Source organism: Aristolochia californica, unplaced genomic scaffold (assembly GCF_029961685.1).
Source record: "Aristolochia californica isolate CCGP_79_NKW_82.1479 unplaced genomic scaffold, dmAriCali1.0.hap1 SCAF_6, whole genome shotgun sequence".
NCBI lineage: Eukaryota > Viridiplantae > Streptophyta > Magnoliopsida > Piperales > Aristolochiaceae > Aristolochia > Aristolochia californica.
Genome location: NW_027182257.1, coordinates 40081279 through 40153367, shown reverse-complemented (window position 1 = coordinate 40153367; position 72089 = coordinate 40081279). Strand labels below are relative to the sequence as shown.

General features: G+C 35.1%; 2 protein-coding genes and 3 long non-coding RNA genes across 5 annotated transcripts in view; 1 reads left to right on the top strand and 4 right to left on the bottom strand.

The window, feature by feature from the left end:
* LOC137934282 (exonuclease V, chloroplastic-like) overlaps positions 1-4377 on the bottom strand; it is a 6229-nt gene extending 1852 nt beyond the window's left edge. The window contains exons 1-4 of the mRNA XM_068778562.1: positions 3941-4377; positions 2955-3059; positions 1754-1875; positions 861-1010 (exon numbers count right to left, since the gene is read on the bottom strand). Coding sequence (XP_068634663.1) covers positions 861-1010; positions 1754-1875; positions 2955-3059; positions 3941-4252 — 689 coding nt within the window. The 5' untranslated portion in view covers positions 4253-4377. The remainder of the gene's footprint in view (positions 1-860; positions 1011-1753; positions 1876-2954; positions 3060-3940) is intronic.
* A 3463-nt stretch (positions 4378-7840) lies between these two features.
* LOC137935401 (putative F-box protein At1g49610) lies at positions 7841-9574 on the top strand. The gene is made up of 2 exons (XM_068780056.1): positions 7841-8941; positions 9047-9574. Exons 1-2 carry the CDS (start codon positions 7841-7843, stop codon positions 9572-9574), a joined length of 1629 nt encoding a protein of 542 aa, XP_068636157.1.
* Positions 9575-21700: 12126 nt separating this feature from the next.
* On the bottom strand, positions 21701-22825 carry LOC137967097 (uncharacterized). The gene is made up of 3 exons (XR_011116489.1): positions 22774-22825; positions 22068-22327; positions 21701-21982 (listed from the first exon to the last, which is right to left on the bottom strand). It is a non-coding gene; the product is annotated as an uncharacterized lncRNA (long non-coding RNA).
* A 21868-nt stretch (positions 22826-44693) lies between these two features.
* LOC137935559 (uncharacterized) lies at positions 44694-46843 on the bottom strand. The gene is made up of 4 exons (XR_011109261.1): positions 46768-46843; positions 45888-45972; positions 45182-45441; positions 44694-45096 (listed from the first exon to the last, which is right to left on the bottom strand). It is a non-coding gene; the product is annotated as an uncharacterized lncRNA (long non-coding RNA).
* A 9133-nt stretch (positions 46844-55976) lies between these two features.
* LOC137935558 (uncharacterized) lies at positions 55977-58126 on the bottom strand. Its single transcript, XR_011109260.1, has 4 exons — positions 58051-58126; positions 57171-57255; positions 56465-56724; positions 55977-56379 (listed from the first exon to the last, which is right to left on the bottom strand). It is a non-coding gene; the product is annotated as an uncharacterized lncRNA (long non-coding RNA).
* Between the last annotated feature and the right edge of the window lie 13963 nt (positions 58127-72089).

The following is a 72089-nucleotide window of genomic DNA, read 5'->3' as shown; positions in this document are numbered from 1 at the left end:
GCTTGATTAGCCTCATGTACTTACTCCTCGTCTTTAAAGATAATGTTGTTCTCATTGTGTAAAAAAAAAAAAAAAAGAAAAAAAAAATTAGTAAAAAAGGAGGTGAGGACATGATTTCTGCCATAAATTAACCAATCCAGCTGTAATAAGTCTATTCATGCAAGTAGCACCAAAGAGAAATAAAAACGACTTAATGACAAGAAACAGGTAAATAAATTAGAGAAGTTGCTGCAAAATTGGAGAATTTGACAGTAGATTTCCATCCCCATTTATCATATAGTATGGAGTGGATACCATCAAAAGTAACTTTTATGTAATGAAAACCATATAATAGAAAGATATTGGAAAAATGCACAACATGTGAAATTCTTCACTTTACTTTCAAAATAAGGGTCAATTTGAAGTAACAGAAGGCCCAAGGGCAGTATTCTCAGAATTGTGTCAAGTTTATTATGTTTAAAGGTAGGGACACATTTCTCCTTCCCTTCTCATGTTCAGTCTCTCTCCCTCCTTTTCCTTTTTTCCCTTTCTTTTACAATTCTTCTCTCATCTCTACAGCTTTTCAAATTTTATGGCACTTCAATAACCCCAGCACCAACCTAAACACTGCTAGCCTTCCTTCTCCCTCCTTCACAAAGCCCTAAGTTATCAAATTACCATCTCATCAGATTTTTTTCTCTTCTTTTTCTGCATGCATATATTATCTCATGGTTTCAGACCATCTCAACCATAAGCCAATCATAAATAATTTTATCTACTAACATTTTTCATTATAGCTGAATAAGAAGACCAAGTAGCAACAGATCTTCAACTCTGTCGTGATATACCAATGCAAGATGCAACTAAAAAGAAGATAATACCTCGCATTTCTCTTTTGATCTACAGAGGGTAGTGTAGGTCGAGAGCGTGTCTTCGTGTCCACCAGCAAAGGGTGTTTAACAGATTCTGACACAGACATTCGGATTTCATCAATCACTCCAATCGTCCATACACCTTGTACAACGCCTACTCTGAAATGTCACAAATTAACCAAAATGAAACAAACATAATCACATGAGAAAAAATAAAGCAAATTTTAAACGATTCAACAATGATGCCTGATATATACTGGCTTCTTGGAGTTGGCTTCTTGGAGTTGTCTCAAGTGTTGTACATTATGGTCCACACAACAAACTATTAAGCAGCAAAATTTTGAAATGGTACACAGCAAATTCTCAGTTACTCTTGAAGCCCTTATATTAACTCTTGGAGGTTTGGACATAACAGTTACCTATCTATTGATGCATTTGATAAAAAGTTATCACTACATACATATGTTTTAAGTTAATCAATGGCCAAGTTAGTCGATCTTTTGTCTGTTTTACATGTTACCAATATAAACAAGCAGTTGGTTGTGTAGCAAAATTCATGCTGTTTCAACTAGTTCATAAGCGGATTCAGGAATATCATTTATTACAGAACAATAATTTTGCGTTTCTTAATTACACAAATTTGGACATCAGAATAAAATTGTGATGCGACATAATTTGCCTCATATAAGAGAAGTAGTTACAATCTCTCAGATATCCTTAAATGACTGGTGTGACTTTCATTAAAGGCTGGGACCAATACCTAGAGGAAGTCAAATGATAGGCTTCAAAAAGTTTGCCACTGTAGCTGCCTTTGACACAGTTGGAAAACGCATAGCAGAAAAAACAGAAGCAGATAAAAAGAAAAGGATGGTGATGATGATGACAATCAGTGACCTACTCACACTGGAATTTCACGCGTTAATCCATCAAATAATAGTTGATTTGCTCCGGCTATAAAATTCATGAGCTTTACTGCCCATGAATCTTCAGCTGATTGAATGGAAACTTCTACTCTCTTTACAATCTGTAGTTGCAGAAGATATGATATTAGTGACATGACTTTACAAAAGAAACAAATGCTTATTGCTTTGAGGATTATTATCATGCCTAACAGGGAAAATACAATGCCAGTCATAGGGTTTATCATAAACAAGCAATTCAAGTAGACCAGGTTCAGACTTCTGGTTTTGAACATTCACTTTTTTTGTGAGATTAAGCAACTTCTCAATTCCAGATAAATAGATGCTCAGATTAGAAGATGAACAAGAATCTTCCAACCTGACCTACACAACACATCAATACGTAAAAAAAATGAAATAAGAAACAAATACAGCACTTTAAGAAGATCACAGTACTTAGCTGCTAACTCAAGAATGGTAGTAAAAATTGTCTCAATGACTCAACATTGTTAACATAACACCAAACTTGCATTTTCATGTAATACTGGAGTAGCGAAAATTATTACTAATATAATGCTTTTCTTAAAAGAGGTGATGACTAACACAATGCTTCTAGCAGCGCACTATTTTTTTCTTACAGAAAGAAATGAGAAATAATGCGTAGGAAAATCCCACAATGAGATCTTTTTAAGTAGATTTTGCAAGAATTTTTGAAGGAGATCACTACCTTTTTAGTTTGTTGAGAAAGTAAACTTAGAAGCTAGCACATTTGCATTTTACAAGTTTCATGTCCTAAGATATGAAAAAAAAAGTTCCAAAACCCTCCTTTGTCACTAAGCGGTCATTTAGGGGCCTTAGCTGGTGAACTTGGTTGTTTCCTTCTAGGTGATGAAGCTTATCCCTCATTGTCTCACTTCGGATCATATCTAGTATTCAGAGTTTGTCTCGATTTGGTACCACTTTCACGGCTTGCATGGGAAAATTGTGTTACCCTAGATATCCAATCAACGCCTCAACACATTTTGTACAGAACCAGCTAGCTCTGGGTTTGAGTAGCATTTCACCCCCAACCACAACTCAATCAAATACGGTCCATAAGATTCTCTTTTAGCTATATCTTTTCATAATTCAAAGGCCCTCAAACATAAGTCTAGATGGCCACACCATAAGTATCACAAGAACAAAGCATGACCATAATGCTCACCTCCTCTTCAAGTTCTGCATGCCTTGTACAACCTGCTTTCATAGCATGAGTCCTTTTAGGTCTTCCATAGAGAAGAGTGAACTCCATTTGCTTTTCACACCATTCCTAGAGGTAACAAGAGGATTATGAGTATAATACATAAAATACCAAAAAGCAAAATTGGATTTCCATAATCCCAAATTTCCAAATCTGAAAATATATTGATGCATGCAAAAGCAAGCAAAATATTCTACCTTGAAAATATGACAAGTGATATTTATACCATTTTAGTTTGCACATCAACAGACAGATGAGAAGGTACTATCTTATCAAAAATTTTCTTTGAGAACAGACAAGCCAAAATAAAAGATTTATTAACTGGAAATGATTCAGAGTGTGTTACAAACCAAAATTGGCATACAATAAGGTTAAAATAAACCCTTATAGATCAAGACAAGGAGCTCAAGCATGCCGCTTTAAATTTAAGAAAAAAAAATAAAAATAAAAAAGCCCGGAAAATAGTGATGCTCAAATGCAACGGTGCCTTCTTGAAGCTGAACAATGATTTCAAGTAATCACTTGGTTTCAATTTCAATCAAAGACAATGGTTTTGGCATGTAGAAGCCATCGGATCAAAATGTTCAGCCTCAGGATCAACCCAAATAAAATACGTTATTCTACATAATTTAAGGTCCACAGATTGATGAAATATCCGGTTCTTGCATGAAAAGCAAGTGAATGAAAAGGCAGATGGATGAGGTCTGAAGCCAAATTCTTAAACACCAGCGTCCTATATTACAACCAATAAATGGATCTAAACATAAGTTTAAAATGGCTACTACAGATCACGAAATTGATGTTGTTTTGGTAATCGAGAATAACCTCCCAGTTCCCATTCTTTTCAACATACAAGCTCCTACGCAGGAGAGCATCTACTAAATCATCAATTAACACCAAAATCCACACACAGCAGTAACTAAAAACACGAAAACAACAAGAAACGATACCGCGGCCGTGATGTCAGTAACCATTAGGCCTCTCTTTTTTCGAAATCGCTTCAACAGAGACTCCGAAGATTTCACCCTTTTCCGAGCAGGAAGAGACAAATCCTCAATGTCGCGAGCTGTCTGAGTACTCGAACAGCCTGATAGCATCCGCCCAGACGGTAAACGTCGTATGTGACTCGACGAATAAGACAAGGTGGCAGCAGCGGCGAGGGCAGTCTCAATCAGAGCCATTTCAGCTTCGCTCACGATTTCAGTCGGTATTTCGGAAGGTGAGGGATTTGATTGAGGATGGACATTTGAATCGTTGCACATCTCCGGATTTCGGATTTAATGTGCACAGTTTTGAGGTAGGCGTATTTCCCGGAAAAATTTCATGTTCTTGTCGTTGGGGCGTTTGGGCGTCGTGGGCACGCAAGACACGTTCAAATTTCACGTCACTTCCCACGTCGGAAAGGAGAAAAAGTACTTCATTCTCATTGATTGGTTTATCGAACTCGCCGTTGCCCGTATCGCTTATACTTATCGGATATCGGTGGATACGTATTTGGGTAAGGGGTATATCAGCTAATACCCTTCGATACATAAAAGAATTTCGGGTACCCGAGATGTACTCAGAGTCATCTCCCTTGGTCTCAGGACTAACAAATACAACTAATAACAATAAGCCAGAGACAGAACCAATGAACAGAAAATTTTTAGATGGAGTTCTAATCCAGCAGAAGTGCAAGGATGTCATCCAATTTGGACTTCTGACTCATGTTGCTGGTCAAGAATATCTTCCTCTATGGGCATCTCGGAAGTAATGAATACTTCGAACACTTGGGAACAAATTTCAGGAATTCCATTTCCTGTTTCGTTCCCACAAAGTTGATCACTTCAACTTGTTTCAGCTGATCCACTGTACTCTCCCTCAGAACCTTCTAAGCTTCCCAACAATCATCATCTTCCACCTGGGTAATAATAAACAAAAAGTTAAACGGGAATTCACAGGCAGCTAACGGGTAGGCCAGAAAATAAAAACACAAAACACTCATTTAATTTGCATACAAAACTACTTCAATGAAAAGAAGAGGTGAACCCACCTCTCTTAGAGACGATCACCTACAGAAATGATAATTAGCTTAGCAACTTAGAAAAGAAACACTCAGAAACAGAAAAAGACTACTAGCTCTTGTTGTTAAACGAGAAAGTGTTCGGTTATCATGAAGATCCGGTCCGGAATTTCCCTAGTCAAACTTTGCATTAATCAAATTACAAGTTTCCAAGGCAACAATCATTTGGGTGTGGGCGTGCCATTGTAATTGAATGATGATTGAGAGGGGTCAAAAAGGATGAAGATACAGTAGGCAAAGCCATGGCAAGCAACAGTAGCCAGACATTTCAGTGCCGGAGCAGAAAGATACGAAGCCCACCCTAGGTGAAGTGAGCAGGATTCAATGGTCTCTCGAGGACCGGGCAGCTTCAATGGATCTTAGAGCAGTTTAACAGTCTAACCCAGAGAATATGCATGGTTTTCAGCCAGGTGAAGCTCATGGAAGATGGAAGATCGAGCGGACTTTCAGACATACATAGTTTCAAGCTTGTCAGAGAATCACAAGCAAAAAGGCTAGGAGGCAGTTCTCCGTTTTCAGGGAAATTGAGATCAATTTCTTGGACCCCACGTCTAATAGCATGTGATATCAATTAGCCGAACGAGTTGCTGACCCATCAGAGCCCCAACGGAGGGCGAACCTCCGAGTTTTCGAAGCATCACGGGCAAATAGTACTGAATCAACAAAACCCGCAAAATTGTCCCTCCATGCTTGAGCTCTCCTTTCTTCTTCTGTAAAAGCAGGTATAGAAACCGGGGGTGGAGGTTCAAGGAACTGGATATAAGGAATGGAAGCCCACAAGTATCTCCATCTTTTTGACAAAGTGCTCATTTGTTCAACCATTTGGGTGGGAAGTTACGGTAGGATTTCATAAAGGATGTTATCTGGCAAGTTACTGAGTGTATCAGCATTCTCCTGTTCTCAGTAATGCGAAGCTTCTTTGCCTGAAGTGTAGCGTCCGGCATCTCCATTGCTCAATTTTTTTTATTGCAACAGGTAAAGGAAGTCACGCTGTGTCAACGACAAACCAAACCCAAGATACTGCACGGCAAGGAGACACAATACATAAAGACATTACAAAACCCATAAAAGATAAATTTTTGCAATGAATACAAGTTACTCAACTCTTCTACAAATCCCATTCATAAGGGATAAAAGCATAATTCCTTAGAGTTATCGGATAAGATATCATTGAATTTATCTCATGTTGTATTTATCTAAAACTTATCTACTCTATTCTAAATTGTATAAATACCACCCTTACTAAATAGTAAAGGAGTGGTTCAATTAATCTTCTAGCGTCGTTCAATTTAATATCTAATAATGTATAAGAGTAGATTGATCTTCTACATCTGCCATCCTACAAAACTTTTTAATCGATTCCTCTGCCTCTCCACATGTAAATCACGCTCTTCCACACCCTCCCAAGATGAACCCTCTCGATTCCGTCCGCCTCGCTCTTCGCCAATATTGAAAAAAAAAATTTCTCTTCCCGAACAACTCCTCTCCCGTCGCCCCAACGCCGCACACCTATGCCACGTCGAGCCATCACCATTGAGCCCCTTGTTCATCCTACTCCTCTCCTATCGTTGTTGGTACCCCTTCTTCCACATACTTCTATTGTTTCCACCATCTCCTAACCTCCTCCCGTTGCTAGACATCGTCGCCACCTCCATCCCGAGTTTGCCGCCTATATTCCCTCCTCAACTACTCCCCTACCTCTGCCAAGATCATTGTCATCACCCTCAGCCAGAGCCTCCGCCCCATCTGCCCTTCCCTTAACTCTCCTGATGTCGTTGTCGAAGACCATCTTCTACCTTTACTGATGTCACCATCGCCAACGTCATTGTCCACCTTCCTCACTGTCGCCACCGTTAGAACCCCCCCTTGTCCCGTGCACGTACATTTGTAGCGTGCGAACTCACACGTATGAATTCCACAGGTGCGAGAAAAAAAAAATAGAAATTTCGCCTCTCACACAGTAAAATCTACTTTCAATTCCATCTTTCCTTTTCATTCTTTCTTCATTTGTCTTTCTCTTCTTTCTCCATCATCTTGTTTTTTTAATCATTGATTTTATTTTTATTTTATAAAGAAATTATTTATAAATAATTTTTATCATTTATATTAGAAGTATTTATGAAAAATTTTAACTTATTATTTTAATAATGTGTACTTTTTTATTATTTACTTAATTTATATAAATATTTAAAATATAATAACCTTAATATTTGGTAATTTATTTGATTTATTAGTACAAATTATTTTATTTTGAGCAAATAGATTTATAATATATTGGTTGATGATTATTATATAAAATAAAACTCATATTATTTGATAACTAATCTGAAAAATTATTTTTTGAAAAATATAAAATTTAATATTAAAAACAAGATAGTACAAGAGGGAGAAAACCAATCCACTTGAAATCGGTAAAGTTATTTTTCACTCGATTTTGTAGTCACGCCATAAGAAGATAAACCCGTTTCTACTTATAGCAAATAAGGTGAAAATGAATTTTTCATTTGACCTGCCCAAGTGTTGTGAGATTAGGTCCAAAGTTTTCCTAACATGATTAGTCAAGTTATAAAATCTTTGTACTAACTTGTCCGTAAAGGATAATCTATCAAATTCATGCAAGATACTTCGAATTAACTCGTGACTCAAACTAGATGCGAGTCTAGGGGGCTCAACTGGAATAGGAAGACCAGACCGAACCAACCTACCCTTTCATGCTGACCCAACTGAATCTCGGGTTGACTCACCGGGTTGGAAAACCATGTTTGATTGAGACCGTGTTTAAACTTAAATGAATTTCTTTTGGCTGAACCAACCGGTCGAGAAATTTCGAAATCGAATCGGAACCATGAGCTATACCTTCCTCGTCCTCTGCTCCACAACCACGCAAGCCACTGCTACAAAAATGGCTGCCGATGGCAGGTTTCTCAAGGCTGGTTTTTTCGAGATGAGGAATTTATCTCCGGAGCAAACCCTGACCCCGTGTCGGATCAGCGTCGTCAACGGTTCCCATAACAAAGACGGCTGCCGATCAGCCCACTTCACCGATCTTCCGGACCATCTAATCCTTCACGTCCTCTCCTTCCTTTCCATCACAGACGCCATTAAACTCAGCGCCGTCTCTCGGAAGTTTCGCTTCTCATGGAATTTCCTTTCCAATCTGGATTTCGACCAACGCGCTTTTCCCGGTCCCAATAACCCCCGCCTCTATGCCGACTTCGTCGACGGAAGTCTCATCCTCTTCGCCGCCGCTACCCTTAACAGCTTCCACCTCTGGTTTGATTACGAACACCTCTACTCGTCCCACGTAGATTCTTGGGTCCTCTTCGCCGTTCGTAAGAACGTCGAAACCCTCCAACTTCGCTTAAGCGGTTACCGCCGATCTTACGGGATTCATGAGGGCAACCCGTATCATTTTCCCCTAGCGCTCGTCAGCCACGGGCGGCTTGGTGTTCTGAATCTCTGTTACTGCTCGCTGGATTCCACGCCTCAGCTTAGTTTCCCTCATCTGAAATCCATATTTCTGAACGATGTCAAAATGAGCGACGAAGCGATTCCAGATCTCGTTTCAGGATGTCCACTGCTCGAGGAATTGAGCGTGGATTACTGCTACACAGTCCAGCATCTCAAGATCGTATCTCCAAGGCTCAAGAAGCTGGAACTCATGCACTACCAGCGTTCAAACAGCTCAGTAGAGATTTCCGCACCTAACCTCGTGACCTTCTCATGCTTACACTACGTCGCCGAAAAGTACGAGTTCAGGGATTTGGGGTCTCTGCTTCACGCTATCGTCTACTTCATGGACACAGAAGAATTGCTTCCTCGGTGGAGGATTGTTCTGGGGTTTCTCAAGCACGCCAAGAATATTCAGCTGCTGAATTGGTGGAATCCGGTATGTCCATCTTCCTGAACGAATTACATTTGCTAAATCTTTCTTTGCTAGCCCAACGACCAAGAGTCAATTGAATTTTTTTATTTTTTATTTTTGTTCTTGAAGGATCTTGCTCAAGACAGAAGTAAAGAGATTAATATGCTCTTGAACGCCCATTGCTTGGAACTGAAAACGGGGAACACCAAAATGGAGATCTTCGGCATAGTAGACTTCCTCAGAATAGCTCCCGATGTGACGACTTTGATTCTGGATATAATCAACACGGAGGCGGTAAACAAGAAAGAAGACAACGATGTAAGTGATCATGATGTGTTTGGTGTTAATTTCCCACTTCGATTACTTGACTGTAACAAAAATAATCTCCAGCGAAGCTACGGAGAGAGGTGCGGGGAGGAGCTGAGGGGGTGTTTGAGAAACCTGAAGATAGTCATTGTAAGATGGTTCGTGGGGAGTGAAAATGAGTTGGAGCTACTGAAATATTTGCTCAGGCATGGGGTTGTCTTGGAGAAGATAAGCCTCCTCTCTGCAAAGCCGCGTTTGCAGTTCGGCACGGAGCAACTCTCGTCGGAAACATTACGGTCTCTGCAAGATTTCGGACGGTCATTCCCGAATGTGGAAATATCATTGGCCTAATAACCTCCATTAATTTGTTGGTAGGACTACTTTGCTAATCAAATAATAAAGTATAGAAATTGCAGTTATTCTCCCTGATCATTCACAACAAATTAACAACCAGAACAGAGGAATGCCAGTCGGAAAAGACACTCTTCCAAGAACGTCCCTGACCTCTTATCGATCTCCCTAACGTGTCTATGAGATTCCATCTACGCCCTCCGAGTATCGTATCAATTATCTTATTTGTGGTGTTGGAGAGAGGCGAGAAGCATATCTTCGATGACCCGGGGAAACTGTTGATTTCATCGATGTTCAATCTGTTATATGACGGTGGATACGATTAAAATTAGAGGAATGCTCTTAGTTTTTGCAATGAAATTTTGTGAGAGAATGGTACATGTTTACTGCTTTAATGAAGAGAATGAGTTCGTTGTGAATCCGTAAGAGTCGAAGATGTCATCACTTTTGGTAGACGAGAGGAAATAGGTTTCGTGAGCTAATTGAGTCTGCAGTTTGAAAATCTTGCACCGGGACCGGGTGCCGACCATTTGAGGGGCTGGTTCCTTGCATACTTTGAGTTCCTTCGCGAAGCCAATTAATGGACGATTTTTTTCTCCAAATTTGTGCACCTAATAGGTCCAAATTAACAGAACATATCAGACCATTTTACAGCTAAGGCGACAGATAATTAATGGAGCAAGTAATGTTACTTACCATGAAAGTTATCCAGGTGCTTGGACTGTGTACAGTTGAATGTCGGTTTGGTTAGTTCGTGCAGGGCTTTTGTCCTCCAAGACTCCTAACTCGGAGTTTTCTGGTCAGAGTTTCCGTGTCAGAGTCAGTATCATTGATGGAGAGCAGCTAGATTTCAGATTTTTTTAGCACTGCAAACCCATCAAATGTGACTCATGTGGAAACATCCAGGACGAAAACGAACCCGCAGCCAGATGGCAATGTTTGATCGAGTGAACCCTTGGGACATTCATTATCCCAAGAGCTGCTCCCGAAACAACCCTTACACCCATAAAGAAAACAACAGATCGATCATTTCTAGAGGACAACAAAGAAAGAAAAAAAACCAAAGTCTACAATATTCTAACAAGCGAGAAAACACAACTCGAAGAAGAGTTTGTACACGTACAATCATTGCCTAGCAATTGAGTGATTTAAGAAACTTGTATTGGAGTTCAGGCTCCTCCACTGCCAGGAGCCAAGAGACCAGTCTAATTCAAGTTTTGTCACACTGGTTTGAAGAATTTTTTAGTTACAACCTGAACTATTTTAACTAAGCAACTTAAACCTAATAAAGACAAGAAGCATGCTATTGGTTTTTAGTAGAAAATCATGCATGACCAGTTTCCAGGAAAATATTCCGTACGTTATAAATATTGTAAGTAAACAATCACTAACAATAAGGGAGAACCAAAAAGTAACATTTTAAAGAAATTGTGAACTTACAGTTTGGCCTTTCCAATTCCACCCATTCTGTATGATGGTCACAATAGTAATCCCAGCCACACATCACCATCCATGATCTATAAATCTACCAAAAAGATGACGTAGATAGAAAAACATAAATATTGACTTTTACTTGTTTGGGTAAGGGTTTGAACATAAATAAAACGAAAAAAAATGAAAATGGCACTAAATAAGGAAATAAAATTAGTGAGAACAAAGACCACTTTGAAAGAATAGGTACAGATAAAAATATCAATGTTTTGTAAGAATTAGAGGAAAAAGAGAAAATGTAAATTCACTTTCATTTTTTATTTAATTTGAGGAAAGAGAAATAGGTTGGGGCCATTATGTTTGGTTCGAAGTGAGGAAGATGGTACCTTGAATAGAACTTTGGCTAGCTGGTTAGAATAAGGTTTTGGGTTTATGATTGAGGTTAAGGTAAACTAATGAGGGGGAGTATTGTGGGAATGTTTAGGTATGAAATATCGGATGTGAGGAGAGGTTAGGGTTTTAGGGTGTGCTCAGGAAGAGAAGAGGAGGATATATGGGAGTTGAGGGTCTATGAGGTGATGAATGATGTAGCTTGGATGGAAGTGAGAGAAGGGAATGGAACTCATGGATGAAGGGGGAAGCATAGGTGTAGCTCGAGAGTTACTTGGACTATAGGAGGAAAGGGGTAGCTAGGAAAATAAAAAGAAAGTGCTAAGATAACTAATGAAACAAACCAAAAATAGCAATAAAGATAAATATTGTAGCCAAAGAGTGGCGTTGGGAGCGATTGGGGCGGAGAATAGTATTAGGGATCCTCCTCCTCAGGGGGCCTAGGGGGTGGCAGTGAGAGAAGGGAATGAAACTCATGGATGAAGGGGGAGGCATAGGTGTAGCTCGAGAGTTACTTGGACTATAGGAGGAAAGCAGTAGCTAGGAAAATAAAGAAAGGGCTAAGATAACTAATGAAACAAACCAAAAATACTAATAAAGATAAATACCGTAGCCAAAGTGATCTTCTCCTTGGTGTGATGGCGTAGGGTGCGATTGGTGCAGAGAATAGTATCAGGGATCCTCCTCCTCAGGCTTGGGATGGCTGAAGCCAACAAAGGGGTTTTGTATTGATTGAGTGACTCAAAAGGCTCGTAAAACTCGCTATTTATGGGCTAGGGACTACAACTGCTTCTACTCTTTAATCTATGTGGGACTAATGGAGTTCACACCTAGAAGCTACCTTTTCTCAAAACTTTCCCGCAGCTTAGTTGTCGCCCCTATCTAGAACTTTCTCTAGGCATTTCTACCCTTGCTTGGTTGGCGCCACCTCTCTGACCCTCCTCTTCATGTGAACTTGTTGATTGCCAACTTGTGAAGCTTTCTAGATCCTTCGTTGCTTTCTATACACATTTCGTACTTGATGCAACTCTTGGTGGACGACTTAGAGTGCTAACTTAAATGGACTCTAGCTATGTCAAAACAAGAGTTCATTATAGAAAAAAGTAAAAAAATCAATAAGCATCACAAATGGATTCCATTGCAGATAAAGTGAAAAATTGGTAGAGAAAAGCAAACCTTCTACACCTTTTTGTGAGAGTATCTTAGGTGAAGGACCAACGGAGTAATAATAATGTTGTGGAAAAGAGATTAGAAAAGAATGAAGAAAATTGGGACCGAATTAGAAACAAAACGATTAGTTGGCACACAAAATGCTCCTATGGTTCTCAACTTGGACAAAGTGTGAAAATAATACAAATCATAGGTAAACTTGTGAAATTTTAGAATGGAAGAAGAATTTGTTTTATAAGATTTGATAGTTTCCGCATCAAAGAGTACTTATGAATGGTAATTTTCAAATATGGCTCTCTAAGATTTTGTTTTCAATACAACCATTTTACATGGTGTATTTCCAAATTTCCCCAAATTCTAAATACAACTCTCAAATGTTTAACAAAAGCTTCAAGTAGAGAATAAAATCTTCTTCATATCATACTTAATTATTTTCTATTGTCAAAAAAAATTCCCGTTAGATCTTCTCTATCATATATTTTTCGTTTCCAAATATTTTTTTAAAAAAATTACCTATTTGGGATAGAAAATCTAGGAAATAATCAAACTACATGCCTTCGCAGAGCAACTTTCATTCATTGAAATGCAAAGAACATTTTATTCCTCTGTGTTTTCAAACACTAAAAAACATCTTTAGGATCCTTGCACTAAGAATAGTTGAATCTGTAAGCAAGTTTGAAGTTCATCCCTAATGTTGTAAGCATGAGTTGCTTGTCCTTTTCTCATGAGAAGAAGAACTTCCAATCAAGCAAGACAAAAATCTTTGTTACTTCTTTAGGTTTGGACCCTCATTCAATTGCATACTAGAAAGAAGTTCCATCAACTCAGCATGTTTTAAAAAAAATGCTCATGAGCATATCATAGATGTCCAAGAATCTTAGTCACTACAAGATGCTCTGTCAACAACAATCTAGCAAACTCAAATCCTTAAGTGAACCATACAGAGGAATGACTTAATCATCGATGGAAAAGATGAATAATATCCAGCATTAGTTACCAATAAGTGCAACTATATTGTGAAGTCTAGAGAGCCCTATGATGCACATGCTTTCAAAAATGAAAAAAAGGTTAAACTATCAGCTTTTAATAGAAACTCAAGAATTTTCCAAAATAAAGTCAAAGCTCGATGTCTATACTCATTCTCAATATACAAATTGACCATGGAAGCCCAACAAAATATTTAAATTCCTTTTAAGATATTTAATATATGGTTTTTGAGCTTCCTTAATCTGACTATTCATTGAATTAGAATTTTTAAAAATTGGCCAATAAATCCTGTGTTTCTCTCATATCCTGCTTCTAAAATCTAGTTATATGTGAAAACTATCTTTGTAGGTCACTGAACAATAATATCTAATAATACCAAACTCTATTAGAAAATAGGTGAGAGAGACTGTTGAAGAAGTATTAATTGCATACCTTGTAATTAAGTGGGTAAGTGGCAGTTCTTGTAATTACAAAGTGTTTTAAGTCCTTTTTCTCACTCTCATCTATTAGGTTTCTAAAGTTTTTTGACACCTAACTCATGTCCTCTAAGGGCTTGAGTCTGCCAAACTTATTTTCATGCTAACTAGGTGGCTCCATAAGAGGGGGTGAATTGAAACTTATTTTCATATCCAACGGGTGGCTTCATAATAGGTGGCTCCATGCCATGAAATCAATTGAATGAAATAAAAACTAATTTTGGATTTCAAATGATTTAAGCATGCTTTGATACCAATTATTGACCCACTTGGTTTCTCACAAGGACAATTTGATGAGCAATTTTGGTAGAGTAATTTGATGAGGCTTTCAAAGAGAATGTTCTGACAAAGACTAAGGACACTAATACTATATTTTACACTTTATTCCACCATTTTATATATACATGCCAATAAGCCATTGTAGGTTTTTTGTTAATATAGGGAATCTCCCTTTGTGCCCTTATAGAGTTGAAGTTATGGCTTGACTAATGTTGATTTTTCGGACTCCAGATGTTGCATATTCTGGTAAAGAAGAGAAGGAGAAAGAAGAAGAAAATAGGAGAAAGAGAAAAGAGGAAAAGGACGACCAAGAGGAGAAGAGAAGAAGATGACCACGTTGGGAGAGAATTAGGGTTGTGGAAGATATCCAAACCCTCATCCTTAGCCTTTAAGTATACTCTTCACCATAGACAGAGTGAAGTAGAGACAAAAAATATAAAATATTTTCTATTTCTTCAACATGGCAACATCCCATCATTCATGATTCTTCAAGCAAGTCAAGAACATATTTTCTCGATGATAAGATAACACCATGCTTGGATAGAAAAACCTCAATACAGAGAAAGTACGTAAGTAGTCTCAAGTGTTTCGTCTTAAATTCATTGCATATCTTGTTTTTTACTTAACTGATACTATTGGTAACACTACTCGTCAAAATAATATCACCCACGTATACAACAAGTACTACGACTCGTTTCTCAGTATGTTTGATAAATATAGAATGGTCCACAGAGCACCATGTGAACCTAAATCAAATCATTTTTTGACTAAACTTGTCAAACCAAGCCCACAAAGATTGTTTTAGACCATATAATAGTTTTTAAGGCAGCACACCAACTCCCTCTCAACCACATATCTAAGTGGTTGCTGCATATAAATTTTCACCTTAATATCGTCATTGAGGAAGGTATTCTTTACATATAGCTAAAAGATAGGCCATTGGGAATTAGCAACGAGAGATAATAAGAAATGCACTGAGTTGAGCTTGGCGACTAGAGAAAAGGTTTACTCATAATTAATCTCATAACATTGGGTTTAACCTTTAGCAACAAGGCAAGCTTTAAGGCGGGCCACTGTGCCATCCGAATTCTGTTTGACAGTGAAGATCCATTTACAACCCATTGACTTTTTTTTCCAGATGGTAGAAAAACAAGGTGCCACGTTTGATTCTCGTAAAGGGTTGTCATCTCTTCGTCCATGGCTGCTTTCCATCCTGGATTCTATAGGGCCTCCTGATAAGGCTGAGGAATAGTAAAGAAAGAAATAGAGGCAAGAAACTGACAACAAAATGATGATAACCGATGGGTGGATAAAAAATGAGCAATGGGGAAGTGCTGGTCCTAGGTTCTTTATTGTTGATTTTCAGGACTCCATGAATTTAGTTCATGGAGAAAAAGGGAGAGAGACCCTTTGGGAGAAAACCAGAGGAAGAAGAAGTTATGGACTTGATTTCCTAACCCTCCCCCTGAAGCTCAATTTATAGATTAATGAAACCACAGTATTACAATAATACCCTTAAACTTAGGGTTTAGGGTATAGAGTTTTAACCCTGGAACTTTAACCTAATTACATCAATACCATCTCTATAAGATAACCTTTTATTTACCATCCTGCCATCATTGTATGTGGGCCTATGGGCCTTCTCTTTGATATGTGGGCCTTGAGCCCGTCTTATATATCTCTCGGATGTATCGGCCTTCCTTGGTCTTATGGGCTTGAGCCCATCTTCCAACACACTTAGATATGTGGGCATTCCTTGGTCGTGTGGACTTGGGCCCTATCTTCCAACACTCCCCCTCAAGTTGGGGGTGAGAAAACATCATGAACTCCCAACTTGTTGAAAATGGCGTATAAAATCTTTTTGTATAAAATGGCAGTCCTCTATATCTTCCAACACTCCCCCTCACGTTGGTACTCTCATTCATGATACTCAACTGGCATAAGATAAGTGAGAGTAGCATCACTTCAAGTCATATGACATTGCTCCATAATCCAGTCAAATAACCCATGTTGAATGTTCGGCACACTCCTATCTTTTGTAGGTAGTGTCACTCTTATTAATGGAGGTAGTGGGTCTATACGTTGAAGAGTAATAAAAAAACTCCTCCATCACAGTGTCCCTCCACAGGACAACGTCTCTCAAGTGGTAGGGGTAATAAATGACATTAATGGGGAGAAGTAAAATGATATGTTGTAATAAACTCATTCACCATGGTGTCCCATTCCGGGCACCAATTCTCATGGTGTCCCAATTGCAATATTTTTTAGAGTCAAAATAAATGATGGTGTCCCAATCCGGGCACCGACTCTCACAATGTCCCAATCGCAATATTTTTTAGAGTCAAATAAATTATGGTATGAGGAAATATATTGATGCCACCTCTTCTTCAATAATAATGTCTCATCCAAAAAGCACAATAGCAACAGCTGACATGGGCTTGGGCCCATATAATATGAACCAAAATAATCCTTGTAAAATTGACCTATGAAATAATCCAAAACAAGTATCTGTACCAAATAATATGCAAACCAAAGAATAATTTGTCAATACTTCAAAATAATAATCCAGCTAGAGAAAAAATACTGAGTCATGATATAAATCTGTCAAGTTACCAAGCAGCTATGAAAATAGATACAATATCCACCAGCTAGTTAAACGATATCGTGATATAAATCTGATGAAGCCAACGACACCTTTAATCCAGCTTTAAGCTAGCCCAATATAGGGACGTCCAAAGAGTAATGCTAATGAAATATTCTGATGTCAAGGAGATACATATTTGCTGCTAATGAGATGTCCAAACAACAATCCAAACAAAAACTCTGCTGTTAGAAGATACATATATGCTGTTAATGAGACGTCCAAGCAGCAATCGAAAGAGAAATTCTGCTACTAGTGAAGTAGCAATGATGCAGATCAGAGATGGTGATCTGGAGTCCAAACAACAATATAAATTTGGTAAGTATCTTGCTGTAACTCCCAATCTTGAAGGATAATAATTCAGAATTATGTGGGCCCTCTTATAAAAACAGGAACGTCCCATATATAGATTAATACAACACACCTTCGAGTTGGCTAATTGCTACACTGAGAGCGACAAGATTCCTGTTTGCTCATAGAGACAGAGACGTCTAAGCTTGCCACCTTGTTGATTGTCATTCTTGCCTTTACAGTAGCAAGGAATGACTTCATCAACGAAGATGATGATTCACAATGGTGACAAGACTAAGGGTAGAATCAAACCGAGCCGGTTCGCCAGCGGCTCATTTCCTGCTCGGTTTGATTCGATTTATCTGGATCTCGAACCATGGTTCGATTCGAAAGCTCGCGAGCAAGCTCATTAACGGGCTCGAAATTCGGGAGCAGGATCGAGAGCGAGAACTAGGGGGAGAAATTTTTTTCTCCCCTCGTCACCGTTGAGCCCCTTCCGTCCGCTGCTGTCGGTGCCTCTGTCACCATCGATAGCTATTCGTCGGCCGCCTCCGTCCCAGCCGTCATCCCCGACCATAGGTACTCGCGCGCGAAGATGGTTTCGCATGTGTGAGATCATAAGCAAGTTAAAAATATTTTTTTTCTTAAACTCTGGTTGTCCCTTCCTCATGACTCTTGAAGAAATTGAAAAGATATTTTAGTAGAAATACGTTTTTAGGGACTATTAGTGCCTCATGTTTTTTTGTAAACATTCTTTAATTGAAAATTTTTATTAAAAAAATCATATAATTTTCTAAGAAAGATTTTCCTACCAAGATGGGCTAGAAAATCGAATAGAAATTTTTTGAATAAGTATTTGATAATTTGATGTTATAATACTTTTAGCATGAGGCAATTTTCATAGCAATTTTGTGTTTTACATTTTATTTGATTAAAAATTTATCGATAAGTATAGTAATATATTAGATTGATTATTAATTTTTACTTATTTCCCTAGAAGAGGCAATAAGAGGTCCATTTAACTTTCCTAACAAAATTTTAAAATATTTCTTGTAATTTTCTAATAAGTCACTAATAGTAATAACATTTTATTTAAAGGTTTTTTTTGGAAATATGTATCATATTCAACCAGGGGCACTAAGGAGGTCATAGTAAATTTATGGACAGATTCAAAAATTACAAAAAAAATTCTTGTAATTTGTTACTGCTCGGCTCGAACTCGATTAAAATTATTGGGCTCGAGATCGAAAAAAATTTTAGGCTCGAGCCAGGGCTTGGCTCGAGCTCGAGTTCGAAATATTTAAATCAAGCTCAGCTCGATGCCACCCCTAGACAAGACCACCACATACCAGATTGTCGAGATTACAGCTGCAATATTTTCTTGCTCTGCTGCTACCCAATGACTATGACACAAAGTAACAACGACTAATCTCAAGTCTCAGTTCATCAACAGGAACGAGAACTCTAGATGATTCAGAACCCAAACAATATAGCAAGCACCAGAGACCAGAAACCTATTAGCCTCTGGTTGACGCCCAACACTGCACTGCAACGATGCTCCAACTTCCAGTTGAATCAGTAACGACAATTAGCAAAGTTTCTAAATTGTATAAGTTATCAAGCAAGCACCGATAGCCACCCAATACTGGCGACACGGGATTATCAAATCTCGATAGAACAAGGGGAAGAAACCAAGAGATGAAGAGATATCCATCCAATATCAGGTCATGTAAACAAAATAAAACTTCCTTGAATAGCAGCAGTAACTCGTAGATTGCCAGACTCGGGATAAGCCACGAACAGAGGCGCTGTTAAGGACAAAGCATGCAGACTTTTGCGACGTCAAAATATAGAAGATTAGCATCATAGAGGGATAGCTAGGCCAAGATAAATTACATCAGGCAACGAGAATTATCATATTGATTTTCAGGACTCCATAGATTACATATTAGGTACAGAAGAGAAGGAAGAAGAAGAGATGAGAAGAGGATGGAAGAGTGCATACATTGGGGAGAAAATAGGAGGGAGAATAGGGTTATTGGAGCCTTATTTATAAGTTTTCTAGCAAAACTAGTAATTTTTCGCTGTTAACAAAACCTACAAAAAGTGTTGATCGATCAAAGAGAAAAATATGATCGATCATCCATGTATAACGACTATATTTTTTCTATTTCCTAATCTTATTGATCAATCAAGGCATTAGTCAACAAATGTTTTACCTTTCAAAATTTCATTGATCGATTGATCGATATTGATTTATAGAACAAGAAATTTCAAGCTCTGTAAGATCAATTATGCAATTAGGGATGATGGATCACGCTTCATAGCATCTTTTTGGCAGCATTCTGTTTGATCAGTCATGCTTAAGTAATCATTGATCGTGATTTATAAGTTATGCCGAACTGCATTCAAGCTGATTGATCAAGCCCATGTAGGTTGATCAATCATGCCACATGTTACTGTAATATTTTGATATTTAAGCATAATATAGGTAATTCTAAGGGATTTTTCATTATAAAATATGTATATGCATTCCATTGAAGCATTGTTGTGAAATATTTCATGCTCTAAAGCTCCATAATATATATGTGCTTAAGAATCAAAGTATGATTTGCTAACTATTTATATAGCTAGAGTTCTTGAGATTTCTATTTGACTATGACTCTAGGCCTTCAAGTCTCCGGTCTTCTTTTTTGTTTAAGTTCTTCTTCATAGAAATAATCTTCGTTGTTTTTTTTTTTTTGGCAACTTGATTGATCGTTCTTTTCTCAGAAAGTTTTGTACACTTTTACCCTTTTGTAATCATTTAATATTTTTTATTTTTTCTTTCACTTGCCTTTATTGCTAATTTTGGTCATGATGTTTCATGTTGTTTGTTTCTTAACTAAAAATTTTCCAATAAATTTATACCGGAATACACAACAAAGTTGCATTACAAATCATTTATGATATAACAACTATGTGGTAGTCATACTAGAGAAAAATTGCTATTGAGAATTCAAATTAACATTGGAGAAAAAATATTATTGGATATTGTAGTGACATTGGAGAGATATTGTATTCAAGGACTTTGTAGTAGAGGCTTATCTTAAATGTGAAGTGTTTAAATATGTCTACAAAAGTTTGAAGAGAAAGCGGAGGTTGATTTTTCTACCAATAACTAAATGAAAATTAATGAATTAAAACAAAAATATATTACCTTGAGCAACAATGTAAGAAACAAATTGATGTATAAGAATGAAGCGTTTTGAAACCAATTCATGTTGTATTCATAACATCATTTTTTTCCTAAATTCAATCCTATTCAACATATTGTCATTGCTTACAAGAAATTATCTTGGCAATCCCAATTCTAATAAATTTTAAATGTAAATAATGTGAGTTCAAGTGTCCTATAAAATTATCCCAAAGATCAATTCAAACATTTGCAATCAATATCTTAATATAACTTAATAAAATAGAAAAGGAAATATGTATACATCAATCTGGTGAACCCACTTTTTAAATTCATAATTATAACTAAACATAAAGGCTTGAAATTATTTATTATTTTTTATGCATGTTTTGTCCTATACATTAGGTCGATATTGATTTTAAACAAGTTATCTTGAAATTAATTTTTATGATAGAAGTGAATTAATGGTGTTAGCCTAAATAAATTAGACTTAGTGTGACATTATTGGAAATCGCATTTGGTTTCAAAGAAGGAAGAAATTGGGTTCAACCACACTTATTTGGACTTGATTCCAACCTCGTTTCCCTCAATTGAAATAGTATCGTAAACTACAAGATGATCCAAAATTTGATAGATTGCACATCATTTTCTAGCTACTACTTAATTTATAAATAAGTAAAAGGTTCATATTATGTAATATTTTTGTAAACCTGCTTTTAAAAAATCCTAATCCAAAATCCAAAATCCAAAAATTACTTTGAAATTTTTTAAATGATAAATAGAAAATTTAAATTTTAAATGGAGTGATACATAGTTTTGGCTGGCAGGGAAGGGAGAGTGGAAAACCAGGATTCACTTACTCGAATAGAAAAAATAACTAAACATTTATCATTGCTTGTTAGGCGGGAACTTTGACTTTAGAGACATGGCAACTTCGCATCAAATAAGCAGTCCAGAACTTACTGTAGTTCACTATGTCCTTCCAATACCACATTAACAATTGTGAATTCTCTTCTAAATCTGGTTTGACACACTAGAAGGCTCCCGGATTCCACTTCCATACACACTAATTTATTCAATGGATTCAATCACATAAATTAAAGAGATGACACAGCCAAATTAATCTACAATTTTCTTTTCATAGCATCAATGCCAATTATATGAAACATAGGCACGTAATAAGGTTAAAGAGGAACATTTCACAAATCCTTCAATTTTCCTCTCTCTCTCTCTCTCTCTCTCTCTCTCTATGGGAAGACTAGGAACCATGTCTATTTGACCGTGTATGTGTGGCTTAGAGGGACAAGGTTGCTTTACATTGCATTTGATCAGGAGGTACATGTTTACTGCTTTAATGAAGAGAATGAGTTCGTTGTAACACCCGTAAGAGTCGAAGATGTCACTCATGTAGACGAAAAGAAATAGGTTTTGTGAGTTGATCAAGTCTGTAGTTAGAAAATCTTGCATTGTGACCAAGTGCAGACCATTTGAGGGGCTGGTTCCTTGCATACGTGAATTCCTTGGTGAAGCCAATTAATAGAATGATATTTTTCTCCAAATTTGTCCACCTAATATGTTCAAATTAATGGAACACATCAGACCATTTTACAGCTAAGGTGATAGAAAATTAATGGAGCAAATAATGGAACTTACCATGAATATTATCCAGGTGTTTGGACAGTGTATAGTTGAAAGCCGGTTTGACTCCTAATTGAGAGTTTTCTGGTCAGAGTTTCCGTGTCAGAGTTATATAATTGATGGAGAGAAGCTTGATTTTAATCGCACTTCAAACCAATCAAATATAACTCATGTGAAAATAACCAGAACTAAATCAAACCGGCAACCAAATGGCAATGTTTGATAGAGCGAACCCTGGGACATTCATTATTCCTTGAGTTGCTCTCGAAACAACCCTTGCATCCATAAAGAAAACAACAAATGTCAAATAGATCATTTCTAGGAAGCAACAAAGAAAGACAAACGCAAAGTTGAAATTCTAACAAGCAAGAAACCACAATTTGAAGAAGAGTGGTTTACACATATGATCGTTGCCTAGCTATTGTGTGCTTTAAGAAACTTGTTACGGAGTTTAGGCTCCTCCACCGCTTGAGCCCAAAAGACCAGTCCAAAAGTTTTGTAACACTGGTTTGAAGAATTTTTTACTTACAACCTAAACTATTTTATCTAAGTTGCTTAAACCTAATAAGGACAAGAAGAATGCTATTGGTTTTTAGTAGAAAATTCATGCATGACCAGTTTTTAGAAAAATATTTCATATGTTATATATATTTTTTAAGTAAGCAAACACTAACGGTAAGGGGGAACCAAAAGTAACATTTGAAAGAAATTGTGAACTTACAGTTTGGCCTTTCCAATTCCACCCATTCTGTATGATGGTCACAATAGTAATCCCAACCACACATCACCATCCATGATCTATAAATCTAGCAAAAAGATGACGTAGATAGAAAAACATAAATATTGACTTTTACTTGTTTGGGTAAGGATTTGGAGAAAAATAAAACGAAGGAAGGACAACAGCACTAAACAAGGAAATAACATTAGTGAGAACAAAAACCACTTTAAAAGAATAGATAAACAAGGAAAAGATAAAACTAATAGCATTCTGAAAGAATTAGTGGAAAATGAGAGAATGTATCACAAATTCACTTTCGTTTTTTATTTAACCTAAGAGGAAGGCCGATCCTTCCTATCACGTACATACACATAATTTCTCACAAACAACTGATGGTTTATACTTTCAAAGAAAATATCAGAATATTTTATGGCCTCATTTTCTTGCTAGAGCTTTATAGGGTAGAGAAATAGGTAGGAGACCATTATGTTTGGTTCGAAGTGCGCAAGATGGTACCATTAATAGAACTTTGGCGATCTGGGTAGAAAAAGGTTTCGGGTTTTATGGTTGAGGTTAAGGTAAGCTAATGAGGGGGAGCATTGTCGGAACACTTAGGTATGAAATATAGGATGTGAGGAGAGGTTAGGGGATTAGGGTTTAAGGGTGTGCTTATGAGGAGAAGAGGTGGTTATATGGGAGCCGAGGGTCTATGAGGTGATGGATGGAAGTGAGAGAAAGGAATGGAACTCATGGATGAAGGGGGAGGCATAGGTGTAGATCGAGAGTTAGTTGGACTATAGAAGGAAAGGGTTATCTAGGCAAATAAAAAGAAAGGGCTGAGATAACTAAAGAAACAAACATAAAATAGCAATAAAGATAAATACCTTAGGGATCCTCCTCCTCAAGGAGCGCTTAAGCTGGTGAGATTCAATATAGTTTGAAGCCAACAAAGGGGTTTTGTATTGATCGAGTGGTTCAAAAGGCTTGTAGAGCTCACAATTTATAGGTTAGGGACTACAATTGCTTCTACTCTTTAATTTATGTGGGACTAATGGCGTTCACACCTAGAAGCTACTTTTTCTCAGATTTTTTCCCACTGCTTAGTTGGAGCCACAATCTAGAACGTTCTCTTCACATTTCTACCCTTGCTTGGTTGGTGCCAGATCTCTGACCCTCCTCTTCGCATGAACATGTTGCTTTCCACCTTGTGCAGCCTTCTAGATCCTTCCTTGCTTCCATTACACGTTTCATACTTGATGCAACTCTTGGTGGATGACTTAGAGTGTTTACTTAAATGGACTCTAGTTATGTCTAAACTTTCGATACTTAGGCTCGATGCTACATTTAAGCTCACATAGGGGCATTTCACCCATACTTCTTTAGACAATCCCTTGTGCCAAAATGGCCTTTCTCATAGACACAACAAGGTCTCATAATAGAAAAAAACAACAAATCAATAAGTATCACAGATGGATTCCATTGATGATTTAATATGGTAAAAAAAATGTTAGAGACAAGCAAACCCTCTACACCATTTTGTGAGAGTATCTTAGGTGAAGGTCAAGGACCAGCGAAATAATATTCAAATTGTGGAAAATCGATTAGAGAAGCTTGGAGAATTTTGGGATCAAATTAGAAATAGAATGGTTAGTTGGCACACACAATGCTCCTATGGTTCTCAACATGGACAAAGTGTGAAAATAATACAAAATGTAGGTATACCTATGAAATTATATAATGGGAGCAGAATTGTTTGATAAGATTTAATATTTTATGCATTAATGAGCATTCATGAAGGGTAATTTGAAAATATGGCTCTCCAAGATTGGGTTTTTAATACAACCATTTTACATGGTGTATTTCAAAATTTCCCCAAATTCTAAATACAACTCTCAAATGTTTAACAAAAACTTCAAGTAGAGAATAAAATATTCTTCATATCTTACTTAATTATTTTCTATTGTTAGAAAAAATTCCCGTCAGATCTTCGCTACCATATATTTTTTGTTTCCAATTATTTTTAAAACAAAATTACCAATTGGTGATAGAAAATCTAGGAAATAATTAAACTACATGCATTCACAAAGCAACTTTCAATCATTGAAATGCAAAGAACGTTTTATTCCTATGTGTTTTCAAACACTAAAAGGCATCTTTAGGATCCTTGCACTAAGAATAGTTGAACCCATAAACAAGTTCAAAGTTCATCCCTAATGTTGTAAGCATGAATTGCTTGTCCTCTTCTCATGAGGAGAAGAATTTACAAGCAAGCCAGACAAAAATCTTTGTTACATCTTTAGGTTTTGGACCCTCGTCCAAATGCATTCTAGAAAGAAGTTCCATCAACTCAGCATCTTTTTTTTTTAAAAAAAATGCTCATGATCATATCATAGATGTCCAAGAATCTTAGTCCCTAAGAGATGATCTATCAACAACAATCTAGCAAACTCAAATCCTTACGTGAACAATAAAGATGAATGAGTTAATCATTGATGGAAAAGATGAATAATATCTAACTTTAGTTACAGATAAGTGCAATTATATTGGAAAGTCTAGAGAGCCCTATGATGCATATGCTTTCAAAATATGAAAAAGGTGAAACTATTAGCTTTTAATAGAAACTCAAGAATTTTCCAAAATAAAGTCAAAGCTCGATGTCTATACTCATTCTCAATATAGAAATTGACTAGGGAAACCCAACAAAATATTTAAATTTCATTTAGGATATTTAATAAATGGTTGTTGGGCTTCCTCATATGACCACTCATTAAATTAGAATTTTAAAATTTTGGCTAATAAATCCTATGTTTCTCTCATATCCTTCTTCTGAAATCTAGTTATATGTGAAAAAATATCTTTATAGGTCACTGAACAATATTATTTAGTAATACCAAATCTCTATTAGAAGATATGTCAAAGTGACTGTTGAAGAAGTATTAACGGCATACTTTGTAAAGTGGTTAAGTGGTATTTCTTTTAATTACTAAGTGTTTTAAATCATTTTTCTCATTATCAACTATTAGGGTTTCTACAGTTTTTTGGCATCTAACTATGTCCTCTAAGGGCTTGAATCTGCCAAACTTATTTTCATGTCAACCAAGTTGCTTCATAAGAGGTGGAGTGAATTAAAAATTATTTTCATGTCCAACAGGTGGCTTCATAATAGGTACCCCCATGCCATTAAATCAATTGAATGAAATAAAATGTAGTTTTGGATTTCAAATGATTTAAGCATGCTCTTATGCCAACTATTGGCCCACTTGGCTTCTCATAAGGCCCAACTGGCATAAGATAAGTGAGAGTAACATCACTTCAAGTCATATGCATTGTTCCATAATCCAGTCAAATAACTCATGATGAATGTTCGACACACTCTATCTTCTGTAGGTAGTGTCACTCCTATTAATGTAGGTAGTGGGTCTATACGTTGAAGAGTAATAAAAAAACTTCATCATTGTGTCCCTCCACAAGACAACGTCTCTCAAGTAGTAGGGTTAATAAATGACATTAATTGGGAAAAGTAAAATGATATGTTGTAATAAACTCATCCATCATGGTATCCCATTCCGGGCACTAACTCTCATGGTATCCCAATTGCATAATTTTTTAGAGTCAAAATAAATGATGGTGTTCCAATCCGGGCACCGACACTCATGGTGTCCCAATCGCAATATTTTTTAGAGTCAAATAAATTATGGTATGAGGAAAGATACTAAGGCCACCTCTTCTTCAATAATAATGCCTCATCCAAAGAGACACAATAGCAGTAGTTGACATGGGCTTCGGCCCATATTACACGAACCAAAATAATCCTTGTAAAATTGACCTATGAAATAATCCAATACAAGTATATGTACCAAAAAATATGCTGACCAAAGAATGATCTGTCAATACTTCAAAATAATATTCCAGCCAGATAAAAAATACCGAGTCGTGATATAAATATGTCAAGTTACCAAGCAGCTATGAAAATAGATACAATATCCTCCAGCTGGCTAAATGATATCGTGATATAAATCTGATGAAGCCAATGACGCCTTTAATCCAGCTTTAAACTATCACAATATATGGACATCCAAAGAGCAATGCTAATGAAAAATTCTGTTGTCAAGGAGATACATATATGCTGCTAATGAGATGTCCAAACAGCAATCCGAACGAAAATTTTGTTGTTAGGAGATACATATATGTTGTTAATGAGACGCCCAAGCAGCAATCGAAACGAAAATTATGTTGCTGATGAAGCAACAATGACGCAAATCAGAGATGGTGATCTGGTGTCCAAACAACAATATAAATTTGGTATGTATCTTGCTGTAACGTCCCAATCTTGAAGGATAATAATTCAGAATTTTGTGGGCCCACTAATAAAAATAGGAACAACCCATATATAGATTAATACAACACACCTCCGAGTTGGCAAATTGCTACAATGAGAGCAGCAAGATTCATGTTTGCTCACAGAGATAGATACGTCTAAGCTTGCCACCTTGTTGATTGTCATTCTTGCCTTTGCAATAGGACAACTTGAGCTCGGCTTGGTTCGATTCAATTTATCTAGATCTCGAACCAAGTTCGAGATCCAGATAAGGCTCGTTTGTGTTAGCGAGTTGAGCTCGACCGAACCATAGTTCAGTTCAGAAGCTCGCGAGCCAGCTCGTTGTCGGTCTCGAAAGTCGGGAGCGGGAGCGAAAGCGAGAGCGAGAACGAGGGGGGGGGGGGATTTTCCTCCCCTCTTCACTGCCGAGCCCCTCCCGTCCGCTGCTGTCGGTGCCTCTATCGTAGCCGTCATCCTTGACGACGAAGTCCTCGCCGGCGCTGCTAACCCCCTTCCCTCTTCATCGTCTCGCTGAAAAACCAAAAACCAGAAACCAGAGATAACCATGTTAAGGGGAGAAATAATTCCCCCCACCCCCCGCTATGCGCGAAGACGATTTCGTATGTGCGAGATCATTAGCAAGTAAAAATAAATAAATTTCTTAAACTCTGGTTGTCCCTTTCTCACGACTCTTGAAGAAATTAAAAAGATATTTTAATAGAAATTAGTTTCTAGGGACTATTAGTGCCTCATGTTTTTTTTTAAATATTTTTCTAATTGAAATTTCTTACTAAAAAATTCAAATAATTTTCTAAGTAAGATTTTTCTCCCAAGATGGGTTAGAAACCGTATAAAATTTTTTTGAATAAGTATTTGACAATTGATACTGTAATACTTTACCATGAGACAATTTTCATAGCAATTTTGTGTTTGGCATTTTATTTGATTAAAAATTTATCGATTAGTATAGTAATATATTAGATTGATTATTAATTTTTATTTATTTCCCTAGAAGAGGCAATAAGAGGTCCATTTAACTTTCCTAAGAAAATTTTAAAATATTTCTTATAATTCTCTAGTAAGTCACTAATAGTAATATGATTTTATTTAAAGGTTTTTTTGGAAATATGTATCATATTCAATCAGGGGCAGTAAGGAGGCCATAGTAAATTTATGGCCAAATTCAAAAATTAGAAAATAAGCTAGACAACATTTGGGGTAAAAAAGATTAATATTGATGTGTTCTAATCCATTATTGAGATTCAATCCTGAACCTCCCTTATCATTCTTTTTTTAAAATGTATGCATGATTTTATATATAATTTATTTGATATATATTTTGTGTAGAGTATTAAATGTAGGTTAAGCTCAAACTCAGCTACAGCTCGAGCTCGAACTCGGTTAAAATTATTAAGCTTGAGCTAGATTAAAATTTTAGGCTCGAGGCTAGTATCGGCTCCAGCTGGAGTTCAAAATATTTAAATCAAGCTCGACTCGAACAAGGTTCAGACTCAACTGGATTCGATATCACCCTTATGCCCAATTTTAAGTAGAGGTCATGCCCAATTTTATGTAAAATGTACGCATTATTTTATTTAAAATTTATTTGACATGCATTTTTTGAAAAGTTTTAAATGTATGTTGGAGCTCGAACTTGAGACATGTATTTTTTTAAAAGTTCTAAATGAATTTTGAAGCTCGAACTCAGTTAAAGTTATTGGGCTCACACTTGATTACAATTTTAGGCTCAACCTGGGTTCGGCTCAAGCTTGAGTTCAAAATATTTAAATCATGCTCGGGTCGAACATAGGCATGTTCGGGCTCGGCTCGGCTCGATGCCAACCCTAGACAAGACCACCACATACCAGATTGTCGAGATTACAGCTGCAACATTCTCATACTCTGCTGCAACCCAATGACTACGACACAAAGTAAAGACGATTAATCTCAGGTCTCAGTTCATCAACAAGAACGAGTACTCTAGATGATTCAGAACCCAAACAATATAGCAAGCACCAGAAACCAAAAACCTATCGGCCTCTGGTCGACGCCCAATACTGCAGCGCAGCGATGCTTCAGCTTCTAGATGAATTGGTAACGACAATTAGCAGAGTCTCTTAATTGTATATGTTATTAAGCAAGCACCGATAGCCACCCAAAACCGGTGACACAGGATTATCAAATCTCAATAGAACAACCAAGAGATGAAGAGATAGCCATCCAATATCAAGTCATGTAAACAACATGAAACTTCCCTGAATAGCAACAATAAGTGGTAGACTACCAAACTCGGAATTAGCCATAGACAGAGGCGTTGTTAAGGACGAAGCATACAGACTTTTGCGACGTCAGAATATAAAAGATTAGCAGCAACATCATTGAGGGATAGGTAGGCCACGATAAATTATAGCAAGCAATGAGAATTATCATATTGATTTTCAGGACTCCAAAGATTACATATTAGGTACAGAAGAGAAGGACGAAGAAGAGATGAGAAGAGGAGAGAAGAGTGCACACATTGGGGAGAAAAGAGGAGGAATAATAGGGTTATTGGAGCCTTATTTATAAGTTTTATAGCAAAACTGGACATTTTTTCCCAATCAACAAAAGCTACAAAAAGTGTTGATCGATCAAAGAGAAAAATACGACCGATCACCCATGTATAACGACTATACTTTTTCTTTTCCCTAATCTTATTGATCAATCAAGGCATTAATCAACAAATGTTCTACCTTTCAAAATTTTATTGATCGATTGATCGATATTGATCTATAGAACAAGAAATGTCAAGCTCTGTAAGATCAATTATGCAATTGGGATGATGAATCACACTTCATAGCATCTTTCTGGCAGCATTCTGTATGATTAGTCAGGCTTAAGTAATGATTGATCGTAATTTATAAGTTATGTCGGACTGCATTCAACCTGATTGATCAAGCCCATGTAGGTTGATCAATCATGCCACATGCTACTGTAATATTTTGACATTTAAGTATAATATAGGTAATTCTAAGGGATTTTCCATTGTATAATATGTATATGCATTCCACTTAAGCTTGGTTGTAAAATTTTTCAAGCTCTAAAGTTCCATAACATATATGTGCTTAAGAATAAAAGTATGGTTCGCTATCTATTTATATAGCTAGAGTTCTTGATATTTCTATTTGACTATGACTCTAACTCTTCAGTCTTCTTTTTTGTTTAAGTTCTGCTTCATAGAAATAATCTTCGTTGTTTTTTTTTTTTTTTTTTTTTACTTTGGAACTTTTTTTTGGCAACTTGATTGATCATTCTTTTCTCTTGAACTTTTGCTATTGATCTCATAAAATTCGTGTTAGAATGCTTGTGTCTAAAATACACTAATAGCACCGTTAATAGAAAACTTTCAAACTATCATTTTGTTATAATTAAAATAATAGAGACCAACATGATTTTACTATTGGTCCAACACTTTCTTCTCATCACGAGTGTTGGGATATTCAAAACTTTTTTCAACTCTCATGATGACAAAGTCGGGTCATCAAAATGTATATATTGTGTAGTCAAGTTACATAACTCTTGTCCTATTACCAGCCATTAGGATACCCTCAATCCAACATGTGGAGGGCTAAGTTGGTCTCTATCTTGCCAAGTTACCCATTCCTTAATTAAATCCTACAACATAGTAAATATGGTTTCAAATGATTATGCAAATGTGTCTAACTTCAAATGGACCCTACAAATCCCACTTCTATGCGATCAAAATGTGTTGTCAAAGATTTTGAGGAAGTTTGTCACATGTGCATTAGTTGGACTTCTTGTTGAACACTTGATATGCTTGTTTATGCATGCACAACAAAAATCCTTTTGGAAGGCCCACAATACCTCTAAACCTACCAAATATAGAAATACTAACGTCAAGCTCTTCCTCTGATAAATCCACTTGTATCCATACTCACAAGTTGTCTACTCTGATACTCATTGATATGATATCAAATTGCAACAACCTCAGTTCATGATCATCCCATCTTGAAAACATGTAGGGGGAGATACAAAGTATGGAATCAAATGGATTTGTCAATGAATTGGTTCCAATGTGATAAGGAATGCGACCTCTTTAAACTTTAAAAAATGGAGTAGTTTGCTTCAATTCAGTCTACCTTGAAGTTGGCTAGACTCTTCTTTTTATTAGCATAAACTCGTGAATATTCAATTTACAAAAATCCCCTTACACATCTAATAACTTAAAGCCTTCCAATAAAACAAGAAAATAGAGATAATTAACCCCTACACCAAAATTCAATGCTTAAAACTTATAATTAATTGTTAAAATATATAAATATATCATGCCACCTATCCAGCCCGACATGGTAGAGCAATTTGATGAGATCTTCAACAAGAATGTTCTTCCAGAGACTGAGGATACAAACACTATATTTTACACTTTAAAAAATATTATTTTATTTCCATTTTATATATATATATGCATATGAACCGTAGTAGTTTTTTTTGTTAATATTGGTGAATCTCCCTACGTGCCCTTGTAAAATTGAAGTTGTAGCTTGACTAAGGGCCTTACTGTTGATTGAGTTATTTGGGCGCATGACAACCCACTCCCTGTTGAGATATAGGAGCATTACGAAGGGTCCCAATGGAAGTGCGGTGGCCTCTTCACTCATTACTTGGCTTACTTGCTAAGATACGTTTTATCCAATTGGGCTTTGAGGTTTAAGGCGTACCCATAAGACAGTTTTTGTACACTTTTACCCTTTTGTAATCATTTAATATTTTTTATTTTTTCTTTCACTTGCCTTTATTGCTAATTTTGATCATGATGTTTCATGTTGTTTTTTTTTAACTAAAAACGTTTCCAATAAATTTATACCAAAATACACAACAAAGTTGCATTACTGATCATTTATTATATAACAACTATGTGGTAATCATACTAGAGAAAAATTGCTATTAGGAATTCAAATTAACATTGGAGAAAAAATATTATTGGATGTTGTAGTGACAATTGGAGAGATATTGTATTCAAGGCCTTTGTAATAGAGGCTTATCTTAAATGTGACGAGTTTAAATATGTCTACAAAAGTTTGAAGAGAAAGTGGCTACCAATAATGAAAATATGTATGAACTAAATGAAAATTAATGAATTAAAACAAAAATATATTACCTTCAGCAACAATGTAAGTAACAAATTGATGTATAAGAATGAAGCGTTTTGAAACCTATTCATGTTGTATTCATAACATCATTTTTTCCTAAATTCAATCCTATTCAACCTATTGTCATTGCTTACAAGAAATTATCTTGGCAATCCCAATTCCAATAAATTTTAAATGTAAATAATGTGAGTTCAAGTGTCCTATAAAATTATCCCAAAGATCAATTCAAAGAATTGCAATCAATATCTTAATATAACTTAATAAAATAGAAAAGGAAATATGTATACAAGTACATATCAGTCAGGTGAACCCACTTTTTAAATTCATAATTATAAATAAACGTAAAGGCTTGAAATTATTTATTATTTTTTATGCATGTTTTGTCCTATACATTAGGTCGATATTGATTTTAAACAAGTTATCTTGAAATTAATTTTTATGATAAAAGTGAATTAATGGTGTTACCCTAAATAAATTAGACTTAGTGTCACATTATTGGAAATCGCCTTTCGTTTCAAATAAGGAAGAAATTGGGTTCAACCACCCTTATTTGGACATGATTCCAACCTCGTTTCCCTCAATTGAAATAGTATCATAAACTACAAGATGATCCAACATTTGATAGATTGCACATCATTTTCTAGCTTCTACTTAATTTATAAATAAGTAAAAGGTTGATATTATGTAATATTTTTGTAAACCGACTTTTAAAATTTTTTACCTTATATAATACTGGAACTTTATTAAATTCTAATCCAAAATCCAAAATCCAAAAATTACTTTGACATTTTTAAATGATAAATAGAAAATTTAAATTTTAAATAAAGTGATACATAGTTTTGGCTGGCATAGAAGGGAGAGTGGAAAACCAGGATTCACTTACTCGAATAGAAAAAATAACTAAACATTTATCACTGCTTGTTAGACAGGAACTTTGACTTCAGAGACATGGCAACTTCGCATCAAATAAGCAATCCAGAATTTACTGTAGTTCACTATGTCCTTCCAATACCACATTAACAATTGTGAATGCTCTTCTAAATCTGGTTTGACACACTAGAAGGCTCACAGATTCCACTTCTATACACACTAATTTATTCAATGGATTCAATCACATAAATTAAAGAGATGACACAGCCAAATTAATCTACAATTTTCTTTTCATAGCATCAATGCCAATTATATGAAACATAGGCACGTAATAAGGTTAAAGAGGAACATTTCACAAATCCTTCAATTTTCCTCTCTCTCTCTACGAAATTTATGGGAACCATGTCTATTTGACCGTGTATGTATGGCTTAGAGGGACAAGGTTGCTTTACATTGCATTTGATCGGGAGGTACATGTTTACTGCTTTAATGAAGAGAATGAGTTCGTTGTGACACCCGTAAGAGTCGAAGATGTCACTCATGTAGACGAAAAGAAATAGGTTTTGTGAGTTAATCAAGTCTGCAGTTTGAAAATCTTGCACTGTGACCGAGTGCAGACCATTTGAAGGGCTGGTTCCTTGCATACGTGAATTCCTTGGTGAAGCCAATTAATAGAATGATATTTTTCTCCAAATTTTTCCACCTAATATGTTCAAATTAACGGAACACATCAGACCATTTTACAGCTAAGATGATAGAAAATTAATGGAGCGAATAATGGTACTTACCATGAATATTATCCAGGTGTTTGGACAGTGAACAGTTGAAAGCCGGTTTGACTCCTAATTGAGAGTTTTCTGGTCAGAGTTTCCGTGTCAGAGTTATATAATTGATGGAGAGAAGCTTGATTTTAATCGCACTTCAAACCAATCAAATATAACTCATGTGAAAATAACCAGAACTAAATCAAACCGGCAACCAAATGGCAATGTTTGATAGAGCGAACCCTAGGACATTCATTATTCCTTGAGTTGCTCTCGAAACAACCCTTGCATCCATAAAGAAAACAACAAATGTCAGATAGATCATTTCTAGGAAGCAACAAAGAAAGACAAACGCAAAGTCGAAATTCTAACAAGCAAGAAACCACAATTTGAAGAAGAGTGGTTCACACATATGATCGTTGCCTAGCTATTGTGTGCTTTAAGAAACTCGTTACGGAGTTTAGGCTCCTCCACCGCTTGAGCCCAAAAGACCAGTCCAAAAGTTTTGTAACACTGGTTTGAAGAATTTTTTACTTACAACCTAAACTATTTTATCTAAGTTGCTTAAACCTAATAAAGACGAGAAGAATGCTATTGGTTTTTAGTAGAAAATTCATGCATGACCAGTTTTCAGAAAAATATTTCATACGTTATATATATTTTTTAAGTAAACAAACACTAACGGTAAGAGGGAACCAAAAGTAACATTTGAAAGAAATTGTGAACTTACAGTTTGGCCTTTCCAATTCCACCCATTCTGTATGATGGTCACAATAGTAATCCCAGCCACACATCACCATCCATGATCTATAAATCTAGCAAAAAGATGACGTAGATAGAAAAACATAAATATTGACTTTTACTTGTTTGGGTAAGGATTTGGAGAAAAATAAAACGAAGGAAGGAAAACGGCACTAAACAAGGAAATAAAATTAGTGAGAAAAAAAACCACTTTAAAAGAATAGATAAACAAGGAAAAGATAAAACTAATAGCGTTCTGAAAGAATTAGAGGAAAATGAGAGAATGTATCACAAATTTACTTTCGTTTTCTATTTAACCTAAGAGGAAGGCCGATCCTTCCTATCATGTACATACACATAGTTTCTCACAAACAACTAATGGTTTATACTTTCAAAGAAAATATCAGAATATTTTATGGCCTCATTTTCTTGCTAGAGCTTTATAGGCTAGAGAAATAGGTAGGAAACCATTATGTTTGGTTCGAAGTGAGTAAGATGGTACCATTAATAGAACTTTGGCGATCTGGGTAGAAAAAGGTTTCGGGTTTTATGGTTGAGGTTAAGGTAAGCTAATGAGGGGGAGCATTGTGGGAACGCTTAGGTATGAAATATAGGATGTGAGGAGAGATTAGGGGTGTGCTCATGAGGAGAAGAGGAGGTTGTATGGGAGCCGAGGGTCTATGAGGTGATGTATGATGTGGCTTGGATGGAAGTGAGAGAAAGGAATGGAACTCATGGATGAAGGGGGAGGCATAGGTGTAGATCGAGAGTTAGTTGGACTATAGAAGGAAAGGGTTATCTAGGAAAATAAAAAGAAAGGGCTAAGATAACTAAAGAAACAAACATAAAATAGCAATAAAGATAAATACCTTAGGGATCCTCCTCCTCAAGGAGCGCTTAAGCTGGTGAGATTCAATATAGGTTGAAGCCAACAAAGGGGTTTTGTATTGATCGAGTAATTCAAAAGGCTCGTAGAGCTCACAATTTATAGGTTAGGGACTACAATTGTTTCTACTCTTTAATCTATGTGGGACTAATGGAGTTCACACCTAGAAGCTACTTTTTCTCGGATTTTTTCCCACTGCTTAGTTGGAGCCACAATCTTGAACGTTCTCTTCACATTTCTACCCTTGCTTGGTTGGTGCCAGCTCTCTGACCCTCCTCTTCATGTGAACATGTTGCTTTCCACCTTGTGCAGCCTTCTAGATCCTTCTTTGCTTCCATTACACGTTTCATACTTGATGCAACTCTTGGTGGATGACTTAGAGTGCTTACTTCAATGGACTCTAGTTATGTCTAAACTTTCGATACTTAGGCTCTATGCTACATTTAAGCTCACACAGAGGCATTTCACCCATACTTCTTTAGACAATCCCTTGTGCCAACATGGCCTTTCTCATAGACACAACAAGGTTTCATAATAGAAAAAAACAACAAATCAATAAGTATCACAGATGGATTCCATTGATGATTTAATAAGGTAAAAAAAATGTTAGAGACAAGTAAACCCTCTACCCCATTTTGTGAGAGTATCTTAGGTGAAGGACCAGCGAAATAATAATCAAGTTGTGGAAAATCGATTAGAGAAGCTTGGAGAATTTTGGGATCGAATTAGAAATAGAATGGTTAGTTGGCACACACAATGCTCCTATGGTTCTCAACATGGACAAAGTGTGAAAATAATACAAAATGTAGGTAAACCTGTGAAATTATAGAATGGGAGAAGAATTGTTTTATAAGGTTTAATAGTTTATGCATTAATGAGCATTCATGAAGGGTAATTTGAAAATATGGCTCTCCAAGATTGGGTTTTTAATACAACCATTTTACATGGTGTATTTCAAAATTTCCCCAAATTCTAAATACAACTCTCAAATGTTTAACAAAAACTTAAAGTAGAGAATAAAATCTTTTTCATATCTTACTTAATTATTTTCTATTGTCAGAAAAAATTCCCGTCAGATCTTCTCTACCATATATTTTTTGTTTCCAATTATTTTTAAAACAAAATTACCAATTGGTGATAGAAAATCTAGGAAATAATTAAACTACATGCATTCACAAAGCAACTTTCAATCATTGAAATGCAAAGAACTTTTTATTCCTATGTGTTTTCAAACAATAAAAAGCATCTTTAGGATCCTTGCACTAAGAATAGTTGAACCCGTAAACAAGTTCAAAGTTCATCCGTAATGTTGTAAGCATGAATTGCTTGTCCTCTTCTCATGAGGAGAGGAACTTACAAGCAAGCAAGACAAAAATCTTTGTTACATCTTTAGGACAAAAATCTTTGTTACATCTTTAGGTTTTGGACCCTCGTCCAAATGCATTCTAGAAAGAAGTTCCATCAACTCAGCATCTTTTTTAAAAAAAAAATGCTCGTGAGCATATCATAGATGTCCAAGAATCTTAGTCCCTAAGAGATGCTCTATCAACAACAATCTAGCAAACTCAAATCCTTACGTGAACAATAAAGATGTATGAGTTAATCATTGATGGAAAAGATGAATAATATCTAACTTTAGTTACCAATAAGTGCAATTATATTGTAAAGTCTAGAGAGCCCTATGATGCACATGCTTTCAAAATATGAAAAAAGGTGGAACTATTAGCTTGTAATAAAAACTCAAGAATTTTCCAAAATAAAGTCAAAGCTCAATGTCTATACTCTTTCTCAATATAGAAATTGACCAGGGAAGCCCAGCAAAATATTTAAATTTCATTTAGGATATTTAATAAATGGTTGTTGGGCTTCCTCATATGACCACTCATTGAATTAGAATTTTAAAATTTTGGCTAATAAATCCTATGTTTCTCTCATATCCTTCTTCTGAAATCTAGTTATATGTGAAAAAATATCTTTACAGGTCACTGAACAATATTATTTAATAATACCAAATCTCTATTAGAAGATACGTCAAAGTGACTGTTGAAGAAGTATTAACGGCATACCTTGTAAAGTGGTTAAGTGGTATTTCTTATAATTACTAAGTGTTTTAAATCCTTTTTCTCATTATCAACTATTAGGGTTTCTACAGTTTTTTGGCATCTAACTATGTCCTCTAAGGGCTTGAATCTGGCAAACTTATTTTCATGCCAACCAAATTGCTTCATTAGAGGTGGAGTGAATTAAAAATTATTTTCATGTCCAACAGGTGGCTTAATAATAGGTACCCCCGTGCCATTAAATCAATTGAATGAAATAAAATGTAGTTTTGGATTTCAAATGATTTAAGCATGCTCTTATGCCAACTATTGGCCCACTTGGCTTCTCATAAGGCCCAACTGGCATAAGATAAGTGAGAGTAGCATCACTTCAAGTCGTATGCATTGTTCCATAATCCAGTCAAATAACTCATGATGAATGTTCGACACACTCTATCTTCTGTAGGTAGTGCCACTCCTATTAATGTAGGTAGTGGGTCTATACATTGAAGAGTAATAAAAAAACTCCTCCATCACTATGTCCCTCCACAAGACAACGTCTCTCAAGTAGTAGGGTAATAAATGACATTAATTGGGAGAAGTAAAATGATATGTTGTAATAAACTCATCCATCATGGTGTCCCATTCCGGGCACTAACTCTCATGGTGTCCCAATTGCATAATTTTTTAAAGTCAAAATAAATAATGGTGCTCCAATCCGGGCACCGACTCTCATGGTGTCCCAACCGCAATATTTTTTAGAGTCAAATAAATTATGGTATGAGGAACGATACTAAGGCCACCTCTTCTTCAATAATAATGCCTCATCCAAAAAGACACAATAGCAGCAGTTGACATAGGCTTGGGCCCATATTACATGAGCGAAAATAATCCTTGTAAAATTAACCTATGAAATAATCCAATACAAGTATATGTACCAAAAAATATGCTGACCAAAGAATGATCTATCAATACTTCAAAATAATAATCCAGCCAGAGAAAAAATACCGAGTCGTGATATAAATATGTCAAGTTACCAAGCAGCTATGAAAATAGATACAATATCCTTCAGCTGGCTAAATGATATCGTGATATAAATCTGATGAAGCCAATGACGCCTTTAATCCAGCTTTAATCTAGCACAATATATGGATGTCCAAAGAGCAATGCTAATGAAAAATTCTGTTGTCAAGGAGATACATATATGCTGCTAATGAGATGTCCAAACAGCAATCCGAATGAAAATTTTGTTGTTAGGAGATACATATATTTTGTTAATGAGACGCTCAAGCAGCAATCGAAACAAAAATTATATTGCTAATGAAGCAACAATAACGCAGATCAGAGAAGGTGATCTGGAGTCCAAACAACAATATAAATTTGGTATGTATTTTGTTGTAACGTCCCAATCTTGAAGGATAATAATTCAGAATTATGTGGGCCCACTGATAAAAATAGGAACATCCCATATATAGATTAATACAGCACACCTCCGAGTTGGCTAATTGCTACAATGAGAGCAGCAAGATTCATGTTTGCTCACAGAGATAGATACGTCTAAGCTTGCCACCTTGTTGATTGTCATTCTTGCCTTTGCAGTAGGACGGCTTGAGCTTGGCTTGGTTCCTGCTCGGTTCGATTCAATTTATCTGGATCTCGAACCGAGTTCGAGATCCATATAAGGCTTGTTTGTGTTAGTGAGTTGAGCTCGATCGAACCATAGTTCAGTTCAAAAGCTCGCTAGCCAGCTCGTTAATGGTCTCGAAAGTCGGGAGCGAGAGCGAGAGAGAGAATGAGGGGGGGGGGGGAGGGAATTTTTCCTCCCCTCGTCACTGTCGAGCCCCTCCTGTCCGCTGTTGTCGGCGCCTCCATCGCAGCCGTCATCCTCAACGACAAGTCCTCGCCGGCACTGCTAACCCCCTTCCCTCTTCGTCGTCTCCCCGAAAAATAAAAAACCAGAAACCAAAGATACCCAAGTTAAGGGGAGAAATAATTCCCCCCACCCCCCGCTACGCACGAAGACGATTTCGCATGTGCGAGATCATTAGCAAGTAAAAATAAATAAATTTCTTAAACTCCGGTTGTCCCTTCTTCGTGACTCTTGAAGAAATTAAAAAGATATTTTAATAGAAATTAGTTTCTAGGGACTATTAGTGCCTCAAGTTTTTTTAAAATATTTTTCTAATTGAAATTTCTTATTAAAAAATTCAAATAATTTTCTAAGTAAGATTTTTCTGCCAAGATGGGTTAGAAACCGTATTAAAATTTTTTGAATAAGTATTTGACAATTGATGCTGTAATACTTTACCATGAGAAAATTTTCATAGCAATTTTGTGTTTGACATTTTATTTGATTAAAAATTTATCGATTAGTGTAGTAATATATTAGATTGATTATTAATTTTTATTTATTTCCCTAGAAGAGGCAATAAGAGGTCCATTTAACTTTCCTAAGAAAATTTTAAAATATTTCTTGTAATTCTCTATTAAGTCACTAATAGTAATAGGATTTTATTTAAAGGTTTTTTTAGAAATATGTATCATATTCAATCAGGGGCACTAAGGAGGCCATAGTAAATTTATGGCCAAATTCAAAAATTAGAAAATAAGCTAGACAACATTTGGGGTAAAAAAGATTAATATTGATGTGTTCTAATCCATTATTGAGATTCAATCTCGAACCTCCCTTATCATTCTTTTTTTTAAAATGTATGCATTATTTTATATATAATTTATTTGATATACATTTTGTGTAGAGTATTAAATGTAGGTTAACCTCGAACTCGGCTACAGCTCGAGCTCGAACTTGGTTAAAATTATTAAGCTCGAGCTAGTTTAAAATTTTAGGCTTGAGGCTAGTGTCGGTTCCTGCTCGAGTTCAAAATATTTAAATCAAGCTCGACTCGAACAAGGTTCAGACTCAACTGGATTCGATATCACCCTTATCCCCAATTTTAAGTAGAGGTCATGCCCAATTTTATGTAAAATGTATGCATTATTTTATTTAAAATTTATTTGACATGCATTTTTTGAAAAGTTTTAAATGTATGTTGGAGCTCGAAATTGAGATCATTTAAAACTTCCCTGAATAGTAGCAATAAGTGGTAGACTACCAAACTCAGAATTAGCCATAGACAGAGGCGCTGTTAAGGACGAAGTTTACAGACTTTTGCTACGTCAGAATATAGAAGATTAGCAGCAACATCATTGAGGGATAGCTAGGCCAAGATAAATTATAGCAAGCAACGAGAATTATTATATTGATTTTCAGGACTCCATAGATTACATATTAGGTACAGAAGAGAAGGACGAAGAAGAGATGAGAAGAGGAGAGAAGAGTGCACACATTGGGGAGAAAAGAGGAGGAATAATAGGGTTATTGGAGCCTTATTTATAAGTTTTATAGCAAAACTAGTCATTTTTTCCCAATTAACAAAAGCTACAAAAAGTGTTGATCGATCAAAGAGAAAAATAGGACCGATCACCCATGTATAACGACTATACTTTTTCTTTTCCCTAATCTTATTGATCAATCAAGGCATTAATCAATAAATGTTCTACCTTTCAAAATTTCATTGATCGATTGATCGATATTGATCTATAGAACAAGAAATGTCAAGCTCTGTAAGATCAATTATGCAATTGGGGATGATGAATCACGCTTCATAGCATCTTTCTGACAGTATTCTGTATGATCAATCATGCTTAAGTAATGATTGATCATAATTTATAAGTTATGTCGGACTGCATTCAAGTTGATTGATCAAGCCCATGTAGGTTGATCAATCATGCCACATGCTACTGTAATATTTTGACATTTAAGTATAATATAGGTAATTCTAAGGGATATTCCATTGTAAAATATGTATATCCATTCCACTGAAGCTTGGTTGTGAAATATTTCATGCTCTAAAGCTCCATAACATATATGTGCTTAAGAATCAAAGTATGGTTCGCTATCTATTTATATAGCTAGAGTTCTTGATATTTCTATTTGATTGTGACTCTAAGTCTTCAGTCTTCTTTTTTGTTTAAGTTCTGCTTCATAGAAATAATCTTTGTTGTTTTTTTTTTTTTTTTTTGCTTTGGAACTTTTTTTTGGCAACTTGATTGATCATTCTTTTCTCTTGAGCTTTTGCTATTGACCTCATAAAATTCGTGCTAGAATGCTTGTGTCTAAAATACACTAATAGCACCGTTAATAGAAAACTTTCAAACTATCATTTTGTTATAATTAAAATAATAGAGACCAACATGATTTTACTATTGGTCCAACACTTTCTTCTCATCACGAGTGTTGGGATATTCAAAACTTTTTTCGACTCTCATTATGACAACGTCGGGTCATCAAAATGTTTATATTGTGTAGTCAAGTTGCATAACTCTTGTCCTATTACCAGCCATTAGGATACCCTCAATCCAACATGTGGAGGGCTAAGTTGGTCTCTATCTTGTCAAGTCACCCATTCCTTAATTAAATCCTACAACACAGTAAATATGGTTTCAAATGATTATGCAAATGTGTCTAACTTCAAATGGACCCTATAACCTCTATCCGATCAAAATGTGTTGTCAAAGATTTTGAGGAAGTTTGTCACATGTGCATTAGTTGGACTTCTTATTGAACACTTGATATGCTTGTTTATGCACGCACAACAAAAATCCTTTTGGAATCCCCACAATACCTCTAAACCTACCAAATATAGAAATACTAACGTCAAGCTCTTCCTCTGATAAATCCACTTGTATCCATACTCACAAGTTGTCTGCTCTGATACTCATTGATATGATATCAAATTGCAACAACCTCAGTTCATGATCATCCCATCTTGAAAACATGGAGGGGGAGATACAAAGTATGGAATCAAATGGATTTGTCAATGAATTGGTTCCAATGTGATATGGAATGCGACCTCTTTAAACTTTGAAAAATGGAGTAGTTTGCTTCAATTCAGTCTACCTTGAAGTTGGCTAGACTCTTCTTTTTATTAGCATAAACTCGTGAATATTCAATTTACAAAAATCCCCTTACACATCTAATAACTTAAAGCCTTCCAATAAAACAAGAAAATAGAGAGAAATAACCCCTACATCAAAATTCAATGCTTAAAACATATAATTAATTGTTAAAATATAAAAATATATCATGCCACCTATCCAGCCCGACATGGTAGAGCAATTTGATGAGATCTTCAACAAAAATGTTCTTCCAGAGACTGAGGATACAAACACTATATTTTACACTTTAAAAAATATTATTTTATTTCCATAATTTTATATATACATGCATATAAATCGTAGTAGTTTTTTTTGTTAATATTGGTGAATCTCCCTGCGTGCCCTTGTAAAATTGAAGTTGTAGCTTGACTAAGGGCCTTACTGTTGATTGAGTTGTTTGGGCGCATGACAACCCACTCCCTGTTGAGATATAGGAGCATTACGAAGGGTCCCAATGGAAGTACGGTGGCCTCTTCACTCATTACTTGGCTTACTTGCTAAGATACGTTTTATCCAATTGGGCTTTGAGGTTTAAGGCGTACCCATAAGACAGTTTTTGTACACTTTTACCCTTTTGTAATCATTTAATATTTTTTATTTTTTCTTTCACTTGCCTTTATTGCTAATTTTGATCATGATGTTTCATGTTGTTTTTTTTTAACTAAAAATGTTTCCAATAAATTTATACCAAAATACACAACAAAGTTGCATTACTGATCATTTATTATATAACAACTATGTGGTAATCATACTAGAGAAAAATTGCTATTAGGAATTCAAATTAACATTGGAGAAAAAATATTATTGGATGTTGTAGTGACAATTGGAGAGATATTGTATTCAAGGCCTTTGTAATAGAGGCTTATCTTAAATGTGACGAGTTTAAATATGTCTACAAAAGTTTGAAGAGAAAGTGGCTACCAATAATGAAAATATGTATGAACTAAATGAAAATTAATGAATTAAAACAAAAATATATTACCTTCAGCAACAATGTAAGTAACAAATTGATGTATAAGAATGAAGCGTTTTGAAACCTATTCATGTTGTATTCATAACATCATTTTTTCCTAAATTCAATCCTATTCAACCTATTGTCATTGCTTACAAGAAATTATCTTGGCAATCCCAATTCCAATAAATTTTAAATGTAAATAATGTGAGTTCAAGTGTCCTATAAAATTATCCCAAAGATCAATTCAAAGAATTGCAATCAATATCTTAATATAACTTAATAAAATAGAAAAGGAAATATGTATACAAGTACATATCAGTCAGGTGAACCCACTTTTTAAATTCATAATTATAAATAAACGTAAAGGCTTGAAATTATTTATTATTTTTTATGCATGTTTTGTCCTATACATTAGGTCGATATTGATTTTAAACAAGTTATCTTGAAATTAATTTTTATGATAAAAGTGAATTAATGGTGTTACCCTAAATAAATTAGACTTAGTGTCACATTATTGGAAATCGCCTTTCGTTTCAAATAAGGAAGAAATTGGGTTCAACCACCCTTATTTGGACTTGATTCCAACCTCGTTTCCCTCAGTTGAAATAGTATCATAAACTACAAGATGATCCAACATTTGATAGATTGCACATCATTTTCTAGCTTCTACTTAATTTATAAATAAGTAAAAGGTTGATATTATGTAATATTTTTGTAAACCGGCTTTTAAAATTTTTTACCTTATATAATACTGGAACTTTATTAAATTCTAATCCAAAATCCAAAATCCAAAAATTACTTTGACATTTTTAAATGATAAATAGAAAATTTAAATTTTAAATAAAGTGATACATAGTTTTGGCTGGCATAGAAGGGAGAGTGGAAAACCAGGATTCACTTACTCGAATAGAAAAAATAACTAAACATTTATCACTGCTTGTTAGACAGGAACTTTGACTTCAGAGACATGGCAACTTCGCATCAAATAAGCAATCCAGAATTTACTGTAGTTCACTATGTCCTTCCAATACCACATTAACAATTGTGAATGCTCTTCTAAATCTGGTTTGACACACTAGAAGGCTCACAGATTCCACTTCCATACACACTAATTTATTCAATGGATTCAATCACATAAATTAAAGAGATGACACAGCCAAATTAATCTACAATTTTCTTTTCATAGCATCAATGCCAATTATATGAAACATAGGCACGTAATAAGGTTAAAGAGGAACATTTCACAAATCCTTCAATTTTCCTCTCTCTCTCCCTCTCTCTCTCTCTCTCTCTCTCTACGAAATTTATGGGAACCATGTCTATTTGACCGTGTATGTATGGCTTAGAGGGTTACATTGCATTTGATCGGGAGGTACATGTTTACTGCTTTAATGAAGAGAATGAGTTCGTTGTGACACCCGTAAGAGTCGAAGATGTCACTCATGTAGACGAAAAGAAATAGGTTTTGTGAGTTAATCAAGTCTGCAGTTTGAAAATCTTGCACTATGACCGAGTGCAGACCATTTGAAGGGCTGGTTCCTTGCATACGTGAATTCCTTGGTGAAGCCAATTAATAGAATGATATTTTTCTCCAAATTTGTCCACCTAATATGTTCAAATTAACGGAACACATCAGACCATTTTACAGCTAAGATGATAGAAAATTAATGGAGCGAATAATGGTACTTACCATGAATATTATCCAGGTGTTTGGACAGTGAACAGTTGAAAGCCGGTTTGACTCCTAATTGAGAGTTTTCTGGTCAGAGTTTCCGTGTCAGAGTTATATAATTGATGGAGAGAAGCTTGATTTTAATCGCACTTCAAACCAATCAAATATAACTCATGTGAAAATAACCAGAACTAAATCAAACCGGCAACCAAATGGCAATGTTTGATAGAGCGAACCCTGGGACATTCATTATTCCTTGAGTTGCTCTCGAAACAACCCTTGCATCCATAAAGAAAACAACAAATGTCAGATAGATCATTTCTAGGAAGCAACAAAGAAAGACAAACGCAAAGTCGAAATTCTAACAAGCAAGAAACCACAATTTGAAGAAGAGTGGTTTACACATATGATCGTTGCCTAGCTATTGTGTGCTTTAAGAAACTCGTTACGGAGTTTAGGCTCCTCCACCGCTTGAGCCCAAAAGACCAGTCCAAAAGTTTTGTAACACTGGTTTGAAGAATTTTTTACTTACAACCTAAACTATTTTATCTAAGTTGCTTAAACCTAATAAAGACGAGAAGAATGCTATTGGTTTTTAGTAGAAAATTCATGCATGACCAGTTTTCAGAAAAATATTTCATACGTTATATATATTTTTTAAGTAAACAAACACTAACGGTAAGAGGGAACCAAAAGTAACATTTGAAAGAAATTGTGAACTTACAGTTTGGCCTTTCCAATTCCACCCATTCTGTATGATGGTCACAATAGTAATCCCAGCCACACATCACCATCCATGATCTATAAATCTAGCAAAAAGATGACGTAGATAGAAAAACATAAATATTGACTTTTACTTGTTTGGGTAAGGATTTGGAGAAAAATAAAACGAAGGAAGGAAAACGGCACTAAACAAGGAAATAAAATTAGTGAGAAAAAAAACCACTTTAAAAGAATAGATAAACAAGGAAAAGATAAAACTAATAGCGTTCTGAAAGAATTAGAGGAAAATGAGAGAATGTATCACAAATTTACTTTCGTTTTCTATTTAACCTAAGAGGAAGGCCGATCCTTCCTATCATGTACATACACATAGTTTCTCACAAACAACTAATGGTTTATACTTTCAAAGAAAATATCAGAATATTTTATGGCCTCATTTTCTTGCTAGAGCTTTATAGGCTAGAGAAATAGGTAGGAAACCATTATGTTTGGTTCGAAGTGAGTAAGATGGTACCATTAATAGAACTTTGGCGATCTGGGTAGAAAAAGGTTTCGGGTTTTATGGTTGAGGTTAAGGTAAGCTAATGAGGGGGAGCATTGTGGGAACGCTTAGGTATGAAATATAGGATGTGAGGAGAGATTAGGGGTGTGCTCATGAGGAGAAGAGGAGGTTGTATGGGAGCCGAGGGTCTATGAGGTGATGTATGATGTGGCTTGGATGGAAGTGAGAGAAAGGAATGGAACTCATGGATGAAGGGGGAGGCATAGGTGTAGATCGAGAGTTAGTTGGACTATAGAAGGAAAGGGTTATCTAGGAAAATAAAAAGAAAGGGCTAAGATAACTAAAGAAACAAACATAAAATAGCAATAAAGATAAATACCTTAGGGATCCTCCTCCTCAAGGAGCGCTTAAGCTGGTGAGATTCAATATAGGTTGAAGCCAACAAAGGGGTTTTGTATTGATCGAGTAATTCAAAAGGCTCGTAGAGCTCACAATTTATAGGTTAGGGACTACAATTGTTTCTACTCTTTAATCTATGTGGGACTAATGGAGTTCACACCTAGAAGCTACTTTTTCTCGGATTTTTTCCCACTGCTTAGTTGGAGCCACAATCTTGAACGTTCTCTTCACATTTCTACCCTTGCTTGGTTGGTGCCAGCTCTCTGACCCTCCTCTTCATGTGAACATGTTGCTTTCCACCTTGTGCAGCCTTCTAGATCCTTCTTTGCTTCCATTACACGTTTCATACTTGATGCAACTCTTGGTGGATGACTTAGAGTGCTTACTTCAATGGACTCTAGTTATGTCTAAACTTTCGATACTTAGGCTCTATGCTACATTTAAGCTCACACAGAGGCATTTCACCCATACTTCTTTAGACAATCCCTTGTGCCAACATGGCCTTTCTCATAGACACAACAAGGTTTCATAATAGAAAAAAACAACAAATCAATAAGTATCACAGATGGATTCCATTGATGATTTAATAAGGTAAAAAAAATGTTAGAGACAAGTAAACCCTCTACCCCATTTTGTGAGAGTATCTTAGGTGAAGGACCAGCGAAATAATAATCAAGTTGTGGAAAATCGATTAGAGAAGCTTGGAGAATTTTGGGATCGAATTAGAAATAGAATGGTTAGTTGGCACACACAATGCTCCTATGGTTCTCAACATGGACAAAGTGTGAAAATAATACAAAATGTAGGTAAACCTGTGAAATTATAGAATGGGAGAAGAATTGTTTTATAAGGTTTAATAGTTTATGCATTAATGAGCATTCATGAAGGGTAATTTGAAAATATGGCTCTCCAAGATTGGGTTTTTAATACAACCATTTTACATGGTGTATTTCAAAATTTCCCCAAATTCTAAATACAACTCTCAAATGTTTAACAAAAACTTAAAGTAGAGAATAAAATCTTTTTCATATCTTACTTAATTATTTTCTATTGTCAGAAAAAATTCCCGTCAGATCTTCTCTACCATATATTTTTTGTTTCCAATTATTTTTAAAACAAAATTACCAATTGGTGATAGAAAATCTAGGAAATAATTAAACTACATGCATTCACAAAGCAACTTTCAATCATTGAAATGCAAAGAACTTTTTATTCCTATGTGTTTTCAAACAATAAAAAGCATCTTTAGGATCCTTGCACTAAGAATAGTTGAACCCGTAAACAAGTTCAAAGTTCATCCGTAATGTTGTAAGCATGAATTGCTTGTCCTCTTCTCATGAGGAGAGGAACTTACAAGCAAGCAAGACAAAAATCTTTGTTACATCTTTAGGACAAAAATCTTTGTTACATCTTTAGGTTTTGGACCCTCGTCCAAATGCATTCTAGAAAGAAGTTCCATCAACTCAGCATCTTTTTTAAAAAAAAAATGCTCGTGAGCATATCATAGATGTCCAAGAATCTTAGTCCCTAAGAGATGCTCTATCAACAACAATCTAGCAAACTCAAATCCTTACGTGAACAATAAAGATGTATGAGTTAATCATTGATGGAAAAGATGAATAATATCTAACTTTAGTTACCAATAAGTGCAATTATATTGTAAAGTCTAGAGAGCCCTATGATGCACATGCTTTCAAAATATGAAAAAAGGTGGAACTATTAGCTTGTAATAAAAACTCAAGAATTTTCCAAAATAAAGTCAAAGCTCAATGTCTATACTCTTTCTCAATATAGAAATTGACCAGGGAAGCCCAGCAAAATATTTAAATTTCATTTAGGATATTTAATAAATGGTTGTTGGGCTTCCTCATATGACCACTCATTGAATTAGAATTTTAAAATTTTGGCTAATAAATCCTATGTTTCTCTCATATCCTTCTTCTGAAATCTAGTTATATGTGAAAAAATATCTTTACAGGTCACTGAACAATATTATTTAATAATACCAAATCTCTATTAGAAGATACGTCAAAGTGACTGTTGAAGAAGTATTAACGGCATACCTTGTAAAGTGGTTAAGTGGTATTTCTTATAATTACTAAGTGTTTTAAATCCTTTTTCTCATTATCAACTATTAGGGTTTCTACAGTTTTTTGGCATCTAACTATGTCCTCTAAGGGCTTGAATCTGGCAAACTTATTTTCATGCCAACCAAATTGCTTCATTAGAGGTGGAGTGAATTAAAAATTATTTTCATGTCCAACAGGTGGCTTAATAATAGGTACCCCCGTGCCATTAAATCAATTGAATGAAATAAAATGTAGTTTTGGATTTCAAATGATTTAAGCATGCTCTTATGCCAACTATTGGCCCACTTGGCTTCTCATAAGGCCCAACTGGCATAAGATAAGTGAGAGTAGCATCACTTCAAGTCGTATGCATTGTTCCATAATCCAGTCAAATAACTCATGATGAATGTTCGACACACTCTATCTTCTGTAGGTAGTGCCACTCCTATTAATGTAGGTAGTGGGTCTATACATTGAAGAGTAATAAAAAAACTCTTCCATCACTATGTCCCTCCACAAGACAACGTCTCTCAAGTAGTAGGGTAATAAATGACATTAATTGGGAGAAGTAAAATGATATGTTGTAATAAACTCATCCATCATGGTGTCCCATTCCGGGCACTAACTCTCATGGTGTCCCAATTGCATAATTTTTTAAAGTCAAAATAAATAATGGTGCTCCAATCCGGGCACCGACTCTCATGGTGTCCCAACCGCAATATTTTTTAGAGTCAAATAAATTATGGTATGAGGAACGATACTAAGGCCACCTCTTCTTCAATAATAATGCCTCATCCAAAAAGACACAATAGCAGCAGTTGACATAGGCTTGGGCCCATATTACATGAGCGAAAATAATCCTTGTAAAATTAACCTATGAAATAATCCAATACAAGTATATGTACCAAAAAATATGCTGACCAAAGAATGATCTATCAATACTTCAAAATAATAATCCAGCCAGAGAAAAAATACCGAGTCGTGATATAAATATGTCAAGTTACCAAGCAGCTATGAAAATAGATACAATATCCTTCAGCTGGCTAAATGATATCGTGATATAAATCTGATGAAGCCAATGACGCCTTTAATCCAGCTTTAATCTAGCACAATATATGGATGTCCAAAGAGCAATGCTAATGAAAAATTCTGTTGTCAAGGAGATACATATATGCTGCTAATGAGATGTCCAAACAGCAATCCGAATGAAAATTTTGTTGTTAGGAGATACATATATTTTGTTAATGAGACGCTCAAGCAGCAATCGAAACAAAAATTATATTGCTAATGAAGCAACAATAACGCAGATCAGAGAAGGTGATCTGGAGTCCAAACAACAATATAAATTTGGTATGTATTTTGTTGTAACGTCCCAATCTTGAAGGATAATAATTCAGAATTATGTGGGCCCACTGATAAAAATAGGAACATCCCATATATAGATTAATACAGCACACCTCCGAGTTGGCTAATTGCTACAATGAGAGCAGCAAGATTCATGTTTGCTCACAGAGATAGATACGTCTAAGCTTGCCACCTTGTTGATTGTCATTCTTGCCTTTGCAGTAGGACGGCTTGAGCTTGGCTTGGTTCCTGCTCGGTTCGATTCAATTTATCTGGATCTCGAACCGAGTTCGAGATCCATATAAGGCTTGTTTGTGTTAGTGAGTTGAGCTCGATCGAACCATAGTTCAGTTCAAAAGCTCGCTAGCCAGCTCGTTAATGGTCTCGAAAGTCGGGAGCGAGAGCGAGAGAGAGAATGAGGGGGGGGGGGAGGGAATTTTTCCTCCCCTCGTCACTGTCGAGCCCCTCCTGTCCGCTGTTGTCGGCGCCTCCATCGCAGCCGTCATCCTCAACGACAAGTCCTCGCCGGCACTGCTAACCCCCTTCCCTCTTCGTCGTCTCCCCGAAAAATAAAAAACCAGAAACCAAAGATACCCAAGTTAAGGGGAGAAATAATTCCCCCCACCCCCCGCTACGCACGAAGACGATTTCGCATGTGCGAGATCATTAGCAAGTAAAAATAAATAAATTTCTTAAACTCCGGTTGTCCCTTCTTCGTGACTCTTGAAGAAATTAAAAAGATATTTTAATAGAAATTAGTTTCTAGGGACTATTAGTGCCTCAAGTTTTTTTAAAATATTTTTCTAATTGAAATTTCTTATTAAAAAATTCAAATAATTTTCTAAGTAAGATTTTTCTGCCAAGATGGGTTAGAAACCGTATTAAAATTTTTTGAATAAGTATTTGACAATTGATGCTGTAATACTTTACCATGAGAAAATTTTCATAGCAATTTTGTGTTTGACATTTTATTTGATTAAAAATTTATCGATTAGTGTAGTAATATATTAGATTGATTATTAATTTTTATTTATTTCCCTAGAAGAGGCAATAAGAGGTCCATTTAACTTTCCTAAGAAAATTTTAAAATATTTCTTGTAATTCTCTATTAAGTCACTAATAGTAATAGGATTTTATTTAAAGGTTTTTTTAGAAATATGTATCATATTCAATCAGGGGCACTAAGGAGGCCATAGTAAATTTATGGCCAAATTCAAAAATTAGAAAATAAGCTAGACAACATTTGGGGTAAAAAAGATTAATATTGATGTGTTCTAATCCATTATTGAGATTCAATCTCGAACCTCCCTTATCATTCTTTTTTTTAAAATGTATGCATTATTTTATATATAATTTATTTGATATACATTTTGTGTAGAGTATTAAATGTAGGTTAACCTCGAACTCGGCTACAGCTCGAGCTCGAACTTGGTTAAAATTATTAAGCTCGAGCTAGTTTAAAATTTTAGGCTTGAGGCTAGTGTCGGTTCCTGCTCGAGTTCAAAATATTTAAATCAAGCTCGACTCGAACAAGGTTCAGACTCAACTGGATTCGATATCACCCTTATCCCCAATTTTAAGTAGAGGTCATGCCCAATTTTATGTAAAATGTATGCATTATTTTATTTAAAATTTATTTGACATGCATTTTTTGAAAAGTTTTAAATGTATGTTGGAGCTCAAAATTGAGATCATTTAAAACTTCCCTGAATAGTAGCAATAAGTGGTAGACTACCAAACTCAGAATTAGCCATAGACAGAGGCGCTGTTAAGGACGAAGTTTACAGACTTTTGCTACGTCAGAATATAGAAGATTAGCAGCAACATCATTGAGGGATAGCTAGGCCAAGATAAATTATAGCAAGCAACGAGAATTATTATATTGATTTTCAGGACTCCATAGATTACATATTAGGTACAGAAGAGAAGGACGAAGAAGAGATGAGAAGAGGAGAGAAGAGTGCACACATTGGGGAGAAAAGAGGAGGAATAATAGGGTTATTGGAGCCTTATTTATAAGTTTTATAGCAAAACTAGTCATTTTTTCCCAATTAACAAAAGCTACAAAAAGTGTTGATCGATCAAAGAGAAAAATAGGACCGATCACCCATGTATAACGACTATACTTTTTCTTTTCCCTAATCTTATTGATCAATCAAGGCATTAATCAATAAATGTTCTACCTTTCAAAATTTCATTGATCGATTGATCGATATTGATCTATAGAACAAGAAATGTCAAGCTCTGTAAGATCAATTATGCAATTGGGGATGATGAATCACGCTTCATAGCATCTTTCTGACAGTATTCTGTATGATCAATCATGCTTAAGTAATGATTGATCATAATTTATAAGTTATGTCGGACTGCATTCAAGTTGATTGATCAAGCCCATGTAGGTTGATCAATCATGCCACATGCTACTGTAATATTTTGACATTTAAGTATAATATAGGTAATTCTAAGGGATATTCCATTGTAAAATATGTATATCCATTCCACTGAAGCTTGGTTGTGAAATATTTCATGCTCTAAAGCTCCATAACATATATGTGCTTAAGAATCAAAGTATGGTTCGCTATCTATTTATATAGCTAGAGTTCTTGATATTTCTATTTGATTGTGACTCTAAGTCTTCAGTCTTCTTTTTTGTTTAAGTTCTGCTTCATAGAAATAATCTTCGTTGTTTTTTTTTTTTTTTTTGCTTTGGAACTTTTTTTTGGCAACTTGATTGATCATTCTTTTCTCTTGAGCTTTTGCTATTGACCTCATAAAATTCGTGCTAGAATGCTTGTGTCTAAAATACACTAATAGCACCGTTAATAGAAAACTTTCAAACTATCATTTTGTTATAATTAAAATAATAGAGACCAACATGATTTTACTATTGGTCCAACACTTTCTTCTCATCACGAGTGTTGGGATATTCAAAACTTTTTTCGACTCTCATTATGACAACGTCGGGTCATCAAAATGTTTATATTGTGTAGTCAAGTTGCATAACTCTTGTCCTATTACCAGCCATTAGGATACCCTCAATCCAACATGTGGAGGGCTAAGTTGGTCTCTATCTTGTCAAGTCACCCATTCCTTAATTAAATCCTACAACACAGTAAATATGGTTTCAAATGATTATGCAAATGTGTCTAACTTCAAATGGACCCTATAACCTCTATCCGATCAAAATGTGTTGTCAAAGATTTTGAGGAAGTTTGTCACATGTGCATTAGTTGGACTTCTTATTGAACACTTGATATGCTTGTTTATGCACGCACAACAAAAATCCTTTTGGAATCCCCACAATACCTCTAAACCTACCAAATATAGAAATACTAACGTCAAGCTCTTCCTCTGATAAATCCACTTGTATCCATACTCACAAGTTGTCTGCTCTGATACTCATTGATATGATATCAAATTGCAACAACCTCAGTTCATGATCATCCCATCTTGAAAACATGGAGGGGGAGATACAAAGTATGGAATCAAATGGATTTGTCAATGAATTGGTTCCAATGTGATATGGAATGCGACCTCTTTAAACTTTGAAAAATGGAGTAGTTTGCTTCAATTCAGTCTACCTTGAAGTTGGCTAGACTCTTCTTTTTATTAGCATAAACTCGTGAATATTCAATTTACAAAAATCCCCTTACACATCTAATAACTTAAAGCCTTCCAATAAAACAAGAAAATAGAGAGAAATAACCCCTACATCAAAATTCAATGCTTAAAACATATAATTAATTGTTAAAATATAAAAATATATCATGCCACCTATCCAGCCCGACATGGTAGAGCAATTTGATGAGATCTTCAACAAAAATGTTCTTCCAGAGACTGAGGATACAAACACTATATTTTACACTTTAAAAAATATTATTTTATTTCCATAATTTTATATATACATGCATATAAATCGTAGTAGTTTTTTTTGTTAATATTGGTGAATCTCCCTGCGTGCCCTTGTAAAATTGAAGTTGTAGCTTGACTAAGGGCCTTACTGTTGATTGAGTTGTTTGGGCGCATGACAACCCACTCCCTGTTGAGATATAGGAGCATTACGAAGGGTCCCAATGGAAGTACGGTGGCCTCTTCACTCATTACTTGGCTTACTTGCTAAGATACGTTTTATCCAATTGGGCTTTGAGGTTTAAGGCGTACCCATAAGACAGTTTTTGTACACTTTTACCCTTTTGTAATCATTTAATATTTTTTATTTTTTCTTTCACTTGCCTTTATTGCTAATTTTGATCATGATGTTTCATGTTGTTTTTTTTTAACTAAAAATGTTTCCAATAAATTTATACCAAAATACACAACAAAGTTGCATTACTGATCATTTATTATATAACAACTATGTGGTAATCATACTAGAGAAAAATTGCTATTAGGAATTCAAATTAACATTGGAGAAAAAATATTATTGGATGTTGTAGTGACAATTGGAGAGATATTGTATTCAAGGCCTTTGTAATAGAGGCTTATCTTAAATGTGACGAGTTTAAATATGTCTACAAAAGTTTGAAGAGAAAGTGGCTACCAATAATGAAAATATGTATGAACTAAATGAAAATTAATGAATTAAAACAAAAATATATTACCTTCAGCAACAATGTAAGTAACAAATTGATGTATAAGAATGAAGCGTTTTGAAACCTATTCATGTTGTATTCATAACATCATTTTTTCCTAAATTCAATCCTATTCAACCTATTGTCATTGCTTACAAGAAATTATCTTGGCAATCCCAATTCCAATAAATTTTAAATGTAAATAATGTGAGTTCAAGTGTCCTATAAAATTATCCCAAAGATCAATTCAAAGAATTGCAATCAATATCTTAATATAACTTAATAAAATAGAAAAGGAAATATGTATACAAGTACATATCAGTCAGGTGAACCCACTTTTTAAATTCATAATTATAAATAAACGTAAAGGCTTGAAATTATTTATTATTTTTTATGCATGTTTTGTCCTATACATTAGGTCGATATTGATTTTAAACAAGTTATCTTGAAATTAATTTTTATGATAAAAGTGAATTAATGGTGTTACCCTAAATAAATTAGACTTAGTGTCACATTATTGGAAATCGCCTTTCGTTTCAAATAAGGAAGAAATTGGGTTCAACCACCCTTATTTGGACTTGATTCCAACCTCGTTTCCCTCAGTTGAAATAGTATCATAAACTACAAGATGATCCAACATTTGATAGATTGCACATCATTTTCTAGCTTCTACTTAATTTATAAATAAGTAAAAGGTTGATATTATGTAATATTTTTGTAAACCGGCTTTTAAAATTTTTTACCTTATATAATACTGGAACTTTATTAAATTCTAATCCAAAATCCAAAATCCAAAAATTACTTTGACATTTTTAAATGATAAATAGAAAATTTAAATTTTAAATAAAGTGATACATAGTTTTGGCTGGCATAGAAGGGAGAGTGGAAAACCAGGATTCACTTACTCGAATAGAAAAAATAACTAAACATTTATCACTGCTTGTTAGACAGGAACTTTGACTTCAGAGACATGGCAACTTCGCATCAAATAAGCAATCCAGAATTTACTGTAGTTCACTATGTCCTTCCAATACCACATTAACAATTGTGAATGCTCTTCTAAATCTGGTTTGACACACTAGAAGGCTCACAGATTCCACTTCCATACACACTAATTTATTCAATGGATTCAATCACATAAATTAAAGAGATGACACAGCCAAATTAATCTACAATTTTCTTTTCATAGCATCAATGCCAATTATATGAAACATAGGCACGTAATAAGGTTAAAGAGGAACATTTCACAAATCCTTCAATTTTCCTCTCTCTCTCCCTCTCTCTCTCTCTCTCTCTCTCTACGAAATTTATGGGAACCATGTCTATTTGACCGTGTATGTATGGCTTAGAGGGTTACATTGCATTTGATCGGGAGGTACATGTTTACTGCTTTAATGAAGAGAATGAGTTCGTTGTGACACCCGTAAGAGTCGAAGATGTCACTCATGTAGACGAAAAGAAATAGGTTTTGTGAGTTAATCAAGTCTGCAGTTTGAAAATCTTGCACTATGACCGAGTGCAGACCATTTGAAGGGCTGGTTCCTTGCATACGTGAATTCCTTGGTGAAGCCAATTAATAGAATGATATTTTTCTCCAAATTTGTCCACCTAATATGTTCAAATTAACGGAACACATCAGACCATTTTACAGCTAAGATGATAGAAAATTAATGGAGCGAATAATGGTACTTACCATGAATATTATCCAGGTGTTTGGACAGTGAACAGTTGAAAGCCGGTTTGACTCCTAATTGAGAGTTTTCTGGTCAGAGTTTCCGTGTCAGAGTTATATAATTGATGGAGAGAAGCTTGATTTTAATCGCACTTCAAACCAATCAAATATAACTCATGTGAAAATAACCAGAACTAAATCAAACCGGCAACCAAATGGCAATGTTTGATAGAGCGAACCCTGGGACATTCATTATTCCTTGAGTTGCTCTCGAAACAACCCTTGCATCCATAAAGAAAACAACAAATGTCAGATAGATCATTTCTAGGAAGCAACAAAGAAAGACAAACGCAAAGTCGAAATTCTAACAAGCAAGAAACCACAATTTGAAGAAGAGTGGTTTACACATATGATCGTTGCCTAGCTATTGTGTGCTTTAAGAAACTCGTTACGGAGTTTAGGCTCCTCCACCGCTTGAGCCCAAAAGACCAGTCCAAAAGTTTTGTAACACTGGTTTGAAGAATTTTTTACTTACAACCTAAACTATTTTATCTAAGTTGCTTAAACCTAATAAAGACGAGAAGAATGCTATTGGTTTTTAGTAGAAAATTCATGCATGACCAGTTTTCAGAAAAATATTTCATACGTTATATATATTTTTTAAGTAAACAAACACTAACGGTAAGAGGGAACCAAAAGTAACATTTGAAAGAAATTGTGAACTTACAGTTTGGCCTTTCCAATTCCACCCATTCTGTATGATGGTCACAATAGTAATCCCAGCCACACATCACCATCCATGATCTATAAATCTAGCAAAAAGATGACGTAGATAGAAAAACATAAATATTGACTTTTACTTGTTTGGGTAAGGATTTGGAGAAAAATAAAACGAAGGAAGGAAAACGGCACTAAACAAGGAAATAAAATTAGTGAGAAAAAAAACCACTTTAAAAGAATAGATAAACAAGGAAAAGATAAAACTAATAGCGTTCTGAAAGAATTAGAGGAAAATGAGAGAATGTATCACAAATTTACTTTCGTTTTCTATTTAACCTAAGAGGAAGGCCGATCCTTCCTATCATGTACATACACATAGTTTCTCACAAACAACTAATGGTTTATACTTTCAAAGAAAATATCAGAATATTTTATGGCCTCATTTTCTTGCTAGAGCTTTATAGGCTAGAGAAATAGGTAGGAAACCATTATGTTTGGTTCGAAGTGAGTAAGATGGTACCATTAATAGAACTTTGGCGATCTGGGTAGAAAAAGGTTTCGGGTTTTATGGTTGAGGTTAAGGTAAGCTAATGAGGGGGAGCATTGTGGGAACGCTTAGGTATGAAATATAGGATGTGAGGAGAGATTAGGGGTGTGCTCATGAGGAGAAGAGGAGGTTGTATGGGAGCCGAGGGTCTATGAGGTGATGTATGATGTGGCTTGGATGGAAGTGAGAGAAAGGAATGGAACTCATGGATGAAGGGGGAGGCATAGGTGTAGATCGAGAGTTAGTTGGACTATAGAAGGAAAGGGTTATCTAGGAAAATAAAAAGAAAGGGCTAAGATAACTAAAGAAACAAACATAAAATAGCAATAAAGATAAATACCTTAGGGATCCTCCTCCTCAAGGAGCGCTTAAGCTGGTGAGATTCAATATAGGTTGAAGCCAACAAAGGGGTTTTGTATTGATCGAGTAATTCAAAAGGCTCGTAGAGCTCACAATTTATAGGTTAGGGACTACAATTGTTTCTACTCTTTAATCTATGTGGGACTAATGGAGTTCACACCTAGAAGCTACTTTTTCTCGGATTTTTTCCCACTGCTTAGTTGGAGCCACAATCTTGAACGTTCTCTTCACATTTCTACCCTTGCTTGGTTGGTGCCAGCTCTCTGACCCTCCTCTTCATGTGAACATGTTGCTTTCCACCTTGTGCAGCCTTCTAGATCCTTCTTTGCTTCCATTACACGTTTCATACTTGATGCAACTCTTGGTGGATGACTTAGAGTGCTTACTTCAATGGACTCTAGTTATGTCTAAACTTTCGATACTTAGGCTCTATGCTACATTTAAGCTCACACAGAGGCATTTCACCCATACTTCTTTAGACAATCCCTTGTGCCAACATGGCCTTTCTCATAGACACAACAAGGTTTCATAATAGAAAAAAACAACAAATCAATAAGTATCACAGATGGATTCCATTGATGATTTAATAAGGTAAAAAAAATGTTAGAGACAAGTAAACCCTCTACCCCATTTTGTGAGAGTATCTTAGGTGAAGGACCAGCGAAATAATAATCAAGTTGTGGAAAATCGATTAGAGAAGCTTGGAGAATTTTGGGATCGAATTAGAAATAGAATGGTTAGTTGGCACACACAATGCTCCTATGGTTCTCAACATGGACAAAGTGTGAAAATAATACAAAATGTAGGTAAACCTGTGAAATTATAGAATGGGAGAAGAATTGTTTTATAAGGTTTAATAGTTTATGCATTAATGAGCATTCATGAAGGGTAATTTGAAAATATGGCTCTCCAAGATTGGGTTTTTAATACAACCATTTTACATGGTGTATTTCAAAATTTCCCCAAATTCTAAATACAACTCTCAAATGTTTAACAAAAACTTAAAGTAGAGAATAAAATCTTTTTCATATCTTACTTAATTATTTTCTATTGTCAGAAAAAATTCCCGTCAGATCTTCTCTACCATATATTTTTTGTTTCCAATTATTTTTAAAACAAAATTACCAATTGGTGATAGAAAATCTAGGAAATAATTAAACTACATGCATTCACAAAGCAACTTTCAATCATTGAAATGCAAAGAACTTTTTATTCCTATGTGTTTTCAAACAATAAAAAGCATCTTTAGGATCCTTGCACTAAGAATAGTTGAACCCGTAAACAAGTTCAAAGTTCATCCATAATGTTGTAAGCATGAATTGCTTGTCCTCTTCTCATGAGGAGAGGAACTTACAAGCAAGCAAGACAAAAATCTTTGTTACATCTTTAGGACAAAAATCTTTGTTACATCTTTAGGTTTTGGACCCTCGTCCAAATGCATTCTAGAAAGAAGTTCCATCAACTCAGCATCTTTTTTAAAAAAAAAATGCTCGTGAGCATATCATAGATGTCCAAGAATCTTAGTCCCTAAGAGATGCTCTATCAACAACAATCTAGCAAACTCAAATCCTTACGTGAACAATAAAGATGTATGAGTTAATCATTGATGGAAAAGATGAATAATATCTAACTTTAGTTACCAATAAGTGCAATTATATTGTAAAGTCTAGAGAGCCCTATGATGCACATGCTTTCAAAATATGAAAAAAGGTGGAACTATTAGCTTGTAATAAAAACTCAAGAATTTTCCAAAATAAAGTCAAAGCTCAATGTCTATACTCTTTCTCAATATAGAAATTGACCAGGGAAGCCCAGCAAAATATTTAAATTTCATTTAGGATATTTAATAAATGGTTGTTGGGCTTCCTCATATGACCACTCATTGAATTAGAATTTTAAAATTTTGGCTAATAAATCCTATGTTTCTCTCATATCCTTCTTCTGAAATCTAGTTATATGTGAAAAAATATCTTTACAGGTCACTGAACAATATTATTTAATAATACCAAATCTCTATTAGAAGATACGTCAAAGTGACTGTTGAAGAAGTATTAACGGCATACCTTGTAAAGTGGTTAAGTGGTATTTCTTATAATTACTAAGTGTTTTAAATCCTTTTTCTCATTATCAACTATTAGGGTTTCTACAGTTTTTTGGCATCTAACTATGTCCTCTAAGGGCTTGAATCTGGCAAACTTATTTTCATGCCAACCAAATTGCTTCATTAGAGGTGGAGTGAATTAAAAATTATTTTCATGTCCAACAGGTGGCTTAATAATAGGTACCCCCGTGCCATTAAATCAATTGAATGAAATAAAATGTAGTTTTGGATTTCAAATGATTTAAGCATGCTCTTATGCCAACTATTGGCCCACTTGGCTTCTCATAAGGCCCAACTGGCATAAGATAAGTGAGAGTAGCATCACTTCAAGTCGTATGCATTGTTCCATAATCCAGTCAAATAACTCATGATGAATGTTCGACACACTCTATCTTCTGTAGGTAGTGCCACTCCTATTAATGTAGGTAGTGGGTCTATACATTGAAGAGTAATAAAAAAACTCCTCCATCACTATGTCCCTCCACAAGACAACGTCTCTCAAGTAGTAGGGTAATAAATGACATTAATTGGGAGAAGTAAAATGATATGTTGTAATAAACTCATCCATCATGGTGTCCCATTCCGGGCACTAACTCTCATGGTGTCCCAATTGCATAATTTTTTAAAGTCAAAATAAATAATGGTGCTCCAATCCGGGCACCGACTCTCATGGTGTCCCAACCGCAATATTTTTTAGAGTCAAATAAATTATGGTATGAGGAACGATACTAAGGCCACCTCTTCTTCAATAATAAAGCCTCATCCAAAAAGACACAATAGCAGCAGTTGACATAGGCTTGGGCCCATATTACACGAGCGAAAATAATCCTTGTAAAATTAACCTATGAAATAATCCAATACAAGTATATGTACCAAAAAATATGCTGACCAAAGAATGATCTATCAATACTTCAAAATAATAATCCAGCCAGAGAAAAAATACCGAGTCGTGATATAAATATGTCAAGTTACCAAGCAGCTATGAAAATAGATACAATATCCTTCAGCTGGCTAAATGATATCGTGATATAAATCTGATGAAGCCAATGACGCCTTTAATCCAGCTTTAATCTAGCACAATATATGGATGTCCAAAGAGCAATGCTAATGAAAAATTCTGTTGTCAAGGAGATACATATATGCTGCTAATGAGATGTCCAAACAGCAATCCGAATGAAAATTTTGTTGTTAGGAGATACATATATTTTGTTAATGAGACGCTCAAGCAGCAATCGAAACAAAAATTATATTGCTAATGAAGCAACAATAACGCAGATCAGAGAAGGTGATCTGGAGTCCAAACAACAATATAAATTTGGTATGTATTTTGTTGTAACGTCCCAATCTTGAAGGATAATAATTCAGAATTATGTGGGCCCACTGATAAAAATAGGAACATCCCATATATAGATTAATACAGCACACCTCCGAGTTGGCTAATTGCTACAATGAGAGCAGCAAGATTCATGTTTGCTCACAGAGATAGATACGTCTAAGCTTGCCACCTTGTTGATTGTCATTCTTGCCTTTGCAGTAGGACGGCTTGAGCTTGGCTTGGTTCCTGCTCGGTTCGATTCAATTTATCTGGATCTCGAACCGAGTTCGAGATCCATATAAGGCTTGTTTGTGTTAGTGAGTTGAGCTCGATCGAACCATAGTTCAGTTCAAAAGCTCGCTAGCCAGCTCGTTAATGGTCTCGAAAGTCGGGAGCGAGAGCGAGAGAGAGAATGAGGGGGGGGGGGAGGGAATTTTTCCTCCCCTCGTCACTGTCGAGCCCCTCCTGTCCGCTGTTGTCGGCGCCTCCATCGCAGCCGTCATCCTCAACGACAAGTCCTCGCCGGCACTGCTAACCCCCTTCCCTCTTCGTCGTCTCCCCGAAAAATAAAAAACCAGAAACCAAAGATACCCAAGTTAAGGGGAGAAATAATTCCCCCCACCCCCCGCTACGCACGAAGACGATTTCGCATGTGCGAGATCATTAGCAAGTAAAAATAAATAAATTTCTTAAACTCCGGTTGTCCCTTCTTCGTGACTCTTGAAGAAATTAAAAAGATATTTTAATAGAAATTAGTTTCTAGGGACTATTAGTGCCTCAAGTTTTTTTAAAATATTTTTCTAATTGAAATTTCTTATTAAAAAATTCAAATAATTTTCTAAGTAAGATTTTTCTGCCAAGATGGGTTAGAAACCGTATTAAAATTTTTTGAATAAGTATTTGACAATTGATGCTGTAATACTTTACCATGAGAAAATTTTCATAGCAATTTTGTGTTTGACATTTTATTTGATTAAAAATTTATCGATTAGTGTAGTAATATATTAGATTGATTATTAATTTTTATTTATTTCCCTAGAAGAGGCAATAAGAGGTCCATTTAACTTTCCTAAGAAAATTTTAAAATATTTCTTGTAATTCTCTATTAAGTCACTAATAGTAATAGGATTTTATTTAAAGGTTTTTTTAGAAATATGTATCATATTCAATCAGGGGCACTAAGGAGGCCATAGTAAATTTATGGCCAAATTCAAAAATTAGAAAATAAGCTAGACAACATTTGGGGTAAAAAAGATTAATATTGATGTGTTCTAATCCATTATTGAGATTCAATCTCGAACCTCCCTTATCATTCTTTTTTTTAAAATGTATGCATTATTTTATATATAATTTATTTGATATACATTTTGTGTAGAGTATTAAATGTAGGTTAACCTCGAACTCGGCTACAGCTCGAGCTCGAACTTGGTTAAAATTATTAAGCTCGAGCTAGTTTAAAATTTTAGGCTTGAGGCTAGTGTCGGTTCCTGCTCGAGTTCAAAATATTTAAATCAAGCTCGACTCGAACAAGGTTCAGACTCAACTGGATTCGATATCACCCTTATCCCCAATTTTAAGTAGAGGTCATGCCCAATTTTATGTAAAATGTATGCATTATTTTATTTAAAATTTATTTGACATGCATTTTTTGAAAAGTTTTAAATGTATGTTGGAGCTCGAAATTGAGATCATTTAAAACTTCCCTGAATAGTAGCAATAAGTGGTAGACTACCAAACTCAGAATTAGCCATAGACAGAGGCGCTGTTAAGGACGAAGTTTACAGACTTTTGCTACGTCAGAATATAGAAGATTAGCAGCAACATCATTGAGGGATAGCTAGGCCAAGATAAATTATAGCAAGCAACGAGAATTATTATATTGATTTTCAGGACTCCATAGATTACATATTAGGTACAGAAGAGAAGGACGAAGAAGAGATGAGAAGAGGAGAGAAGAGTGCACACATTGGGGAGAAAAGAGGAGGAATAATAGGGTTATTGGAGCCTTATTTATAAGTTTTATAGCAAAACTAGTCATTTTTTCCCAATTAACAAAAGCTACAAAAAGTGTTGATCGATCAAAGAGAAAAATAGGACCGATCACCCATGTATAACGACTATACTTTTTCTTTTCCCTAATCTTATTGATCAATCAAGGCATTAATCAATAAATGTTCTACCTTTCAAAATTTCATTGATCGATTGATCGATATTGATCTATAGAACAAGAAATGTCAAGCTCTGTAAGATCAATTATGCAATTGGGGATGATGAATCACGCTTCATAGCATCTTTCTGACAGCATTCTGTATGATCAACCATGCTTAAGTAATGATTGATCATAATTTATAAGTTATGTCGGACTGCATTCAAGTTGATTGATCAAGCCCATGTAGGTTGATCAATCATGCCACATGCTACTGTAATATTTTGACATTTAAGTATAATATAGGTAATTCTAAGGGATATTCCATTGTAAAATATGTATATCCATTCCACTGAAGCTTGGTTGTGAAATATTTCATGCTCTAAAGCTCCATAGCATATATGTGCTTAAGAATCAAAGTATGGTTCGCTATCTATTTATATAGCTAGAGTTCTTGATATTTCTATTTGATTGTGACTCTAAGTCTTCAGTCTTCTTTTTTGTTTAAGTTCTGCTTCATAGAAATAATCTTCGTTGTTTTTTTTTTTTTTTTTGCTTTGGAACTTTTTTTTGGCAACTTGATTGATCATTCTTTTCTCTTGAGCTTTTGCTATTGACCTCATAAAATTTGTGCTAGAATGCTTGTGTCTAAAATACACTAATAGCACCGTTAATAGAAAACTTTCAAACTATCATTTTGTTATAATTAAAATAATAGAGACCAACATGATTTTACTATTGGTCCAACACTTTCTTCTCATCACGAGTGTTGGGATATTCAAAACTTTTTTCGACTCTCATTATGACAACGTCGGGTCATCAAAATGTTTATATTGTGTAGTCAAGTTGCATAACTCTTGTCCTATTACCAGCCATTAGGATACCCTCAATCCAACATGTGGAGGGCTAAGTTGGTCTCTATCTTGTCAAGTCACCCATTCCTTAATTAAATCCTACAACACAGTAAATATGGTTTCAAATGATTATGCAAATGTGTCTAACTTCAAATGGACCCTATAACCTCTATCCGATCAAAATGTGTTGTCAAAGATTTTGAGGAAGTTTGTCACATGTGCATTAGTTGGACTTCTTATTGAACACTTGATATGCTTGTTTATGCATGCACAACAAAAATCCTTTTGGAATCCCCACAATACCTCTAAACCTACCAAATATAGAAATACTAACGTCAAGCTCTTCCTCTGATAAATCCACTTGTATCCATACTCACAAGTTGTCTGCTCTGATACTCATTGATATGATATCAAATTGCAACAACCTCAGTTCATGATCATCCCATCTTGAAAACATGGAGGGGGAGATACAAAGTATGGAATCAAATGGATTTGTCAATGAATTGGTTCCAATGTGATATGGAATGCGACCTCTTTAAACTTTGAAAAATGGAGTAGTTTGCTTCAATTCAGTCTACCTTGAAGTTGGCTAGACTCTTCTTTTTATTAGCATAAACTCGTGAATATTCAATTTACAAAAATCCCCTTACACATCTAATAACTTAAAGCCTTCCAATAAAACAAGAAAATAGAGAGAAATAACCCCTACATCAAAATTCAATGCTTAAAACATATAATTAATTGTTAAAATATAAAAATATATCATGCCACCTATCCAGCCCGACATGGTAGAGCAATTTGATGAGATCTTCAACAAAAATGTTCTTCCAGAGACTGAGGATACAAACACTATATTTTACACTTTAAAAAATATTATTTTATTTCCATAATTTTATATATACATGCATATAAATCGTAGTAGTTTTTTTTGTTAATATTGGTGAATCTCCCTGCGTGCCCTTGTAAAATTGAAGTTGTAGCTTGACTAAGGGCCTTACTGTTGATTGAGTTGTTTGGGCGCATGACAACCCACTCCCTGTTGAGATATAGGAGCATTACGAAGGGTCCCAATGGAAGTACGGTGGCCTCTTCACTCATTACTTGGCTTACTTGCTAAGATACGTTTTATCCAATTGGGCTTTGAGGTTTAAGGCGTACCCATAAGACAGTTTTGTACACTTTTACCCTTTTGTAATCAGTTAATATTTTTTATTTTTTCTTTCACTTGCCTTTATTGCTAATTTTGATCATGATGTTTCATGTTGTTTGTTTTTTATCTAAAAAATTTTCCAATAAATTTATACCAAAATACACAACAAAGTTGCATTACTGATCATTTATTATATAACAACTATGTGGTAATCATACTAGAGAAAAATTGCCATTAGGAATTCAAATTAACATTGGAGAAAAAATATTATTGGATGTTGTAGTGACAATTGGAGAGATATTGTATTCAAGGCCTTTGTAATAGAGGCTTATCTTAAATGTGACGAGTTTAAATATGTCTACAAAAGTTTGAAGAGAAAGTGGAGGTTGATTTTTCTACCAATAATGAAAATATGTATGAACTAAATGAAAATTAATGAATTAAAACAACAATATATTACCTTGAGCAACAATGTAAGAAACAAATTTATGTATAAGAATGAAGCATTTTGAAACCTATTCATGTTGTATTCATAACATCATTTTATCCTAAATTCAATCCTATTCAACCTATTGTCATTGCTTACAAGAAATTATCTTGTCAATCCCAATTCCAATAAATTTTAAATTTAAATAATGTGAGTTCAAGTGTCCTATAAATTATCCCAAAGATTAATTCAAACATTTTCAATCAATATCTTAATATAACTTAATAAAATAGAAAGTGAAATATGCATACAAGTACATAAAAGTGAGGTGAACTCACTTTTTAAATTCATAATTATAACTAAAAATAAAGGCTTGAAATTATTTATTCTTTTTTATGCGTGTTTTTATCCTATACATTAGGTCGATATTGATTTTAAAAGAGTTATTTTGAAATTAATTTTTATGATAAAAGTGAATTAATGGTGTTAGCCAAAATAAATTAGACTTAGTGTCACATTGTCTTTCGTTTCAAATAAGGAAGAAATTGGGTTCAGCCACCCTTATTTGGATTTGATTCCAACCTCGTTTCCCTCAATTGAAATAGTATCGTAAACTACAAGATGATCCAACATTTGATAGATTGCACATCATTTTCTACGTTCTACTTAATTTATAAATAAGTAAAAGGTTCATATCGTGTAATATTTTTGTTAACCTGGTTTAAAAAAATTACATTATATAATATGGGAACTTTATTATATCCTAATCCAAAATCCAAAATCCAAAATTTACTTTGATATTTTTTAAACGATCAATAGAAAATTTAAATTTTAAATGGAGTGATAAATATTCCAACACAGCTAATTTAAGCACAAATTTGGCTGGCAGGGAAGGGAGAGTGGAAAACCAGGATTCACTGACTCGAACATAAAAAGAACAACTAAACATTTATCACTGCTTGTTAAGCGGGAACTTTGATTTCAGAGACTTGGCATCTTCCCATCAAATAAGTAGTCCAGATCTTACTATAGTTCACTATGTCCTTCCAATACCACATTAACAATTGTGAATGCTCTTGTAAATTTGGTTTGACACAAAAGAAGGTACTCGGATTCCACTTCCATACACACTAATTTATTCAATAGATTCAATCACATAAATTAAAGATATGACACAACCAGATTAATCTACAATTGTCTTTTCATAGCATCAATGCCAATTTTATGAAACATAGGCACGTAATAAGATTAAAAAGGAACAGTTCACAAATCCTTCAGTTTTCCTCTCTCTCTCTCTTTCTCTCTATGAAATTTATGGGAAGACTAGGAACCATGTATGTTTGACCGTGTATGTGTGGCTAAGAGGGACAAGGTTGCTTTACAATACATTTGATCGGGAGGTACATGTTTACTGCTTTACTGAAAAGAATGAGTTCATTGTGCACCCGTAAGAGTCAAAGATATCACTTATGTAGACGAAATAAATAGGTTGTGTGAGCTAATCAAGTATGCAGTTTGAAAATCTTGCACTGTGACCGAGTGCAGACCATTTGAAGGGCTGGTTCCTTGCATATGTGAATTCCTTGGTGAAGCCAATTAATAGAATGATATTTTTCTCCAAATTTGTCCACCTAATATGTTCAAATTAACGGAACACATCAGACCATTTTACAGCTAAGGTGATAGAAAATTAATGGAGCGAATAATGGTACTTACCATGAATATTATCCAGGTGTTTGGACAGTGAACAGTTGAAAGCCGGTTTGACTCCTAATTGAGAGTTTTCTGGTCAGAGTTTCCGTGTCAGAGTTATATAATTGATGGAGAGAAGCTTGATTTTAATCGCACTTCAAACCAATCAAATATAACTCATGTGAAAATAACCAGAACTAAATCAAACTGGCAACCAAATGGCAATGTTTGATAGAGCGAACCCTGGGACATTCATTATTCCTTGAGTTGCTCTCGAAACAACCCTTGCATCCATAAAGAAAACAACAAATGTCAGATAGATCATTTCTAGGGAGCAACAAAGAAAGACAAACGCAAAGTCGAAATTCTAACAAGCAAGAAACCACAATTTGAAGAAGAGTGGTTTACACATATGATCGTTGCCTAGCTATTGTGTGCTTTAAGAAACTTGTTACGGAGTTTAGGCTCCTCCACCGCTTGAGCCCAAGAGACCAGTCCAAAAGTTTTGTAACACTGGTTTGAAGAATTTTTTACTTACAACCTAAACTATTTTATCTAAGTTGCTTAAACCTAATAAAGACGAGAAGAATGCTATTGGTTTTTAGTAGAAAATTCATGCATGACCAGTTTTCAGAAAAATATTTCATACGTTATATATATTTTTTAAGTAAACAAACATTAACGGTAAGGGGGAACCAAAAGTAACATTTGAAAGAAATTGTGAACTTACAGTTTTGCCTTTCCAATTCCACCCATTCTGTATGATGGTCACAATAGTAATCCTAGCCACACATCACCATCCATGATCTATAAATCTAACAAAAAGATGACGTAGATAGAAAAATATAAATATTGACTTTTATTTGTTTGGGTAAGGATTTGGAGAAAAATAAAACGAAATAAAGGAAAATGGCACTAAACAAGGAAATCAAATTAGTGAGAACAAAAAACACTTTAAAAGAATAGATAAACAAGGAAAAGATAAAAATAATAGCGTTCTAAAAGAATTAGAGGAAAATGAGAGAATGTATCACAAATCCACTTTCATTTTTTATTTAACCTAAGAGGAATGCCGATCCTTCCTATCAAATACATATACATGTTTTCTCACAAACAACTGACGGTTTATAATTTCAAAGAAAATATCAGAATATTTTATGGCCTCATTTTCTTGCTAGAGCTTTATAGGCTAGAGAAATAAGTAGGAGACCATTATGTTTGGTTCAAAGTAAGCAAGATGGTACCTTGAATAGAACTTTGGCTATCTGGGTAGAATAAGGTTTCGGGTTTTATGATTGAGGTTAAGGTAAGATAATGAGGAGTATTGTGGGAACGCATAGGTATGAAATATAGGATGTGAGGAGAGGTTAGGGGATTAGGGTTTAAGGGTGTGCTCAGGAGGAGAAGAGGTGGTTATATGGGAGCCAAGGGTCTATGAGGTGATGGATGGAAGTGAGAGAAAGGAATGGAACTCAAGGATGAAGGGGGAGGCATAGGTGTAGCTCGAGAATTAGTTGGACTATAGAAGGAAAGGGGTAGCTAGGTAAATAAAAAGAAAGGCCTAAGATAACTAAAGAAGCAAACCAAAAATAGAAATAAAGATAAATACCTTAGGGATCCTCCTCCTCAGAGGAGCGCTTAAGCTGGTGAGATTCAATATAGGTTGAAGCCAACAAAGGGGTTTCGTATTGAACGAGTGATTCAAAAGGCTCGTAGAGCTCACAATTTATAGGTTAGGGACTACAATTGCTTCTACTCTTTAATCTATGTGGGACTAATGGAGTTCACACCTAGAAACTATTTTTTTCTCATATTTTTCCCACTGCTTAGTTGGAGCCACAATCTAGAATGTTCTCTTCACATTTCTACCCTTGCTTGGTTGGTGCCAGCTCTCTGACCCTCCTCTTCACGTGAACATGTTGCTTGCCACCTTGTGCAACCTTCTAGATCCTTCTTTGCTTCCATTACACATTTCATACTTGATGCAACTCTTGGTGGACGACTTAGAATGCTTACTTAAATGGACTCTAGTTATGTCTAAACTTTCGATACTTAGGCTTGATGCTACATTTAAGCTCACACAGGGGCATTTCACCCATACTTCTTTAGACAATCCCTTGTGGCCAACATGGCCTTTCTCATAGACACAACAAGGTTTCATAATAGAAAAAAACAACAAATCAATAAGCATCACAGATGGATTCCATTGAAGATTTAATGAGGTAAAAAAATGATAGAGAAAAGCAAACCCTCTACACCATTTTGTGAGAGTATCTTAGGTGAAGGACCAGCGAAGTAATAATCAAGTTGTGGAAAAACGATTAGAGAAGCTTGGAGAAATTTGGGATCGAATTAGAAACATAATGGTTAGTTGGCACACACTATGCTCCTATGGTTCTCAACATGGAAAAAGTGTGAAAATAATACAAAATGTAGGTAAACCTGTGAAATTATAGAATGGGAGAAGAAATGTTTTATAAGATTTAATAGTTTCTGCATTAATGAGCATTCAAGAAAGGTCATTTTCAAATATGGCTTTCTAAGATTGGGTTTTTAATACAACCATTTTACATGGTGTATTTCCAAATTTCCCCAAATTATAAATAAAACTCTCAAATGTTTAACAAAAACTTCAAGTAGAGAATAAAATCTTCTTCATATCTTACTTAATTATTTTCTATTGTCAGAAAAAAATTCCCGTCAGATCTTCTCTATCATATATTTTTTATTTCCATTTTTTTTAAAACAAAAGTGCCTATTTGTGATAGAAAATCTAGGAAATAATTAAACTATATGCATTCACAAAGCAACTTTCAATCATTGAAATGCAAAGAAGGTTTTATTCCTCTGTGTTTTCAAACACTAAAAAGCATCTTTAGGATCCTTCACTAAGAATAGTTGAATCCGTAAACAAGTTCAAAGTTCATCCCTAATGTTGTAAGTATGAATTGCTTGTCCTCTTCTCATGAGGAGAGGAACTTACAAACAAGCAAGACAAAAATCTTTGTTACTTCTTTAGGTTTTGGACCCTTGTCCAATTGCATTCTAGAAAGAAGTTCCATCAACACAGCGTATTTTTTAAAAAAAATGCTCATGAGCATATCATAGATGTCCAAGAATCTTAGTCCCTAAGAGATGCTCTATCAACAACAATCTAGTAAACTCATATCCTTACGTGAACCATAAAGATGAATGAGTTAGTCACTGATGGAAAAGATGAATAATATCTAACTTTAGTTACCAATAAGTTCAATTATATTGTAAAGTCTAGAGAGCCCTATGATGCACATGCTTTCAAAATTGGAAAAAGGTGAAACTATTAGCTTTTAATAGAAACTCAATTTTTTTTCCAAAATAAAGTCAAAGCTCGATGTCTATACTCATTCCCAATATACAAATTGACCATGGAAGCCCAACAAAATATTAAATTTCTTTTAGGATATTTAATAAATGGTTCTTGGGCTTCCTCATATGACCACTCATTGAATTAGAATTTTAAAATTTTTGCCAATAAATCTTATGTTTCTCTAATATCCTGCTTCTAAAATCTAGTTATATGTGAAAAATATCTTTATAGGTCATTGAACAATATTATCTAATAATACCAAATCTCTATTAGAAGATACGTCAAAGTGACTGTTGAAGAAGTATTAACAGCATACCTTGTAAAGTGGTTAGTGGCATTTCTTGTAATTACTAAGTGTTTTAAATCCTTTTTCTCAATATCAACTATTAGGGTTTCTACAATATTTTGGATTCTAACTATGTCCTCCAAGGGGTTGAGTCTGCCAAACTATTTTCATGCCAACCAAGTGGATTCATAAGAGGTGGAGTGAATTAAAACTTAATTTCATGTCCAGCAAGTGGCTTCATAATAGGTGCCCCCATGCCATTAAATCAATTGAATGAAATAAAATGTAGTTTTGGATTTCAAATGATTTAAGCATGCTCTAATGCCAATTATTGGCCACTTGGCTTCTCATAAGCCCAACTGGCATAAGATAAGTGAGAGTAGCATATCTTCAAGTCGTATGACATTGCTCCATAATCCAGTCAAATAACTCATGTTGAATGTTCGACACACTCCTATCTTCTATAAGTAGTGGGTATATACGCTGAAGGGTAATAAAGAAAACTCCTTCATCACTGTGTCCCTTCACAAGACAACGTCTCTCAAGTGGTAGGGGTTATAAATGATATCAATTAGGAGAAGTAAAATGATATGTTGTAATAAACTCATCCATCATGGTGTACCATTCCGGGCACCGACTCTCATGGTGTCCCAATCGCAATATTTTTTAGAGTCAAAATAAATGATAGTGTCCCAATTCGGG

What these genes read in the sequence shown, in the direction of transcription:
- LOC137935401 (XM_068780056.1), top strand. Translation starts at nt 7,841, where the DNA reads ATGAATTTCTTTTGGCTGAACCAACCGGTCGAGAAATTTCGAAATCGA. An exon ending in TGCTGAATTGGTGGAATCCG is followed by an intron (nt 8,942 to 9,046) that starts GTATGTCCATCT and finishes TTGTTCTTGAAG; the next exon opens with GATCTTGCTCAAGACAGAAG.